This window comes from Pelodiscus sinensis, chromosome 10 (assembly GCF_049634645.1).
Source record: "Pelodiscus sinensis isolate JC-2024 chromosome 10, ASM4963464v1, whole genome shotgun sequence".
In the NCBI taxonomy this organism is placed as follows: Eukaryota; Metazoa; Chordata; order Testudines; family Trionychidae; genus Pelodiscus; species Pelodiscus sinensis.
The window spans coordinates 18,150,738-18,222,826 of NC_134720.1; the positions used below are offsets into that span (position 1 = coordinate 18,150,738).

The 72,089-nt window shown below is 42.4% G+C and overlaps 1 long non-coding RNA gene across 1 annotated transcript; it reads right to left on the minus strand.

The window, feature by feature from the left end:
- Positions 1-23,754: 23,754 nt before the first annotated feature.
- LOC142830759 (uncharacterized) lies at positions 23,755-35,910 on the minus strand. Its single transcript, XR_012906220.1, has 3 exons — positions 34,942-35,910; positions 26,294-26,469; positions 23,755-25,125 (listed from the first exon to the last, which is right to left on the minus strand). It is a non-coding gene; the product is annotated as an uncharacterized LOC142830759 (long non-coding RNA).
- Between the last annotated feature and the right edge of the window lie 36,179 nt (positions 35,911-72,089).

Sequence of the window (72,089 nt, forward strand, 5' to 3'; positions counted from 1 at the left end):
AGGATTAGCACTGGAAAACACACACACACACTTTACATTTTATTCCAGAATATTTAGCTTATAAATACCCAAAATTACAGCCTCACATGATCTCCACCACTCCATCCCTCACAATTTGTATTAAATCTCCCAGAATAAATTGTAAATTGTGTTGTCTGCAGCAATGATCCTTGAATGGCTTTTGAACAACAATCCATTAGGTGCCCAAAGCTGCTTTTTTAATCTGATTACCAATTACCTCCCTGCAAACAACTAGCTTTTTCTGGAGAGCTCAATACTGTATAATTTTGAAAACAGGAGAAAAAAGATTTGGCAGCAATCATTGCCAGGCAAGACATGTTTCACATATTTCATTTTTCCTAACTAAAAAGCATAAAGAGGAATGTTATCAGTAGGGCGTGAGCCACTCCCCTCAGCACAGCTGTATGTAACCATTGCATTTCTCCAATCTGCAGGGCTGCCCCAGCGGCATTCCAGTCACTTTGCCCTCAATAAGTGGAGCCGGAAGGGCACAGCTACACTAGCTCTACACCAGGAAGGGATTCCCCCAGGCCATTTCTAGCAGTATTGTCATTCCATTCCATTGCACGGGCCCAAATCAGGTCCAATATTACCTGGCTGATATTATTCACTGTGGTATTCACTGACTATTCAGTACTTAAGGTGCTGCTCTGAGATCTGCTTTATTCAGTGTCGTACTCCAACTGACTGTTCATTCATGAGCTTCACAGTGCCGTGCCCAAACACTGTCTAGAGAGTCCCCAATACCACATTCACAAGTATTAAACACCTCATGTAATTACATATTCTGAGTACATTTAGTGACACACTAAGGCCTTTCAAGCTCCAGGGGCAACTTATGCCCCACCAAATGCCACGGGTGGGAAAGGCAAGGAATGATGTATAAAGTCAAAATGCTTTTATACTTGTAGGTTTTATTTGGTTAATAGAGAGAAGAGAAATAAGCAATAGGGTTTTAGAAAGAAGAGTTCTCTCTAAGGCTATGTCTACACTACCAGGTTATTTATTTCAAAATAAGCTTATTCCTCTTTACAAGCAGGCGTTATTTCAAAATATCAAGCCTATCATTTTGAAATAACACGCTTGGTAGTGTGGACACTCGCCTTGTTCAAAATAACTCCCAGTGTAGACATGCCCCTCCTGCTTAACTTTTTTCTATCTAGTCTATATTAGAGTCAGAATTTTGCCTGATGCCTACAGGAGTTGGTCCATATCATGTATATTGCAAAGACTACAGGTCAAATTCTGCTTTCAATTATATATGTGCCACCCCTCTGATGTCAAAGATTTTCTACGGGGACTGCACATGGAACACTTGATGTATAGTTCTGAAGGCAAGGATGATGCTTTATTCAACTAGGTACAGAGTGGGAGAAAAAAATGCATTCACACAACAGGAAATAAGGAAGGGATGGAGTATAGCTCCAGCCCATAATATGACAAATAATCCAGTTAACCTCTTGATGACCACTTCACTACAAGAAATGTTCCATCAAAATAAATGAGAATAGAATTTGGCCTGTGTCCTTATGGACCTGATTTTGGCAGCCTGATGAAAAAAGTACAGAATTGTACTCATATCTCAGAAACTATAAATTATACTTGGTTCAGGTCAAATTTGAAAGGAGTTTGAGAGTCTAAAAAATCAATCTCTAATGGAATTTCCCTACATCATAAAACCATCACAGTGTTTGGTGGAGTTCATTGCTGTGTGCCAAGTCTCTGGTTAGGAGCAAGGCTGTTCAGCACTAGAGCTGAGGATTTTAGGCAAAGGCATGGGAGTGAAACCTCAAACTGTTGCTCCTTGCATTTTACCTAGCACTTTTCGCTAGGGCTGCTATTCCCTCACTACCTTTAAATTGCAGACACACACACACACACACACACACACACACACACACAAAGATAAAAGAAAGAAAAAAGATTTTAAAATAAAATACATTGTAAGGATTGCTCACCTATTTTGCAACAAAAATGACTGCAACTTTAGAAGATGTAAATTATCTCACGGTTGAAAGCCCTGATATTTATAGATTACATCCACCTATTTCAACAATGCTGTGAAAGTCATTAGGAATACAATTTTTAATTCTGTAAACAATGTCATGCATATGTATCTAATTGGACTGAAGACATGATCTCAATGCCAACAACGCATGACTTGCTACAATAGCAAGTAGCATCCAAGCTGCTATATCATCTTAACCTACTATCTGAGGGTGGGTTGCTTCATCAAATTAGTGCCCTGGGGAAAGGAAATATATATATAAAATAATGAGGCTGCTAGCTATTGTGCCCTTTGGTGTATTAATATGCACCACTGTAGCATCTCTGCTGTGAGATAATATTGCTTCACTAACAAATTTAATACTGGATTGTCAGGGCAGCCAGTGAAAAAGGATAAGAGTAAAGGCAGAATAAGCAATAAATATTTTTAGGGTATCAGTAGCAGAGAAGACGACAAATATTTGAAGGCAGCAAGATATAAAATATAGTTAAGAGGCACATCTAAAATTAACAAGAGCCCACTAGAGTTTTCCTTTATGTTGAAATTGGCAAGCATTCTCCACTTACAAAAGTTTAGTGCCTGGGCTTGTTTAAATAAAAAGCTAATTAGTAGTACTTAGATGGCAATGGTCACCCTCTAAGCAGCAATGCATTGAGATTCTGTATCTAAATCAAGAGATTCATGTGAATTACGTAGACTCAATCCTATTGAGAGGGATGGTGTGAAGTTGTTTAAATGAGCTTCTATGAGACACCTCCTTCACATTGTGGATAAGATCTGGAAGTAGTCTGCTTGGCAGAGTTTTGCACCAAGTGAAAGTTGTTTAGCTTGTCAGCATCAGGGGACTTATGTGTGATAAGTAAGAACCGCTTCCAGAACCATCACCATAAATATTACATATCACTGTTAGAATTTATTTGCATATAGTAAGCAATTTTTGGTAAATTTAAACCCACAGAACAACAAGACCAGTGCAAATAAGAACAGCAGAGCCAGGTCAAAGGATTTAAGTTGGATCAACAGCCCATTACAATTGACTGCACGCATTTGAAATAAAAATTACATAAAGTAAGATATGTAAGGTCACTGTGACCGCCAGGAAGTAATGCCAAAATATTCCCACAGGCTTTACTCTTCTGCAGTTCATCCTCTTTCACAGATTGAGAGCCAGGGCTCTGCAAGCTTTCATTGGCTTACGCACCTCTTACTGCTAACGGGTCAGGTTGCAGATTCACTTATATTTAGAAGAACAGGTGTATGGCTCAGTTCCAAATTGAATCACGTTAACACTTTATGCTTCTTTGCAGCTTTCATATTCCTAAACTAATTTAGCATTGCAGATGATGGGTGGGATTTTTTACCCTTAATCTGTTCAACATTGACAATTATTTTTGTCTCTATTCTGGCTCACAAAACATGATTTTTCTTCTCTTTACATAAAGGTATTTTATTACATCATTTTCTATCTGTCTTTATCTGAGTGGAGACTGCCTCGAATCTTTTTTGTTGCTTTTGAGGATTGCTTGGAAGGAAAGAAATCGGGGGTGGGGTGGGTAATCTTCCATGCATAGCTACGTCCAGACCTCATCTCTGAACACCCTGAAATTTTGAGAATCCCAAATACGTTTCCACTGGGTGAAGTGCTTTGCCACCTACAAAATAGGCAAGAGGTTCACTCCTAGACCCTGGAGGCATTAGGCCATGAGAGTGGAGGGGCCCATGCCCCTGCATTGGCTCACTGATCCCTTTCACCCTAACCCGGTTTTGAAGCATCTACATTGGAGTCATGCTGCTGGAAACTCCCTGCCTGCTGGTACCAGAAGATTCTCCTTTTATGAGTGGCAGAGCCTCTATCAAAAAGCTAATACCTTGGGACTGTATCAGCCTTCCTGAGTAATACCCATGAAGCTGAAAGTGATGCCTAGCACCACTACCTCAGCCCTGCCCCCTCTGCATGCGTGGATCTCTAGACCTACAGAGTTCCCTCCATGGGATCCAGTGCCAAGCAGACAATGCCTCAAAGGGAGCAGACACACTCATCTCTTCATACATGAGGGCCAGGTGAGACTTGATGGGATCTTTCTGCATGTGGACACAATTCAGGGTTTAGGTCTCAGTGATGGACAAGCTCAGAGGTTCAAACAAACATGCAAATGAATGGATGTTTGTCCAAAACATTACTTACTAATTACTACTCTAGATTCTTTCCCTAATCATTTTGGGCTGAAGAAAAGGTCCAGAAGTCTCATAAGAACAGAGGCTCTTGTGACATTTCCCAATTAGAATATGACAAGAATAGCCTCCTTTCTGGTATCGCTATTGAAAACCCAGCTAGTAGTTCAAGGTGAGGCTAGCATTCTAGATTCAAAAGTTCTAACCCTAATTCACAGAGACACCACAGGCAAGTCGCATAGACCAAAATTTTCAAGTTTAAGCATCTCTGAAAATCAAGACACTTATTTAGGTGCCTAAATATCAGTTAAAGATAGGGTTTTCAGTGGTGCAAAAATGATGGTGGTGCATTAATCCCACTGAGAATCAATGGCAGTGCCTGACATTAGAAACACACTTTAGAAGTTGTGTCTCTAAGGCTATGTTTACACTGAAGCTTTTTGCCGAGATACCGGAGGTATCCTTCAAAAGCTATGCCACGTCCAAGGAATGCGTCCACTTTTCCAAAAAAAAAATTGGAAAAGCGGTTGCATTCTTTCGCCACTCCTGTAAACCTCGTTATACGAGGAAGAAGGGATGTGCTGAAAGAGGAGGTTTTTCCGCTCTGTACATGCGCCAAATTTTGGAAACGCCTCTTTTGAAAGAAAAGTCGGAAAAAGATACACAAATTGCAGTTTGCAATTTGCGTATCTTTTTCCAACTTTTCTTTGTAGTGTAGACACAGCCCTTCTCTCTGTGCCCAAGTTTCTTCATTTGTAAAATGGAGCTAACATACTCAAACTTCTTCACTTTGAGAGCCTCAAACAAAGGATGTTAAAGTGGTATCATCACCATCACCACCACCACCACCACCAAATACACGGACCAAACTCATTTGAGGCAAAGGATTTTAATATTTTTTCAAAGTAACTGTTTGATAATGAATGTGTTGACAAAATTACCTTTTTGGGATAATCTTCCAGGAGTCTCAATTATAAGTTGGGTTAATGTCAGCAACATAAAAGATAAGATTAATTATCTGTCACTGCAGCTGCTTCACATAATTTTGACCTAATAGTGAATATCATATAGCTTTGCCAAGTTAATTTAAAGGAGCAGTAACAACACAGCATTGCATTTAGATGTAGCTACTCTGTGAATTTTTTTGTCCTCATTGCAATGAATCCATTTTCATCTCCACAGAGGTTTGATAAAATTCTTCAATCAGATCTTGAACAGGAGGGCGCTTGACTGGTCACTGAGTTAACAGAGCTTCCTCAGGAACTCAAAACTGATAATCCAAGATTTCACCTAGCTGTCCTTCGAGAGAGTTTCAAAGGCACAACTGGCAGCTAAGCGCCCCCTTCCTATTGACATTCAATGGGACTAACAGCCATAATGCCTCCGGCTCTAATGTTATCCTTTCTAAAAATAGCCTTGGAATTGTAAACTGCTGCAAAATAACAAATTGTGGTGCAAACTGAGCCCTGGAGTTTGAGGTAACAGACAACCAGGACTGGGAGCAAGCCTGGAGTTCTGCATCTCCTTCCACTGGCCCCTCTGCCTTCCACACCAAGCTAAGAGAGAGCTCCCCTTATACTAGTCCCTGGAAAAGCCGAGGAGACTCATTCTCACACCTGACTAACATGTGTTCACAAAAAAGGGAGACCACCCTCAGTCAGTGGAAGCCTGCCTATCTTGAAAGTCAGATGGTATTAATTTCCCACTCAACCATTCAGTTCATCACCGGAGGGAGCCCACCCTCCATTCAACCAGCCATTCCAGTTAGAAGCTGCTGCTTAGTCTACCAGCTAGTCCTGGTAGTGCAGATAGCTTGCAAATAGGGAGACACCTTAAGGAACCTCCAAGAAGTGCAAGGAAAGGGAAGGAAGATATAGGTGCAAGTGGGACAATTAGTGGGTTTGGGATATATGGCATAGATAGGATTTTGAGGGCGAAGAGATGGAGAGTAGACTAGAAATGATGCAAGAGAAGGGGTACATTACACGAAGAATGTCATATACGTCTATGCCTGAGGTTGACAATTTTTGAGGGAGCAGCATGTAAAAATGCTGCCAGCCTATCACTGCACAGATTTAATAGCGACACATATTTCTCCTAGTTTGGAAAGACAAAATAGAAGATCCAGGAACCTTCTCTTTCCTCTGATGTATAGTTTTCAACCTAGTGTAACCAAATCAAAAGGGAGATGCATAAATTATTACCCAAAAGCACCCAATAGGGTTTATAAAAAGTGACTTCACTATAAAGGAGTGGAGGAGAAAGGCAGAAATAATTATAAAGGACCCAGGAGGAGAGCAGCATGGAACGTCCCGCACCAAAAGCACAACTGTTGGTCATTGGTTGGTGTCTCTCCAGGTTTACAGAAAGATGAAAATCAATCACTTTTGACATTCCAGATGACTGGTATTTACCCAAATGGCAGTTTTCACCAATAAAACCAGTTTGTTGCACATGACAAGCTTGATGAAACATTCTAAAAACCTACAAACATGCAGCTAATTTAGAAAGCCTTTTGGCAGAAGGCTGATTCTAGGATACAATGTTGGGCCTTGATTGGCGGGGCTACTGATTCAGAACCCATGTGGAAACAAGTTGATTTTGATGAGGTGCAGTATACAATGCTAATGGCTTCCAATGCAGGATTAGGGCCTTCTTTACTGATCTGGGATTATTTACATGATTAAAGTTAAGCTCTGCCAAAAAGTATAACACTTTTATCAAATAATTCTGTTTGACTGCAAAGGGCTCACAGGAGAACAGCACAGGAAGAACTAGCAGAGAGCAGTAAAAAGACCTGGGTATGTTCATAAGAAATGTAACAAGTGAGAATTAAATTTTAACAATGTAGATGCAAGTAGTTTACTGTTACTGAGCATGGGCAGTAATGAAAGCAGGAAGTCTGAACTGAGGGAAACAACTGACAAATACACAGGAGTGGCCAATTAAACGCTTGTAGATATGCTACTGGGAAATGACAAACTCAGAAGAGGAAAATGAACAAATTGTTAAGGAAATACCTGTGCATGCCATTTGACAGTTCATAAATTGAACATAACAGTAAAACCAGTTGCACATATCCAAAGATGTGTTAAGAAAAAGGGAATAAAGCAAGACAGGGAGACTTTTTCCCTTCCAATTCCAAAGAGGGTAGTGTAAAGCTACCAGTTTGAGTCACAAGCATTTGTGCAGATCCAAATGTTCCCTTAAATACATTGTCCTGCTCAAGGAGCATGCTTTATAAAAAAAAAAAAAAAAAAAGATCAACTGAAGAAATGCATAAAGGATGCTGTGGAGTATTGTAGAGAAAAGTAATTTAAAGCTTGTCTCCACTGCCAAGTGGACTGACGCTGTGGTAATCGATCCACTGGGGGGGCAACTTAGCAGGTCTAGTGAAGACCCACGAAATGACCGCCAAACTTACTCCTGTTGACTCTGGTATTCCAGTGGAACAAAATAGATAAGGTAAGTCAATGGGAAAGTTTCTCCCATCAACTCAACACAGTGTAGACAGTGCAAGTAGTCAACCTAAGATGTGTCTATTCCACCTACGTTCACAGAAGCTGGAGTTGCATAACTTAGGTAGACTTCAGCCCATAGTGTAGACCTGCCATTAGGTGTGACCCACTCCCGTACAACAGACAAGAGAGTATTCAGTTAAACTTATTTAAAAAAACTTGTGAAAGCACAAACACAACCCTTCAACTTTGAGGCAAATTATCCTTGAGACCAAAAGCTTTTTAAAATAAGGCACTTTAGATGGATAATTTATTTTTAACTTCAATGAACCATTAACTGAGGGGTTAGAAAGAAACTCCCACTGTGGGTATGTTATTCCATACATCTACTATGACAGGCTATAGATTCTTGCATAGTCCTCTAAAGCCTCTTGAACTGATTAAAGACTAAGACTAGAGAAGATACTGGTCTAGATGGGTGACTAGTCTATCTATAGCTGCTGTCACCATAGGATTTGAGCACCTTCCATTCTTCAATCTATTTATCCTCAGCACACCCCAGTGAGGCAGAGTAGTGGCGTTATCATTCTACAGACAAAGAACTACAATAGGGAAGCTAAGTAGCCTGCCCAAGATCATACAGGCTGGGGAACTCAGGCATGGGGGCTGAAACTAGGGTTGCTGGAGATGCAATACGAGCCCCTTGCCTGAAGTAGTAATTACAACCAAATATCTGGTTTCTGCTTTCAGCACCCTACTATAAAAATCATTCTAGCACCTCTAAACCCAGGTCACCCAAGCCCTAGGGCTGTACTTTAACTACTGGACCATGAGAACTCCTATGTTCCTGAGCATGAAGTTGAGTACATTTTTGGGGGGTCAGTTATGAAAACTGACTGGAGGTGAGAACTTTTTTCTACACATTTGTGTTTGTAAACTGAATAATGTAGAATATAGCATAAAACACAGAAAACCTCCTGACCAGCTTTTAGCAGAACTAATGCAAATGGCGAGGTATCAACCCTGACTATTTAATGGTTTGAAGGGCACTTAAACACATACCACTTCAGTGAAAAAACAAAAACAAAATAGAACTTACCAGTGATTTCTAGAGCTAGTCCAAAAAATGTCAAGACCACAGTATTCTTTCATTAAATGGAGTTGCCAAGATCAAAACATTTCACAAAAATCTATGGATTTCAATTAAGTTTTTGATGGGGGAAAAAGCCAGAATGATTCATTATACAGTCAGTACTTCATTTCAATATGGAAAAACTTGTTTTTCAACTTCATCATTTCACTTTATTTCATTATGACAAGATATTTATTTACATATAATAGTTTATAATACTACAACATTAGCTTCATTTTACTATTTTAGCTTCGTTTTACGATTTTATGTTTCTAAAAATAAGAAATTTTTAAATGGTTTTTCATTCTGCAGAATGAAAATTCCACTTTCTCATCAGCTCTAATGAGTGCTTCTTTTCGGTCATCATTCCTTTGTTAAGGTATGTCTTAACGCAATTTGTATTTTGGGAGAAGGATACAAATAGCACTGCACATTTGCATACTTCCTCTGGAGTTTTTTTGGAAGATGCTTTTCCAATATTTACTGTTGTCTACACACGACCGAATTTTGGAATAAAACCCTATTTCGAAAGACCCCTTATTCCTCCTACAATGAGGTTTACAGGGTTTTTTGAAATAGGAGTTTATTTTGAAATTCAGCTGCATGTAGATAAACCAGAGAAAGTATGTGCAGCGCTATTTGCATTCTTCTCCCGAAATAAAAATTGTGTGTAGACAAACAGTAAGGAACCCATCACAGAAATAGCCAAAATACACCAAAGAGTTCAAATGAAAAAAAAGACTAAGGGAACCACATCAAATACAGAGACTTTTGTTCAATATTGGAAGAAGCACAATGTTCAAGCCATCATGTTTTGCAAAGTGTTATCTTGGTTGGTTTTAAATGCCACACACAAATATTAGCTAACGAAGCCTCACAAATGACTTTCATTAATTTTGTGGAGCTGACCCTGTAAGATATTGAGAACCTCTTGTATGATACAGAATGCTTGATGCTGAGAGTGGGTGTGGAATACCCTCAGCACATCAGAGTTTGCCCCTTGTAATTAGTATCAGTAAGAGGTAGTTGATGTTGAAAGCAATTGAGGCTGAGGCAATATAATTTAGAATGGCCCATGATGGGATGCTATGATGGTATATAGAAAACATCAGTGGTGTTTATTAATAGCTAGTGAGAAACTAGATACAATCCACAGAGTAGTTCAAAAAGCAGTAGATATAAATAAAGAAATAAAAGCAGTAGGAGTAAGCAAGCAGACGGTGCAGATAAAGTAGCAGGGAATTTCTCAAAGGAAATATTCTTGGCCAGACTTGTAGGAATGTACGCAGAATAAAATATTACTTGAAAACAGTACATAAGCTACTGCCAGCATCACCTTATTTGTGAAACAGGAGACACAAGACTATGAGAAATGCAGTCAAATCAGAAGGAGATCTACTGAAAGCATTGTGGCAGAGCTGGAGGCAGATGTGACTGGAAATACAATGGGAAATCCAATAAGGTAAATGACCAGGGCAAACAATACAATATTTGTTAAAGTATTTATTTGTTAGAGATGATAATAATAACAACCTTAATGAGCACGTGTTAACACTGCAAATCAGAGATTAAAAAATCTCCAAAAGTCATTGCACAGAACAGAAAAGAGGAAGGTCCTATGTAGTAAGGAGGACATCTAGAATAACTAGAGGATTCCATTTACTACCCTTTCTTCCTGACTCACAGATCTGATTGTAACAGAGGAAGCCACCATAGAGTACGTCTAGACTACAGAGTTTTTTTAAAATAAAGTGGCCTTTTTTCAAAAAAAACTTCACCTGGGTCTAGACTGCTGTTGCATTCTTTCAAAATTAAATCGAAAGAACACGACAGTTTTTTTGACAATGGTAAACCTCATTTTATGAGGAAGAATGCCTTTTTTCAAAAGTGCTCTTTTGAAAAGAAGCATTCTTGGACGCAAACAGGGCTTTTTCGAAAGTCGTGTGGTTGTCTAGACGATCTCTTTCGAAAGAGGCTTGTAGTCTAGACTTACTCATAGTGAATATGGGCTACTACTTCCATAGGTAGGTAGCAGCAGAGGATAAGCACAAGCAAATGGATTCCCTTTAGACTTGGAGGGTTCCTAAATTATGTTCTAAATTACATATCTGTAAATTACAACCTGGCTTAGATTCAGATACCTTTGAACTATGAGAAAGATCCAATTCCAAACTGAACAGTGTTAGAATTCCAGAATGGAAAGGGGGAGCTGATGGTATACTGGAGGCAATATCAAGATGATCTCCTAGAGGACAGTCATGGCTGATCCTTGAATATTGTGGGATTTGTGGGATTCTGGCTTGATAGAATGGCACAGAAGACATTACAGCTAAGTTTTCAGTCTCCTGCCAAGGAATTATCTGTGTCAAACCAAGGCCATAATTTTCATCTTTCCTTCTGAACTTCCAATTCCCATCTATTTGATTTTTATAGTGCCAGTTACAAAAACCTAGTCTTCAGTCTTTTTTTAGCTTTTTAGTCATGAACAGAGCTTTGCAAACAACTGATTTTTTGGTTCAGTGACTGAACCAAGGAAAACAAACAAAAATACCCTCATAGTTGTTTCAAGTCAAGCCAAAACTAATTTTTATTTTTCTGCAAACTAAAAAAGTTGAAAAGTACATATTTTAGTTGGATCAAAATGCTTCTGATTGTTTTGGGATCTTAGTCCTGTTTATATATACATGCAATTGCAATAAAAATCAAAACAAATATATTATTTGCATTAAATAAAACAGTCCATCTCTAAGACAAAACATTTCTATTTTTTTTAAACCAAAATAATTTAGCAATTAAACTAATTGTTTGGTTGACCAGAATTTACATTTTTTGGTAGAAAAGGTTTTGCATAAAAAAACTTCCCCCAGTCCTAGTAATGAATCCCATTTGTTCAAGTTGAATCTTCAATCTCTTCTATTGATGGATACTATGAATAAAACTGACACGTACTTTCTTGCCAGCCTGCATGGACTCTTTCTTCTGCTGTGCAGCAAGAGCAACAATCTGACTCCTTTAAACCAGTGGTTCCCAATCTTTTTGTAACGTGGACCGGCAAACCCATTCACAAACTTTTGGTGGACTGGTAATATTTTATTTGCATATCCATTGTGCTCGCTAACCATCTTCTCTTTATGTAGCTCCTTGCACATGCCTGCAATTATTTAAGTATTTTGAGATCTTGTTTTTAAAAAAAAACACCTTTGCAAAGAAATGTCTGCACACACGGGCCAATACCCACATGTAACCCTAATTTCACATAGGTGCTAATCCATACCCATAATTTAGACAAATCTTTATCTGAAGTGAATGAATTTCAAATGAATACCAGATGTAAGGGAAACAGATCAGGACACTTACCCAGAGTGCAAGTCTTGTAAAACAGAATTTTAATGGAATGGACCATATCAAAATTCAGCTCCTCATGATACATAGCAAATATTTAAATGCCCTGGTGAGAGATTACTGGACCATCCCTGGTGACCTACTATAGTATATGTGAATTTTGTTGGCTATCCTGAGAAAATGGTGTGTGGATGCTGACAACGCTATGTGATACCTGTTGTGACAACCACCATCTTGGGGACTGAGCCAGGGACCATGAGACCTAAAAAGCAAGAACTACTATAGCCTGAGATAAAGAGCCAAGTATCTATAGCTATTAGCTGTAACTCATCTCTGTGTTTGGGCGCACAGAGTGGATCTGTGACACTCTCAAGTGGATTACTGTGCATACTCATGGAAGATAAATAATCCCACTTCTGTGCAGCAAAACCATAGCACATCCCAATGCAAACAAACATGCCACTTGCGAGGCTACGCTGGTTAACAGAACCTCGTCAGGCTACATGGAGTTCAGAGGTAAACACCTTTTTCTTTGAGAAAATTTAGGACTCCTAAAAAGCATTGAAGTCCTGACCTAGAAATTCTCTATTGACCATAGAATGGGTAGTAACCAGGTGCTACTAGTGATAGCTTCCTCCCTCTGGCCTGGCAAATGCCTCCAGCATGCACCTCTGAGAGCAAGAGTTTCATTTACTCCCTTGTGTCCCTCCCCAGGCATGTCGATATTAATCTCATGGGATGCAGTGCAACTGGAATAGCCATACCTGAACTAACTTTCATCTCACTAGCTCAGGTGCCAGGGCTGTGACGTTACAGTGGAGGTGCTTCCTCATGGATTGTCCACACCTCCCCAGAATGCTGGATTGACCACCGCTGGATTGACCACCACCGGATTGACCTGTGGTGAAGCCTGCAGTGCCACAGCTTCACCACTCTGGTTCCCCAGCTGGTTGGAAATGTCTTCTTGAGCTACAGTCACTCTCTGATATCAGGGCAGACATCTCCTCACTAACACAGTCAGCACCAGAGGCTCAGCAGCCTCAAAAGGGGCAGTGCCCCAGGCAGAAGGGATGGGACTGGGGTTAGCCTCCCCCTGCCACTCCTTCAGTGCTGCCTGGAGTTCTGGCAGCACCTCCCCAACAGGCTAAAAGCCCTTTTAAATTGTCAGGCCTCAGGACAGCTGCTCCCTTTGCCACCCCCTATCGGCAGACCTGTTTAGCACCAAAAGAGAATCATAGAATCACAGAGCTGGAAGAGACCTCAGGAAGTCATCAAATCCAGCCCTCTGCTCTAGGCAGGACCAATCCCAACTAAATCAACCCAGCCAGGGTTTTTTCAAGCTGAGACTTTAAAACCTCTAGGGATGGAGATTCCACTCTCCACCCCTTTCCCCAGGTAACCCATTCCAGTACTTCACCACCCTCCTAGTGAAATATTTTTTACTAATATCCAACCTAGACCTCCCCCACCCTAACTTGAGACCGTTGCTCCTTGTTCTGCCATCCATCACTACTGTGAACAGCCTTTCTCCATCCTCTTTGGAACCTCCCTTCAGGAAGTTGAAGGCTGCTATCAAATCCCCCCTCACTCTTCTCTTCTGCAGGCTAAACAAACCCAGAACCTTCAGTCTGTCCTCACAGGTCATGCACTCCAGCCCCCTAATCTTTTTGGTCGCCATCCGCTGGACCCTCTCCAATGCGTCCACATCCTTTCTATAATGGGGGCCCCAGAACTGGACACAATATTCTAGATGCGGCGTCACCAGAGCAAAATAAAGGGGAATAATCACTTCTATGGATCTGCTGGAAATGCTCCTCTTAATGCCATCTAATATGCCATTAAACTTCTTGGCTACAAGGCACACTGTTGACTCATATCCAGCTTCTCTTCCACTGTAATCCCCAGATCCTTTTCTGCAGAACTGCTACTTAGCCAGTCAGTCCCCAGCCTGTAACAATGCTTGGGATCCTTCCATCCAAAGTATAGGAATCTACTCTTGTCCTTGTTGAACCTCATCAGATTTCTTTTGACTCAAGCCTGTAATCTGTCTAGGTCACTCTGGACCCTCTCCTTACCCTCCAGCATTTCTACCTCTCCCCCTAGCTTAGTGTCATCTGTAAACTTGCTGAGGGTGCAATCCATCCCCTCATCCAGGTCATTAATAATGATGTTGAACAAAACCAGTCCAAGAACAGATCCTTGGGGCACTCTGCTAGAAACCGACTGCCAATGTGACATTGAGCCGCTGATCACTACCCGTTGGGCTTGACAGTCTAGCCAGCTTTCTATCCATCTTACAGTGCATTTATCCAATCCATATTCTCTTAACTTGCTGACAAGAATATTGTGGGAGACCGTAGGAAAAGCTTTGCTAAAGTTAAGGTATATCACATCCACTGACATTCCCATATCTACAGAGCCAGTTACCCCATCATAGAAGCTAATCAGATTGGTCAGGCACGACTTGCCCTTGGTGGATCCATGTTGACTATTCCTGATCATTTTTCCCTCGGATGGTTTGAGTGTTTGCCCCAATAGCTCTCCATGGCAAAACTCACTTTGTCTTGCAGATGTGGAGGGTTTGACTTCCAGAAATAGTACAGAAACTCTTATCCAGACATCACAGAATCTCTGACCATGTTTGGCTTGAGTTGGGATCTAAAACAAAGATTCAGGGACAAGGGCAGACAATCCTCATTCAGCCTGATCCCTTGTCTGTGTGTAAGATAAAATGTTAGCCCAAGTGTTTAAAAGAAGCCAGAAAACACTCAAACTCAGTTGGATGAATGATTTTATATTCTCCAAACTGGGTGGGTATTGAATTGCCTCAGTCCTATTTCCTTGCCAAGCTCTAGAAAGTGTTACTTCCAAAAATGTAATCTCACTGCCAGCAAAACATGTTTGGTGATGAAACTTTAACAAAGCCTTTTATATTGACTAGTATGGTCACTTGGCAATCATTTATGTAAATCACACAAGCCCCCCTTCCCCCCTCACCTTGACCCCCAGATATTTTCTCATCTTTAAAAATTTACATGGATATTCTAAAACATGGGGCAGGTGGAGCGAAGATTAAGGCCCATTTTTCTATTTCTGACCCTTCATTCTGTTTCTTAATAGAAAATGTGGCAAACTCATGTTTTCTTTAAAGGAAGCAATAGATTCACGCCTTTAAATGAGGGCTATCATATTTGAACTTTCAAGAGAGAGGAGACTCCTGAGAGCGGTCATATCTGTATCAGTATCTACCAACTCAGATTGTATTAATGTAATATAACACATTAAGTGAGTTGGCAGATACTGATACACTCCCTCTCAGAAGTGTCCTCTTTTTTGAAAGTTCAAATATGTTAACCCTGTTTAAATTGCATTTGTTGGCATTACCATCCTCAGTCCTACACAGTTAGCTCCACTTTAGTTGTGTCACAGAACTTTGAAAAGATATTTCAAATTGCATTTTATATTACAGTTGACTGAATAAAGACCTATGTAAACGCCACATATTAACAGAGAAGTTATTTTCATGATCAAAAGGATTTTTCTTCATTCCCCTTGTTACTTATATTTGCAGCAGGCTGATCACCAACATCTAGATCGGTGGTTCTCAAACTGAGATCTGTGGACAACTAGTGGTCCATAGCCACCTTTTAGGTGGTCTGTTGTTCAAGCTCAGCCCAGCTCCTCTCCCCCCACCCCCCACCATGGGGAGGCCACACTGAGACTCTAGCCTAACCCTCCTCGCCATAAGGTTGGCGCACTAGCAGCAGCTTCCTTCTGGGGGAAGAGGGGAAGGAGAGGGGAGATAAATCCCCGAGCCTTGCTGCTTAATCCAGCTCTCTGGGAAGAAGTGCTCCCCTTTCCCAGCTGCTGTCTGGAGGCTTTCCCTGCTGCTCCCATTGGCTAGAATCCAGCCAATGGGAGTAGAGGGAGGCAGTGCCTGGGACCAGTGTGGGCCACTAAGACAAATAAGTATCCCCACCCCCTCATGCCCAAACCCCCCAGCCCACCATGCACCACCATCCCGCTAAGCCCTCACACCCCCAGCCTGCTCCTGCACCCACTCCTCGGTCAGACACCCTGGTCCTAGCCTGCTCCTGCAGCCTCCCTCCGATCCAGACCTCGCCCCCTCGCCTCGTCCTGCACTCCCCTCCTTCTTGCTTGCAGCACTGTCCTGCACACTGAATCCCTCATTTTCGTCTCAACCCCAAAACTTTGGAGGGAGGGGGGGTTCCACAAAAGCCGCTAATCCTGAAACCCCAAAGAAGTGAAGTGTTTCAGTTGGGGGCCACATCAATGAGGGTTGGAGATTTCTGGACTTTTTTTGGGGAGGGGGGTGCACTTCTCACTTGTGTGTTCCGCAACTGATTTTTCTGTGGGCCATTTGCCCCCAACCCAAAAAGGTTCCCTAACCCTGCCATACAGAAAGAAAACATGGGAATCTTTCGTGTTGGACAGTATTTAAAATAAAGTAAAATATTAATATAAGTTTGATAAACTAACATGAGAAAGTGAAAGTACTTGAACTGTTTAATAAATAATATTGATTTTTAATTGTTGTTGTTATTACCGGAAAAATCACCAATGTCCATATATTAGGAGAGACATTCAAAATCCATAACTTTAAAATTAGAAGTAAAAATTTGATAAGGGTCTACTGACATTCTCTGTTAAATTATTGTAATCAACTTCCAATGGAAGGTTTATTAACACAGTTATTACCAAGACTAATACACAAATTAAAATGAGTTTCACAGACTGTACAATTCAGATCAGAAGTGAAGTGGCTGGTACTCTTCCATTATAGCTTTAGTAACTGAAGAACACACATCATTGGAGATTATATTCCAAAACACAGGTTAAATAAAACCAAAGTTACTTTCTGCTGCCATCTAAGTAATAAAACTTTTCAGGGAGCTCAGGAAATCCTTTAATCTCTTAGGTCCCAAGTCCAATTCCAAGTATGGACCTTAAATTTAGGAGATAATAAATGAAAGACCCAGATCAGGCAAATAAAGATACAATATCACCCCACTGACAGCACTTTGGAACACCTTCAGCATCGCTGTTATGAAATAACATTTCATTCTCATGTGCTATAGTTACACAAACTGATTGAAACTCCAACTGTTCCTTCCTTTGAGAAGTCAAGAAGGTGGTTGTTGTGTAGTATGTAATCAGATACCAGAAATCAGAAGTATCCAGCTACTCAGAATAATTGTAAAAAAATAGTGATTATGCCACTTCTTTTCTGTTTTTGATGCAAAACTTCCAGTTTTTTTCAGGATAATTGCTCTGTTTTCACTCAAAATTAAAGACCATTTTCTGTCAGATATGGGTCCATTTCCAAAGAGCCCATTTTGTCTTAGAGTGCTTGCATATCTTTTCCAGATTTTTCATTTAATTGGGACTATTTTTTGAGTTCATAATAAAACTGTAATATCACAATGTAGTCAAGTAGTTTTATCTTTCCTTATCAATATTTTACTTACCTCTTTTAAAAAACAAACCTCCCCATGCCCACTTCAGAAATAGTTTCAACTCCAAGAAACTGGGTTTGTTTGATATTACTAGTCCAATTAGTTCCTTGAAACTGTGGAGAGTGTCTACTCACTCTACAAGGAAATGGCTATATTTCACAGATATACTTTTGCAAGCACCAGCATGATACTGTACTTCAGAGCAGTACAAAGGAAATATTATAGGGCTGATCAGTTCTTCCCAGCGCTAATATCTGCAGCAGATGTTAGGTGATCCTTTCATTCTTTTCTGTAATGTGATGTTGATGAATATGTTGTAATATTCCTTTGGAAAAATAGTCATTTGGGCTTTGAAAGAGATACATTTAATAGACTGCAGAGCTTTTACATTTTCTTGAAAAATAGCTTATTTCAACCGAAACAAAAAATCTAAGTTCAATAACATTTACGTCTGTTTCATGACTTGTCCACCTTAAACATCTGCCTAGGTTTTTAGTGCTCAGAATTTATGGCTGTATGATCCATTTGGTATCAAGGAATGGTATCTGCTAAAGAAATAAACTTCCAGTGGAAATCCTCTATTTTTTCTCCCTTGCTGGTAGGTAGGTCCTGTTCAGAAGCAATAATGGTTGTAACTGGTAGTGTACAATATGGCCTCTATTCAGCAGAGCACTTAATATTCCATTAAACTAAGCACATGTTTAAGTTTCTATGGAAAATAATCCTCCCATGATTCTGGTTCATTTGAAGGAAAGGAAAAGTATATACTGCTTAGCCCAAGTGGTTGTGTCTATGAATGAGGCTGTTACCAAAAGGTATCTTTATAGAAAACTGTCAGGCAAGAAAAGAAATGAAATTAATGTACATTTCATTCCCCCAAATTGGTCTTCTTCCCTCAGTCAGGCAACCCTCTGACATCTTAGAAGAGATTCTCACCTTTGTTACCTTCAGAGATCCTCATGATGCTTACAGGGCCTCTCAGTGAATTTTGGTCCCCTCCCTAAATTCTCTCTCTAAACAAGATCAAACATGTTTGATCTGTAATCCATCCTCTAGGGAGACCCACCCCGGGCTGGCTGCTTCCTGCACCCCGCAGAGTACCTATTGGGTTGCTTGCCTACCCCCTACCATGTGAGCTCTAGAATTTGTGGAATCCCAGAGAAGAAATTTCAAACTCTGGGAGTGTCCCTGTGCTACACAGTTCTTTCATGGTGGGCAGAACACAGGCCCCTCCTCCCACACCTCAAGAAGAGCTACACATTCTGTGGCAGAACAAGCCTAGCCGGCCATCCTGCCTTGGCATGCTTTGTACTCACTGCCACACTTGTCTGCCCCCTCCCCTAGTCACATGTGCTTTCACTCTGCTGTGCAGCGAGAGCCCAGGCAGCCACCTGCCCCCAACAGGCACCACCTGCTTCAACTCTGGGACCAGCCAGTTCCTATGACCCACATGGAAACCCCTCCTCAGAGTCCTGTGGTATGAGGAGCCTGCTCAACACCTGTGCCTCTACAGAGAGGACCTCACTCTTCCTCCTCTGGCTCAAGCAGTTGATGCTCTGGGCTTCCCTCTTGGCACATGATCCCCAGCTTCTCCCCCGTACCGTGCATGCTTTTATGTATGGAAATAGAAGTTGGAAGCTAAAAGAGAGCTCAGCTACAGCCCTAGGCCCCAGAATGATCCCCTCATCTTCCTCTGCCCAAATGTAGCCCAGAAGCCTGAAACCACTGACAGGGAAGAGTGAAGTCTGCTCTACAGCCTTAGCTAAGAAGCAGTTGGTTTTTAACTCATGTGGTAGAGGCTCATGGCTTTAGCCCCTAAGGTTCCAGGTTCAATCCTACCTGCCGATGACCTGAGTCCGTCAGTGTTACAAGTGGGAGCTCATCCAGGAAGAACTGCTGGGAGGTCAGAGAGTACATTTTACAAACACAACTCCCCACCCCATACAAACATATTATAATTCCCACAACCGCTAATCCCCAGAACAAAAAAGCCTGTGTTCTCCCTTTTGTCACTATGGCCATGTCTAAATTGGGAAGGTTTGGCAACAAGTGATGTTGACATACAAAAGTTGTCAAAAGTAAAAGCTGGTCAAACTGGTTTTTCTGCCTCCCATTGCCAACATTTCATGACCACATTGCTCTATCTGTCATCAGGGTGCTAGCAAAGCAATGTGGGTAAGCATCCCACAGTGCAGTGTTGCAGGAAGGCAGAGCTGGTTCCTGTGCTTTTTGGGATTCCCTCAGTTCTGTGGGCTCTCCAAGCTAAGGAATGCCAAAGCAGCACAGCATTCTCTCCAGCCTTCTCCTGCAGCAGCAGTCCGCCTTCTCTGTGTTCCTAGCAGGGCAGAACAGAAGTAATCCAATGATTTGCCCTTTGTTCCCCAAACTGAGCAGCTCACTCTGCTGTCAGATACTTCCCAAAAGAGGATGGGCATATGCCTGCAGGGTAGCAGAGATCACAAAACACTGAGCATCGCCATCAGGGCAGGCATTGTGGGATATTGGCAGAAGCCAGTTCTCAACAAAACAAACAGCATATCCATAGTGACTCTTTGTTGACAATTAAGGGAGGGGAAAAAGACAAAAAACTCTTGCATGGCTGGAGGTTTTTTGTAGCCCAAACTGGATGTTTTCCCCCCACAAAAGTCACAGTGCAGTGTAAATGCTGTCACTATTATAGCCAAAAGGCAGATCTCAGCAACAAAGTGTGCCAGTGTAGACAAGCTCTTAAATTCCTCTCATGTCCTACCTAATTCTGACTTCTTTTTGGTCCTACTTGTAAAGGATATTGAACAGGATTACAGTTCAGCAGCCTCCCCTCTCATGCTCTCAGCTCACTTGGTGCTGAAACCCAGTTGGGGGGCAGAGGGTACATCCTGTCAGGAATCAGGAAGTTCTCCCAACATGCCACAATCTATACTCCACGATTTGTAGGGATGCTCCTGAAGTACACTGGACCATGGGCCACACAATGAAAATACTTCTGCCAGGGGAAGACAGCTCTTTGGGTCCTGCAGTCTGCCACTTCTTTTTAGCTGGTCCAATCTGGGACATTTCTGGTCATCTCAAGGCCCCTGAGGATTCCCCAACATGGCAAGGTAGTGATCTGCAGCCATGTGTAACCATAGCAGGCTTCTCTTCCGCCACCTACTTGCAGCAGCTGTTTGGCAATGGAGGATGGCATACCCTGCCCCCCGACTGACCAGGAGAGTTTCCCTTCCTCCCATGCTTCTGCATGCACACACACACACACACCTTATAGCAGGGGGTCTGGTTTATCCTTCCTCCTGAGTACTAGAAACCTTAGCCCATGTGCTTGGGGATTCCCGCTTTCTGATCATAGGACCCTGAATGCTGGAAATTAAGATTCCTCTCCCTCCTCTGTATCATGATCTCACAATGTTGCTGCAGTGAGCACCAGTGGATATCTGCCACCAGACCAGTACCGGTGAAAGAGGTCTTCTCTGCTTCACTTGGAAGGGTAGTGCCTTCCCCCTCCCCCAAACTTGTCCAAGCACATACAGTGGCATTGGAATAGTTTTTATAGTGGGGCTGTTGGAAAACCATTGAACCAAACTGTAAACCTTGTATATAATGGAAGCCACTTCAAGCCAGAAGATGTTGCCACATCCCCAGCACCACTGATCACATCCTGCTGCTCCCCACTCTATCCAGGTACACTTTCCCCTTCCTCTCCACAGCCTCCAGTTGCAGAGGGAGTCCTTAAAAGAGCAATAACTCCTCTTCATCCAGCTAGCTGGACAAGGAATTGGTGTATAAAATTGCAGTGAACACATTTTGTGCAGTGAAAAGTCTGGAATGAAAAGAGCATGGTAACACAATATCATGTAACAATCAAAGTTAACTCCATGATCAAAAGATCATAATGCCTATGGAAAGCAATCCATGAAGTAATTTAAATTGAAGGATTTCTACAAGCCATGTCTGGCCCATGATGGATGTGCATTTACTAACTTCTACCCTGCTTTGGTGATTAAATATTGTGATTAAAAAAAAAAAAGGTAAAATTTTCCATAAGTCTGTTTCATTTATCTACTTTTGATTTAAGAAAACAAACCCGGAGGAAGGTAAATTGATTCTTTCAATACAAAATACAGATTAGGTGTTATGTAAATGTTTCTAAAAATAACTCTTCTAAAGACACAACTTTCATTTTGTCCCCTCTAGTGCCTAAATGCTGACAGATGGAAGGATGCATTTTGGGTCAGGGTTTTTTCCACCAAGCAGAGCAAATCAATCTCCTTTCTCCTGAAGACCTAGAAGCTTGTACTTGAGTATCTTGTATTGTATTGCTAAGGATATCATTTTGAATAATCCAGATAATTCTGTTAAAAGAAAATGGTCCACACCTTTCACGTCATTCTTTAGAAGTCTTCAAGTCTCTACTAGTGTCCCTAGCATGTGTTTGCCTAAAGCTGGGAATCAATGACAGGGTCACTTGATGATTACTTGTTCTCTTCATTCCTTCTGGGAGCACCTAGCATTGGCCACTGTCAGAAGACCAGATACTGGGCTAAATGGACGTTGGTCTGACCCAGTATGGCCATTCTTATTAAGAATGATAGACAGCTCCTCCATATGCATAGTCAGAGATACATTCAGGTGGCAAAATGTAAATGTGCTCAGGCCCAATTCATTTATTATTTTAACCTAGTTCAGCCCTCAGCTACTCCAGTATCTTCCCAATCAATGGGACTGCTAGATGTAAATGGGGACAGAAGATAGCTCACTATCCTTAAAATCAGGTTTTAATGTGTCTAGAAAGCATCATGACAGGCATATATATGGAGTTGTACTGGAGGTAAAGTGTGCCAAAGAACATGTATATCTGTGCTGTAAACAGCTTATAGTCTACACACAAGTGAATACAAGGAAACCAAACAGCATTGGTGTGGCAACAATTTTTAGAGAGAGGCTTCTGAAGGCAGAAGCCACGCATTTGACTTTAACTATGGGTACTATCCCACCCCAAGCACTTATACTTTCAGCACCTATGTCAAATAGATGAGACCTGATTCTCCTCTTGTTACAGGGGCGGCAGGTTACAAGGTGTCACTTTATATTTTGACTTGCTGCACACTCAGTGACCAAGCCCAAAATCTTAAGTAGGCATGACACTGTTCTGTTTAGTCTCCTTCCTCAAAATATTCTTCCTTTCACTGTCATTTGGTAAAAGTCTCTGCACACCTTGATCCAGTGAGCAATCATGCTCCCAAGAGTTCAGAATGGAGAAGTTGATTATTTCACCCAGAACAACTGGGAAATCATATGAAAGATTATTGTATTCTGAAGGTACACTGCTACCTGAAAACTAACAGGATTTTAGTTTTGTTTATTCTGGGGGAGAGAGGAGGGTGTTTATCTTCATCCATTGCATTTCTTATTTGTTGCTAAGGTTTCCGCTAAAAGCTTCAGTAAGAAGACACTGGGGCTATGTCTAGACTGGCATGATCTTGTACAAAAACTCTTCCAGAAGAGAGCATCTACACTGGCATGTTCATTTGCGCAAAAGATGTGCTTTAGCACAAGAGCATCTATGCCAGTGTAGATGCTCTCTTGAGCAAGAAAGCTCTGATGGTCATTTTAACTATAGGGCTTTCTTGCGCAAGAAATTCATGTTGCCTGTCTACACTGGCCTCTTGCACAAGAACAGTTGCACAAGAGGGCTTATTCCTGAGCGGGAACATCAGAGTTCTTGTGCAAGAAGCACTAATTTCATCCATTAGAACGTCAGTGTACTTGCGCAAGAACTCGCAACCAGTATAGACATGGAGCAAGTTTTGCACAAAAGTGGCCGCTTTTGCGCAAGTTCACACCAATGTAGACACAGCCTTAAGGTTTAAAATGAATCAGTAATTTAAAAACAGAAAAAATAAAGTTATAATTGAGATGATTTGTCACAAAAATTAAAGAATTACTTAAAAATCAAGCTCAGGGAGCTATTTAACTATTTGAATCCATGCTCACAAACAAAACAAAACAAAAACAGACCAATGATGGAAGTTATTCTGCATTCCACCTGTTGTTTGGGATCTTGCCAGGAACATTGTGCTAATACATCTCAGAGATAGCTGTTGCTGTGTTACTGCCTATAGCTCAGATTAGATGTGTCCATGATGGACTTGAATTTGCACATGCTTCTCCCCCCCCCCCCCCCCGCCACATTCCTCCCAGACACATCTTCCACTTGTACTATGTTATAAGCAGCTTTTTTTCTTGACAGGGATTGCCTCATTTTCTGAGGGAGCAGACTACACATGCTAGGGGACAGGCTGCACCATTTGCATGGTCCCACTGTAAACCTAACCCCCTCAAGGTCCATGAGAGATGAGCTAGCTCTGTGCCCGCGTCTCCTTACAGCAGCACTTAGCCATCCTTCAAGTTTCTATTGAGTTGCTGCAACCTTTTTCTTCTTACTCCCATAGAACTAATCCCTTCCATGTCTGTAGCCAGACTGGAACCCCCCTGGAACCCTCCCATTTTTGCTTGCCTGGAGCATACAGGGCACACAGAGCAGAAGGCCCAGGCTGTGTGACCATGAATGGCTGTAAACAGAGATACGCTGATTGCTGACCAAGAGGCTGCAGAGGAGTACCCTTGACTAAAAACCCATATTGATACGAACACACAGCCATCCGCGGGGGGGGAGGAATCTCTCACCCAGTAAAAAAAAATGTCCAGTACTCACAATTTAGTTCTCTCTGGCAAGTGTAAATTAAGTTGAAATTTGCTTGTAAGAACTGGCGTCACAAAGACAAACCAGTACAATTCGGCATCTTAGATAAGAAAGAGGATACGGGCCCCTATGGGTATAAAGACGGGTCCAGCAGCACATTTACTCTGAGTGTCAATCTACCATATATCAGCTGGTCGGGTTAGGTGTTTGACCTCCCAAGGTTCTACGGGGACGCCCACCTCGTATTCGTCTTTCCTAGGAATTGAGGGACCGGCCCTGGCTTGACCCGCTGGAGTCGAGAGGCACAGAAGGGGTAAAAATTGTACCTGGATGTGGTCCTTTGTCTTAAGTGTACACATAGACTTAGAGCTCTTTAAAGATTAAGCTGTCACTCGGTACCATTATTTCTATTTTCTATCTTTATTTTCCTTGTAACCATTTTTTAAAGATCTATATTTGCTAGCAGTTAAGAAAGAGAGCAATAGCCATTGTAACCATATGCTTTTATAAGTCTTTTTAATAAACCTGTAACTGTTTAAGTTTTAACCTGACTCCTTCAGTTGCTGTAACAGAACCAAGCACAATTTAAAAGAACTTCAGCTGGTCATAAGGGACAGGTATAGGAAGAGCTTGGGCGTTTAGATCGCGTCACTCCCAGGTGACAGATCCGTTGGGGCATCTCTCAGTCTTCCCTAGACTGCCCGCTGCGCAGGGATCCTGTATCGTAGCAGCTGAAATCTGAGATGTAATAAGCTCTTCTTATAAATACAGGGGCGTCTGTCAGCCTGTTGGCTGCCCTCTGCAACGGGACCCCGGTTCTAGCAGTAAAGACATGGATGTTAAACCTTTTCTCAGAAACACACACACACACACACACACACACACACACACTGCCCTGACCGTCAGCTGACATCCTTTCAATCTCACCACTGACAGTGCAAGAGCTTTCTCCTCTGCAGCTCCTAAATGGGGAACAGACTTACCATAAACCTACACCTCTTACATTGCTCCTCCTATGTCTTATTTTCTATTACTAGCTTGACTGTTGGTTTGCATTTTTCTCTCTCAAATTTTTTCAGTTAGGTATTGTGTGTCTGAGAACTGTTAGGATTGTGTGTGTCTGGAGACTGTTTGAGACTTTGTTCTCTTGATCAGCCTCTGTCATCCTTGTGATCATCCTCCCCTGTGTGCTTAATGAGGGGATAGGGCTGACCCAGAAGAGACGACCTTAAAAGTGAGAGGCTAAGCAACCAGGGACCACAAACAAGTGAGTTTGAGAGGGAGTTTGTAAGAGTCCTAATATAACCAGTACAGTTAGGAAGGGCCAAGACTGCTCCTGTCTCCTCCACCTGTGCCTGCATCCAGACAGACAATCTGACCCTGGATGCCTCTACCCAGATCCTGGTGTGGTTTTACAGAGGCTGTGGCATGCATCTCCTGCTTACAGAAAACCATGCTGTGGGGGACCATCAAATGTGAAAGATGCCCGATGGCAGAATGTCTCAAGAAACACATAGGAAAGAGTTACAGAAGCATTGATGCCCATGAGGACTTCCTTGAGAGTATTTATCTAGAGACATCCAAGGCTGATAAAACTAACTAGCTATAGAGGACGGCTGGCACACCACTACAGGAGGAGGAGGTGGCTCTGTCACAGAGAGGACACTTGCAGTTGCTTACTTCTGACAGCATGCAGTGCTCCATCCCTGCTCCCAACCCACCCACCATAGTGCTGGAGAACCATTATGCTGCCCCAAACACAGGACAGTGGTGGTTGGAGACTGTCTGAGGAGCGTGGAGGTACCATCTGCTGCTGACACAGTATCCCAGGAGGTATTCTACTTGCCAGGGGCCTGTAACTGAGGTGATACAGAGGGATTGTCAAGGTTTATCCATCCTCTGGCTACTACTCTATGCTACATATGCATGTGGGCACTAATGATACTGAAAGGTAGGACCCTCAGCAGATCAGAAGTGACTACAGACCTCTGAGTACAGGTGAAGAGTTTGGGATGCAGGTGGTGTTCTCCTTAATCCTTCAAGTCAAGGTAGGGGCCCAGGCAGAGACAGATGCATTCTATGAAGATTGTCATCAGGAGGAATTTGGTTTCCTTGATCACACGATGCTCTGGGAAGGACTGATAAGCAGAGATGAGGTCCACCTATTGAGGAAGGGGGAGAGAGTATTGGATTCAGATTGACTAACATTGTGAGGAGGGCTTTAAGCTAGGTTCAATGAGGGCAGGTGACTAAAGGCCATAGTTAAGTCATAAGCATGAAGACCGGGGAGATGGGTTAGAAACAGGAGGGAGGAGCATTATCTGTATACTAATATAAGATGTGTGGGAAATATGCAGGAAGAACTCGAAATGCTAGTACATAAACACAACTATGACAATTATCATCAGAGACTTGGTTGGATAAGGTGCATGACTGGAATATTGGTATAGAAGGGTGCAGCTTATTCAGGAAGGACAGGCGGGGGGGAGGGGGAAAGATGGAGGAAGAGAGAGAGAGAGACCTTGCCAAGTTGTTTTTACCTAAGAGAAAAAGGCCAACATACAACATCCTTCAACTACTCAAATATGCTGATACTTGACAAATGGTAATGTTCTTGGCTTAAATACCACTGATGGAAGTTCAGAATCAGCCTTAGTTTATTTTGCCCCTTAATGGGCAAAAACAAACCAGTTTTGTTTTTAAACATACGGGTATTGAACAATTAATTTGGAATGGAAGAAAATAAAACTTCCTCCTGCAGCAGAACTGTTCAAGTTGTCCAGTGGATAGCACAGAAGACTGAGTTAAGACTTCTAAGTTCTGCTACAGACTTCCTTGTGACCTCAGGCAAGTCACTTAGGACTTGATCCACCATCACTAATGCCAAAGGGAGATTTGCCTTTACTCCAGAGAGCATAAGATCAGTACTCCAGGGTTAAACTGTCCATTCCCCACAAATACCACTGAGAAAGGTAATGAAGCCAAGAAATAGAGAGGAATCTTGCACAGTGTCTTGAAAAGCTGCCTATGGGGGGCAGGGTTTGTTGGGCTTTAGCAGGAGGTTGCAGCCTCACTACCCCATAGTTCCACTTAACTGATATCTGAGCACTGAGCCAAGAAAAAAAGAGTCCACTATCTGGGCTCTCAATGCAAACCCACCACCACTACTTCCTCCAGACTGCATGGCTCCTGCAGAAGCCACTCTGTACTTATGCAAAGCTTCCCTGAGGGGTCTGAAAACCCAGCATAAATTATTTCTATCCATTTTATTAATGGAGAAAGTAGGAAACAACTATAACCGAGAAAGATGCACAGTGTGAGCAGAGGGCAAATGTGAGCAGACTAAACCAGCCAGGATTCCTTCATGATTATGCAAGCCAGAGCACTAACACTGGACCACAGAGCTGGAGACTGGTGGCCACTGAAAAGTGAATTTTCCAACAATCACAGTTACAGAAACACCTGCAGTAAAATACACAGGCACTCTATTTCCTTTCACATGTCTCATTCTTAGTTGAGGGAGGGGAGAATGTCTAATAGCCTCCCACTGGTTTGCGATAGAAAGTTAGTCTATAAGGTGCCACAGCACTCCTCGCCACTTTTGCAGATTCCGACTAACATGGCTACCCCTCTGATACTTGACACTTAAGGACACTGGTTCAAAGTTTTTCAAATAATTTTTTCCCCTGCAAAAAAAAAGTGTGTGACTTTCCTCTGAATACATTTATTTCCTTGTACTTCACTGTGTAACACAAAAGCACAAATATGGTCTCAAAAATCCCCATGTAAAAATGGCACCTTTATCAAACACACCTGTTCCCTCTGTGTTTGAATCAGACCTACTCACTTAACTGTCAAAAATGGAAAAACAGCAGATTCTTTCTTGACACCAAGATGGCCAGCAATGGGCTAGTGACACTCTTTGGTGACTATATAAAGAGCAGAGCATACTACTACTTAGCTTTCAGTTGGTTTTGCAGTGTGGGTAGGGCAATTGTCAGTTCAATGCAGATGTGGCACATTCACTTGCTTTATGGTCAAGTTAGATCTCTGCAGCACCACTCAGCCACAGTGGCTCTGTGGAGGGGAGGGATAAGACTCCAATGCCCCTGGTAGCTATCTATTCTTCCTTTTCATTGGATTTGCATGAAATGAGGGTATTGGATAAGCAAATCTAAAATTAAACACTTCCCTACCGGTTAACAGCTGAGTGTCATCCCTGTGACAATACCTGTGACAATACCTCACAATTGGTGCTCCGTGGAATGCAGCACTACCCCACCCCGTTAGAGACAGTCTATTTTGCAGCTTGCTTTTTTTTTTTTTTTAAAGCTTTACAAATTTTACCTTGGCAACCCTAGGATTCCTTGAAATTCTTTTAAGCTGGAAAGGGTTCCATGGCCAAATAAAATTGGAAAACACTGCTCTGTAGGCATAGCTACACTACAACAGCTATTCCAGCACTGTTGTGGTAGCATAGGTGCTTCTTACAGCAATGGAAAGGGTATCCCCTATCTCTGTAGTAAAATTGCCTCTCCAAGAAGTGGTAGCAAGATTGACAGAAGAATTCTTCCATTAATCTAGCTGCATCTACAGTGGGGGTTAGTCAACGTAACAGTCACACAGAATGTGAAATTTTCCACATCCCTGAGTGATGTCGCTAAGTTGACCCCTAGATTTTAGGTGTAGGCCCAGTCTACAAGGAGACAGAAATGGAAGCAACGGAGGTAATCTTCACTATAATCAACAGGAAGAGCTATCGCAAAGACGAAATACAATACAGAAGACAATCTAACAAAGGGCAAAAGCACAAAGCTAATTTGGACATTCCAGCCATATTCACTTCAGCCACATGACCTCCCTGTGCAAGACTAATCAGCTGTGATTTACAGCAGTTTTGAATAAAAATAGGTTTCTGTGAGTGTCTGTTTTCCATTTTCACTCACAACCCTAATCACAGGGAAAACCAAATCTAAGAGCAAGATCTACCCAAAGCCATTGAGTTTTCATGGTTTCAGATGGAAGCCATATGGCACTCAGCCAGTTTGCATTCCTGCCACATGAAGTCACAAATCTACAATCAGTACAGGTTCATTCAGCAACTCAGCCTGAAGCTCAACCAAAGGTTTGTGAACCTTGGCAAACCTGGGTCATTTTTCAGGTTTGCAACAAAAGGCAAAACCAGGAGTATTTCACCTGATTTCAAGGGGTTTTTTTATGTCATTACTGTACACCACAAGGTCAGATGAGAAAAGTTTGATTCTGAGGAAAGGTTTGAAGGTTTTGCGATCCTGGTATTTTTATTCTCAGACAGACCCACAGTTCTATCACATTTTCAGATCATGAGATTTTACAAGGTTACTAGAGCGATATACCCATCTGAAAATCTCTCGAGGCAAAGACTGTGAAAAGGAAGCTTACCTACATATGAGAAGTTACAAAAAAACAGGAATGTTAAATATGAGAGGATACAGCAGCTACACGGTTCACAGAAGCTGAATACAACTAGACTAAGAGCTTTTTTAATCATCAGTAAGGTCCTACTCTGTGCTTCTCATAAATGCAAACATTCCAAAAAATGAAATTTCATAAGATAGTTCCAGCTTTCTGATCCCTGACTGACTAGCAGGAAAAAAATAATCACTGCTATGGCTTATTCAGCTTTTCACTCTTCACTAAAGAAATCTTTCACAGCCACGTTTTACTTCACTTCCGAATGAGGGTGAGAAAGTTCCCATTCTAGATGCTTAGAATTACATCTAACCTGTAATTAAATGCAGAAGTTCAGGGTTCGATTTCACTGACAATTCTAAGTTAGTCATAAGTACAGAAATTAACTCTTGTTCACCCCTCCCTTGTTCAAGAGCAGCAACTTTTATAGCCTTTGTCTAAAACTCTTCAGTGTATACCAGGCTGTCATGCAGACTCATCTCTGAAGGCCACTGATATTTGGTCCATGTACCAAGTATTTGGGACCCACTCCTCAGTAATGTTCCACCCATACTCACTGAAAGAGCCATCTTATTGATCCAGTCTCTGCTGGACATGCCCATACCAATGCAGCCTGCCTTCCCTCAATTTGTCTTCAACTGGAGCAGCCCGCATTGGGCCCCTTACTATCTCCTTTCCATTTCCTGTCATGGGACATGCAACCATTTGACCATCTCAACATCTTCATTTTGGTGATGGAGAGCACACTGATCTCCTTTCTTGTGGCTAGCTTTGAGTCTGGACATTACAAGAGGCCAAAATACAGTTTTATACAACTATATTTAACTTTATTGGCATCTTTTTGTCACAGGGAACTGGGGTTAAATCCTGGCAGTTTTAGTAGTCAGGTGGGAACCATCACCAGCAATCATTGGTCTGTGGTCATTAAATTTCTTTACAGTAAGCTTTCAGAAATACACACACACACACACACACACACAATTTAAATCCTTATTCTCACTGGGTCCAAATCTGAGGTTACTCCATAAGTTGAGTAAAGGCATGAAGCAGTGGAAATCCTGTTTCTGTTGTGAGGACTCAGGACTAAAGAACCCCACAAAGGAGGAACTGCTACACTTTTCAGCCACTGCAGAATTTCTATGGTGTATTGCAGCAGCTTAATGTGGAAAGAAAGACAATGGATATGATCTACACAAAAGGAACATCTGGTTGATGGGCCCACACAACTTACATCCATATAGTCCCGAGGCACATGCCCCAGCCATAGGCAGTAGTGGTAACCAGGGACCGATTATACAAGTACCCTGGTGCTAAAGCTGGTGAGGGCTGAAGATTACTTTCTTCATTTCCTGCTGCAAGCACAGCTCAACTCAGCTTGCTTACTACAGATCAGGCCCTGTGTTTCATCATTAGAAGGGTGGGGGCTTAATAAACAATGTTGGTAGTTTGGGATTTGCAATAAAGTAAAGACAAGTATTTATTCCTAATGTGCTGTTTGCATTCAAGTACATAAAATAATTCACATTGGCTACGCTAAGACTAGCATGATTTTCTGCAAATGCTTTTAACGGAAACGTTTTCCGTTAAAAGCATTTGCAGAAAAGAGCGTCTAGATTGGCATGGATACTTTTCCGCAAAAGCACTTTTTGCGGAAAAGCATCTGTGCCAATCTAGACGCGCTTTTGTGCAAAAAAGCCCCGATCGCCCTTTGCGCAAAAGGGACTTTTGCCTGAATGGGAGCAGAATAGTATTTCCGCAAGAAACACTGATTTCTTACAGTAGGAAGTCAGTGCTTTTGCGGAAATTCAAGCGGCCAGTGTAGACAGCTGGCAAGTTTTTCCGGAAAAGTGGCTGATTTTCTGGAAAAACTGGCCAGTCTAGACACAGCCATTAAGTATGTTGTGTGTTCAGAAGGTAGCATGGATTTTAGCAATATGGGCTCTGTGTAAAAGAAGCCTCAGGGAGCTCTTAGCAGATGCCTTGAAAAGAGAAGGGAGGGAGAGTGGACCCGGGTGGGGGAGGAGGAGGAGGGTATTCCCTGCTTTTAATCTACACCAACTTTCTCATCCAGCTACCGCCATTACCACAATGCAGCAGCAAAAAAATCCCTTGTAAATGGGAAAAAAAAAATCTCCCTGTGTTAACTCAGGACCAGGCCTTGGAGCCAAAGCTCCCAACCTCTCCTGCACACACACCTGCTTTGGGAATCTATACAAAGAGATGAGCTAAGCTTTCCTTTTTAGAAATAAAGTCTGTTTCTGTCTGAAAAGCAAGATTGGGTGAGGTAATATTTTTTTACTGGACCAACTTCTGTTGTTGAGAAGAATAAGCTTGAAAGTTTGTCTAAAGCCCAGACCTGAAGGAGAGCTCTATGTAAGCTGAAAAGCTTGTCCCTCTCACCAAGAGAAGTTTGTCCAATAAAATATATATTACCTCAGCCATTGACCTTGTCCCTATATCCTGGGACCAACATGGCTACAGCAAAATTGCATATAGTTTCTATCTGCCTAGCATCTGGCAGCCTTTTTGCTGTAAAACCGACACCACTTGCTGGTGCTGGAAGTTTGCCAGTATAGTGATTTTTCCCTAAAGATCATGGATTATTCTTGCTACCCCCTCTGGGATTCACAATATGCAAGACAACAGATCCATTGATTGGGGGGAAGGAAGTGAAGAAGGGGAACTAATTGGTGTTTTGAGAAAAGCTTTGGGGCAGGAAAGGTAGTTTGATCCAGGGAATAAAGCATTGCAGTGAGCCTGCTTTTTCATTCTCAGTTCTCCCATTAACTCCCTTAATAGCAAGGACAATAAGCTTTTGTGTTATAATTTCTTTATCTGTAAAATGGGGATAAGAAGATTTATCTCACCTTTATCAAGTGGGTTTGAGAGCTGCACATGAGTGGCAAGGTATTATAAATCCGTCTTACCTTACAGTGAAGTAATGTGTCTATACAGCAATATATTGTCCTGACACTAGAATTGCCATCCTGGATAAGAACAACAGTCCATCAAGTTTAGTCTGACTGCAGTCAGTATCAGGCATTTAACAAGAATCTCTTTAGCAGGTAACAGTAGGGAAAGATTCCTCCCTAAACTCCATCAATTTTCCCCTGAAGCATAAGGATTTATATCCCTTTTGTTTTCAGTCCTACCTAATAGAAGTCTTGATTTTCCCCATTATCTTTATAAACAGTTAAGCCTTTTCTGAATTCTGTTAAGCCCAATTTGCCTTCTCTTCACAATTTTCATTATATAAATTTATATGTAAATGTATTCCTAGATAAATAATGCCAAGGAGCTAGTTTTCAGTATTATGTGGGGCAAACTAATTGGAGCTACACTTAAAGTCCACTATGTGTTTCACAGAAAATTTAGCAAGTGTTATCACTGATGTAAGTTTGTTTTTTTAAAAAAGTGTTCTTTTAAACATCAATGAGTCATACAAAGCCAGGCTACAGAATGTAGCAGCCATGCCCCCAAACTTTACAAAAATAATCTTCTGTATATTTTGAACAAGTATATGCTGGTTTAATTTCTGCAATTGTATCTCATTAAACACTGTTTATACCTCTTCCAGTTTCACAGCACAAATTCATACCCCTGTCAGGACACAGATGAAATTTTGTTCCTTGTCAGACCAGTAACTCAGCAATTTCATGGAGAGTAACACATGAGCCTATCCTGGAATTCAGCAAGAGACCCAACACTCTCAAACAGAAAAAATGTCTCCTGCATCCCCTCTTAGTGGCCCCTTCACAGGAAGGCAATGCACAGCTGAAGTTTCCTGCTTGCCACAGTGCTGTTGGAAACAGCACACAGACCAGGAGACACCACATTAGCAGATCAGATTTAACTTTCTTTGCTACTAGGGTAAGTGCAAATCTGCCCTTCATTGTGACAACAAAAGGACATAGGTAGTGTAATGAGATTTAGCACCTCTGTGTTCAGCATGTAACTAGCAAAAGCAGCAGCTTGGACAGTGGGGCTTAACACAGCTGAATGGATGCTGGTTTTTCAGGTGAGGACTAAATAAAAAAAATTGGGGAAAAAATCAAAGTTTAATCAATGTTTGGGGAGGATGGTTCAGTTTTCTACGCCCTCAAAAAAAAAAAACCACAACACCGTAAAAAAAAAAAACTAAAAAAAAAAAATATTCATTTAGGGTCAAATAAAGTGTTTCACTGGAATTTTTTCCATGTTTCTCAATATGTATTGGGTGACTATTTGTGCAACTGGTTTTTAAATTAGCTAAATTTCAAAACAGAAATTTGTTTAAAACAAATCAAGACATTTTTATTTTGAAAAGGTCAAAAAAATTCAAAATGGCCAAAATGAACCATTTTGACTGATTTTTTCCCCCACAAGTTTAGTCACAGATTTGGTCCTTCCCTCCATGTATCTTCTGAGAGGGAGGAGGTTTATGTGTGTGAAAAAATAAAGGATTCACCCAAACGGACAGCTGATTGAAATAAAGTTCAGACACAGCAGCTGTCCAAAGAGAAAATGGGGAGCTTTGGTATTATACTAGCTATAACTTGTTGGGCGACATAACCAGATCAGCTGTCTCTGAGGCCATTCCCATTGCCAGGAGCAGCTCTGCAGCACCCTGCCTCAGTTTCCCTTATGCCAGATTCTAACTCCATCAGTCCAGCATCTTTAACACATTCCCCTTCTGGGTCTAATTTGTAGCATTCAAAACAAACTCAGTCCTGGGACTTTTCCCTGTTCTCTATCTGCCCTATTTTGACAAGTCATTACCAGCCATATCTAATGGGTGTTGTCATGGGGTGTTACACTCATCCCTCTCCCAGAGGGAGCTGCCATGTACCTGTGCTTCTTATGACCATAACCAATCCCACATGTCCTGCAACACAACTGTGTGTTTACACCCATGCCCCTCCCACCAGGGCCATGTGTCCTGGCAGCCAGAATCTATAGTCAACACCCCTCTCATTGGGACAGTGCTGCCTAATGGCTGGAGTCTCTAGTAATAAAACAGGTGCTGCCCCCCTCACAGCTCAGGTCCCCCTACCACATCCTCAATCCCCAGGCCCCTACTCCACCAGGTCCCAGCCCAGGGCCCTATTAGCAGTGGCATAGCCCACTGCTGTCTCCGCAGGGAATCCCACCACAACACACTGAGAACCACAGGCTACAATATCCCACCCTGGGCTACTTCCTACCAGTCTCCACTGGCCTCCTTCTGGGGCTCTTCTCCATATCCTCTGTTGCAGCAATGGTATCCCTCTGGCAGTTTGCCTACAAGCACTCTAACAATCTCCCCTACCTCCTCAGCAGCTGCTGCCTCTCTCCAAGCTTTTGTACCTGGGCTGCAGTGGCAGGACTTCTTCACCCAGGTGAGCCTGATTAAGCCCAGCTTGCCCGGTGTGGAGCTACTACACCCTATGGCAGAAGTCTTTTGGTCTCTAGAACTCTTCTGCAACGATCTCTTAATCCTCCCTAGACTCACTCTGCCACTCTTACAGGGACCAGGTGCCCTCTCGGGCCCACTGTGAGACTGTTAACGAGGCACAGGTGGCTTGGCACAATTCCCTCTTAAAAGAGCCCAGTCCGTTTGTTGTTAGGGCCATTAGAACTACAGGTAAGGGAAACAAACTCAGAGGCAGGGTATTTCAGGCCTGCTCCTCTTATTTGCAGTGGGGGAACTGTTATTATGAGGGGAGGCTGTTTGTCAGAGAAACCTTTCAAGCCAGTGTTATGTTGTTCTCTGTCAGGCACAGCAGCAAAGTGCACAAGAGAATGAAGAGACAAGAGTGGTGTTGCCACTTCACAAGCACCAGTCAACAGCTGAGTGACATCCCTGTGACAATATCTCACAATATTTAGAATAGCAGATCCATGACACACTAGTCCTTTAAAAGCCAAACATCTTCAAACAAAGGAATATGGATCGAAGACACCTGCCCCCTTTCCACAGAATAGGCCAGAATGCATTCCCCTCAGGCTGCTCTAGTTTGAGGGAGAAGTCATCAAACAGGCCCTCAGCCAAATCCACACCTGCAAAAAGTGTCATAAAGCCTCTTGATAGACACAGTGTGACGGAGTGAAGCAACCCTGCACTGGGCAATAGGCCCTGGAGTAAAGGGGAGGAGGGCAGAGAGGCGGGAGCCCTCCTGAGATGGCGGTAAGGGAAACAGCTATGGACTCGCCACAGCAGGATGCGCTGGAGTGCCGAACAGCCAGGGAGAGGGGAAAGGAGAAGAGTAGAGTCCAGAGGATGCCCACGCATGCGCCTCAGGAAGAGGGGGACTGCTGCTGGCATCTGTGCAGCTGCCCCGGGCAACGGCCCAATGAGAGGGAGGTGGGGCAGAGGCAGCTGAGGAGGAAGGGAGGGGCTATAAGAGGAGCCCTCCTGGCAAGGTGGGGGGAGGTACGGGAGGAGGAAGAAACCGGAGTGAGGAGGTAACACGGGAGAGGAACAGGGAGGGCTATCCAGCAATGGTGCCCCAAAAACCCCTTTAACCTTCTGGAGGAAGGGCAGGTGGGGGGGAGTTGAGGAAGTGACTCAGAGCAAGCAGTTAGGAGTTTGCCTGCAGGCTGGCGTGTTACAGTAAACAGCCCCGCCATCCAGGTGTGCGAGACATGCTCACGGGCCCTGGGTCAGAACCTGGAGAGAGGATGGGCCCAGGTCCCCCTCAAACCCCTCCTTGCCCCAGGGGGGTGCAGAATTAAAGGCTCATAAAAGACAATTCACCTCAGGCTGCTCGGCGGACGGAGTAGCATGACCCTGGTCAGACTAGGACGCCTTGTGACACACAGTGCAGAGCTGAAGGGTGCAATTTTGTAAAATTGTGATGGAGAAAGTATCAGCAAAGATATTGGAGAGGGAAATTAGGTGAACCACACATTTATGGAGTAGATTGTGATGTGATGTGTTGTGTGAGTTGAGCACAACAATAAGAACCTCTGTGGATCTGCATAATGGAGATACTTCTCACTCCTCTGACCCCAGGGATCAAATCGCTAGAAGGGGCTGAGAGGACATGGCTAGAGCTGGTCAGGAGTTTTCCAATTAAACATTTTTCATCAAAAAATACCAAATTGTCAAATATTGGATGTTACTGTGAAACATCTGTTTTGATGGATTATCTCTGAAATGCCCTGTCACTGGAGGGCAGCTGAGGAGCCAGGATCCATGGCTTTAAGGCACTGCCAATTTACAGATTATTTCAGAGTCAAAGGGCCTAGGCCTCTAAAATTTCCTGCCACAGAGTGACAGCCTCCTAACCCTGCCTTCATCAGGGACTCAGCTACAAAGTGGGCAATTCTGACTTTTAACGAGCTCTAGGCATGGAAATCATGAACCCCACTGGAGCAGGGGCCAGGCCTGGGGTGGGGGGAGCAATAAATCATACTAATCTTCTAGGCCAATAGAGTAGTCCCAGGAAAGATTACACCTGTCATTCCACCACATATAGTGTAGTGGCACAAATGCAGTCCTGTCCAGGGATGACTGATAAGAGAGCACGTTGGTTTTTTATTGTCTTTAGATTGAATACTACTCAGGCTAGAAAGCCATTTATGCACACTAGATTTAGGGTTTGAAATATGGTCTACCTATTTAAATGTCCTCTTCCAACTGTAGAGAAATTAAAGAAGCCAGCACCTGGTACTCCAGTACTTACAGTCATTCTCACTCTGAAGCCGTAAGACTATTATTTCAGAATGTCATTTTTGGCAAAGTTTCAAAGCTAATCAGAGTATGTTTTAAAGAAAAAAAATCAACATTAAAATTATCCATTCCAAGACTGGTGTAAGCTGCAGTATTAGGGATATTGTGTTGCTGGAACAGTCAGATTCCTTTCCTACCAAACAAGTGCAAATTTGCAGGTAGACATAGTGGTGCCTGTTTGACTAAAGAAAGAATAAATCCCAAACTTCATTCCTTTCCCCACGCTTTTTAAAATGCTTGAAATGATTCAGATAAGCCTATTTGCCCACCTACCAAAAAATCCCTCTATTTCAAACACCTGAAAGAAATTTTCCTTTCTCTGCACAGAAATGACCATTCGTCATCCTCTCAATTCATTTCTCTAAATGACAAACATATACATTAAGTGCCATCACACAGCCCCAGTGTACAGGGCCCAATATGCTCCATGAACTCCCACAAGGTCATGAGATTAAGGTCCTGCAGCATGCCTGTTAGCACCCCAAATAAAAGTGCCACTGTTGCTAAAACAAAGACAGACAGCTGAATAGTCAGGAATTTTAGGGTTGGAAGAGTCTGAGATGAAGAGATTTTGTAAGAAAGGACAAGAATGCAGCACAAGAGAAGAGGTGGGTCAGGAAGTTGGATAGGAAGATACAAGACACTACAGGAAGGATCACAAAAAGGAAGCCAGGCCTAAGAAGCCTATTAAAAGACTGAGGAATCTAGCAAGAAAACAGATGAATTGATTAAAGGGTTGATAAGAAGAGGTGAAAGTCTAAAATAGGACATAATTCCTGGAACAAACCTATTGAGGACCAGTGAGTTGATCAAGAGTTTGATAGATGAAACCTCAGCACTTTGGGTAAGAGCTGGAGAAATGTCTGAATCTAGAGGCTTATCCCAACTGAATTAAGTTAGGCTATGTCTACACTTGCACCCTAGTTCAAACTAGGGGTGCAAATGCAGGCATTCGAAATAGTCAATTTTTGAGGAGTACTGTTAGTTCGAACCAGTGCATCCTGGCATGCACTTTCACTTTTGAAACAGCTGGTATTCGGAGTAACGCGCTGGCGAGATCATGCTAATGAAGCGCGGGATATTTAAATCCCCGCTTCATTGACTATTTCGAATGCCTGCATTTGCATCCCTAGCTCGAACTAGGGTTCAAGCGTAGACATACCCTTACTGAACTCATTAAGATTCATCTCTCACTGCCAGTAGTATTGGTATATGGCTAATATTCAAGTTGTTGTAGCTTCTATGGTGCAGCCATTATTGTGTCATCCCTGTAAATAATCACTTCCAAAACTCAGTGCTTCCATGAATTAAATTACAGAGACAGAATTGCTTATTTGTTGACAACACTCTTGTCCAGATATACTGCCCCTTCCAGGAATAACAAATTTTAGTGGCTGGACACTGCAGCTGCAGCATTCATCTGCAACAGCTTTGCATCGGCATAAACTTCAGAGATCTTGGTTCACTGAGCTATATATTCCAGAGTTAGTTTCACACTTGCTCACTACTTGTAGTCTTAAGAATCAGACAGTCATTTACTGCAGGTATTAAAGTGACTATTGATTCATGTGTGCTCAGCAAGGCTTTGAGATAATATTAATAGCATGACATGCAGGGTATCTTAAAAGTTCTATCTTATGATCCTCTTGGTTATTATAGAGAAAATTTGATTTCATTGGCTTTTGATATGCAGAGCACTATTTATTTTTCTTCCATAAAGTGTTTCAGTGCACCTAAACTTTTAATTACATTTCTTTGAAGGGTCTTGCTAGTTAAGTTTTAATTGAATTTTCATAGAAGATTCCTTTATATACCTTTCAATTATATATGTAACTTCTGCACTTTTTCTCCCAGTGTTCTTTGTTCATCTTTCTAATAGACTGCTAATTTTCCCAACATTATCTAAAAAATGTGCTGTCTTGATTTTGCTTTAATTGGGAAATTAGATTATCCAGTTTGAAATGCTTTTCAGTAGGCAATCAGCAACTAAATGTGATATTTTTTATATGATTGATTTAAAATCACCTTTGGGATGATTGTAAAAGTGTAATATACCGTGTCTAATCATATCATTCGAAATCACTGTAAATTATCCCACCTTCAGGTCCTCAGCATCTTTGCTAACATCAGTGGTTGCTGAAGAGAATCAACTTTAAGAATAGAATGCACTGCAGCAATTTAATAAAAAAGCCAACAGTCAACCATAGCTAACACACGATTGGTTTTGAATAGCAAATATTTTTCACTGATATTCCACAAGTATAGGCCATAGACATACAACAAGAGATAGACAGAAAGTCAGCATCAGGAAAAACAGGGTAACGCATCCTATTAGTGCTGACAAACAAGAAATATAAAAATGAAACACTATAGACACTAAGGCTATATCAACACTTCCTCCACAAAACTTCTGTTGTTCACGGGAGCTTAAATGTGCTGCCCCCATTGAATGACAAGGTTTTGCTGGGGCAAGACCACACATATGTAAATGCTGCTTTGTCAGCAGGATGCTCTCCTACAAAGCAAAGCCTGATTATTGGGGATGAAGGTATATTATAAGCAAAAGTACCAACAGAAAGCATTCACATGCACCGACTTTTAGCAACAGGCTCAAAGTTGTATAGTGTAGACATATCCTAAATTGATTTATATTCTGCTGAAGATGCATTGTAAAACGTGGCACAGTAATCTGATGAAAGTTAGTGGATGCGGCAAAGTCAGTAGATGTGATATACCTTGACTTTAGCACAGCTTTTGATACGGTCTCCCACAATATTCTTGCCTGCAAGTTAAGGGAGTATGGACTGGATAAATGGACTGTAAGATGGATAGAAAGCTGGCTAGAATGTTGGGCCCAACAGGTTGTGATCAACCACTCAATGTCAGGTTGGTGGTCAGTTTCTAGTGGAGTGCCCCAAGGATCGGTTCTAGGAACGGTTTTATTCAATATCTTTATTAATTACCTGAATGAGGGGATGGATTGCACCTTCAGCAAGTTTTCAGATGACACTAAACTGGGGGGAGAGGTAGATATGCTGGAGGGCAGGGACAGGGTCCAGAATGACCTAGACAGATTAGAGGATTGAACCAAAAGAAATCTGATGAGGTTCAACCAGGACTCTGCACTTGGGACCAAAGAATCCCAAGCATTGTTACAGATTGGGGATTGACTGGCTAAGTAGCAGTTCGGCAGAAAAGGATCTGGGGATTACAGTGGACAAGAAGCTGGATATGAGTCAACAGTGTGCCCTTGTAGCCAAGAAGGCTAATGTCATATTAGGGTGCATTAGTAGGAGCATTGCCAGCAGATCTAGAGAAGTGATTGCTCCCTTTTATTTGGCTCTGGTGAGGCCACATCTGGAGTATTGTGTCCGGTTCTGGGCCTTCCCCCATTATAGAAAAGATGTGGACGCATTGTAGAGGGTCCAGCAGAGGGCAACCAAAATTATTAAGGGGCTGGAGCACATGACCTATGAGGAAAGACTAAGAGATTTGGGTTTGTTTAGTCTGCAGAAGAGAAGAGTGAGGGGTGATTTGATAGCAGCCTTCAACTTCCTGAAGGGGTATTCCGAAGGGGATGAAGAGAGACTGTTCACAGTAGTGACGGATGACAGAACAAGGAACAATGGTCTCAAGTTACAGTGGGGGAGGTCAGGTTGGATATTAGGAAAAACTATTTTGCTAGGTATTAGAATGGGTTACTTAGGGAAGTGGTAGAATCTCCATCCCTAAAGGTTTTTATGTCTCGGCATAACAAAGCCCTGGCTGGGTTGATTTAATTGGGATTGGTCCTGCCTTGGGAAGAGGGCTGGACTTGATGACCTTCTGAGGTCTCTTCCAGCTCTATGATTCTATGAGGGGAAATAACTTGCAGAAGCAGTTAAACAGCAGCATGAAGCTAGATAGAACAATAGATGGCCTATGACTTATCACCAGCTTTTTCGGGTCCCAGTGATCAGACCAATCTGCTTTTCCATAAACAGAGTACCTGTCCTTTCAAACTGTAGGAAAGGAACAGTAGAATTCTGGTGTCATGTGAAATCAGCTATTTTTCTCTGAGGTGGAGTAGTGATAGTCAATATAATTTGAATAAAATAAGAACTGAGCAGAAAAGTCAATACATATCCCTCTCATTTATTTTTCAGTTTCAGCTTCCTGGCTGACAGCAGACTTGCCATGTATCCCATCCTTCCCTCCTTTCCAAGGCTGCACAGCTCCCATGGAACTCCCTCACTGGCCACTGCCTCAAATCTACCATTCCTGGCCAGTTTCAGCCACCAAAGTTATTTCTGACCCAGTTCTCATTAGAATAGGTGGGGACTCCCTGAAGGTTTTAAGTGGGGGGAGGGCAAGGGGTGGCAATGACTTGAAGAGAAGTCTGCCTCCTCAGACCTGGATACCGGCTCAGCCAAAACCCACACAGAAGTTCCAGGGGGCTTCATCTAGACTGAGTAATACCTTGGTTTTAGCATTACACAGACAGGGTAGTATTTACCTTTTCTGTGGGACTTGAAATTTGAGACAGCAACTGAAAAGGTGGCTTCTTCAGAAATGAGAGTGCGAATCATTCTTGGGCCACATGTCAGACATTTATGATGCCAAAGACCACGTCTCCAATGCACAAAAAACCAAAAAACCCACAACCCCATAGCAACAAGTCTTGGAGCCCACGTCAATACACTTGGGCTTGCGGAGTCACTCTATGGGGCTGAAAATAGTAGTGTTGACATTTGGGATCACACTGGAGCCCAGTCTCCAAGGTCCTCTCCCACTGCCAGGCTCTGAAATCCAGCAGTACAGACTGGTCTCAGAGCCTGGGGTCCAGTCTGAGCCCAAACATCTACCACTGCTATTTTCAGTCCTGTCTGACGCTTACTGCCTTGGGTCTTGTATTCAGCACAGACATTTGTATGGTCACCCAGCATCAGATTGGTTTTTTATTTCACATTTTCTGCTGCTTTAACTGTTATGTTGATTTTAACTATCAAAAAAGGAAGGAAGATTCCAAGTTATACAGTGCTCTTACAGCTTCAGGGCTTGGCATGAATATATGGCTGAATAAACTGTTTGTCCTTAATGGCCTGGAAATCTGAACAACCACTGTACTGATTTTACCATTAGCCAATAAACAGTAAAATCACTTAAGAAATGAACAATACCCACTTGTAGGTTGGATCCATTGCAAAAGTGACTCGGCTAACCCCCAGAGGGGGAAAAAACAAGTAAATATAGTACACTAATGGCCTAATTACTACATCATACATGAACTGACTTCGGACAAGGATTCATGCTCACAGACATGACTGAAAACAGCAGCAGATTACAGAGAGAAGCAAGCAGTTGTAGAAGTGGAGTGGTGAGCAAACTAGAAAAAAAAGGAATAAGTCAGGTGGTCATACAACCCTTCTGCCTGGTGAGGATGAAGATCTGTTTACTACAGCAAAAGAACAGTTAGATCCTTCCTATGAAAAGGATTATAAAAATGTTTCACCATCTCAGAAAGAAGAAAGGAAAACTAGAGAGGGAAAAAAGGAATACTCCCCAAGCACAGGAGAGATGTAGCAGCCAGCTACAAACCCACCACTTCTGTGCTGCAGCTGTTTATCTCTGTCAAATCAAAAAGGAGAAAAAGAGGTGGAGAAAAGTTTCCCACACAGGAAAGAGTTAACAAGAGCTAGAGGTCACCCAAACGAAAGAACTGCTCCTACATTTTATATGCCACTATTATGTCAAAAAGACCTAATTGACAAGACACATGGAATCAGACTAAGTCACCATAATTCTTCCCACTCTCAGATCCCTATGCTATACCAAGTAAAGCAGATTCAGCAGTAACAACTGAACACAATCGTTATAGCGATTTAAGCAAAAAGTCAATTGTCAGCCAGGCCTACTTACCTTAAACTAGTGCTCCCCAAGAAATGCAGATGAGTTTGGAATCTGTCACTCTGCTCTTCCCACCTCATGAAAGGGCTGGACAGGGTTATGAGATAACATTGCTTAGTAAACATCTTGGTCAGCCACACATTGATCTCAGTCACAAACTGTGCAAATCAGTGAAGTTATTCAAGTGTAAAACTAGTGTTGTGACAGAGCAGAATCACATCTGTCACTTTATTTAGGGTTACAGTTTTGCACAAACAAGTATTGCTACAGATAAAGACAAGAAACATGGACCATTTAGGTGAAGTAATTTTACAATGTTACATTCACATCATCTTGTGTAACATCAGCCTTTCTATTTCTCTCCAGCCATATCTTATCGACAAGGTAAGCAAAGGTTCAGTAGATATCCACCCACACAGCCTTTGATCTTCATGGATTATTGTATGGGCGAAACACTGAATTTTCTCTATGTCTCTGAACATGAGTAGGCACTCTTCTTCTAGGACTGGTTTATGATGTGTTGTTTTATGTCAAAGGGCCTCCTTCACAGAAGATATTTGCAGCTCAGTGTCTTGATCAAGTGAGTCTACCAATTGCCTACACATTTACTAATCTACTTGACATAACATTACTCATCGGTTGTGGTGAAACGTGCACCCCCTGCAGAAGGACAGCTAAGAGTCTATGTACCATTTGCATTCATTCATACCCAGTTCTGAGATTTTAAAAGGGATCTACATGGAACATATGCTGTTACTAGCTCTCTGAACAGAAGTGAGCAGATATTCATGAGATATTACTGATTACTGAAGTGATATGAAGTACATCTTGAAGGGGACTGGACTCGATGACCTCTCAAGGTCCCTTCCAGTCCTAGTATTCTATGCTACTTCCCTAAAGACTCCTCAAACTGAAACAAATATTTTGCCAGTTTCCATGATTTGGTAGTAACAGGTGGTTTGTTTTTTGATTGTTTTTGGGGGCCAAGAGAGGAGGTCGTTATTTTTATAACCACAGCTGATAGAGTTGTACAACTGCCTGAGACTCTTAACTGGCTTTTTTTTAAAGTAAGTATCTAGCCATCATGGTTGCAGAGGAGTGCTTTGAAAACATGACTCCAATGAAAGGCTAAAGAAAACAACAAAAAAGCTCAATTGTCTCTTTAAAAAATTCTCATGATTTTTTAACATTTGTGGTTAGCATTACTAACTATCTAGTGTTAAGTGCTAGTGTCATATCACCATAGAGAAATGGTAGAACGTAATACAGTAGACTTCTGATAATCCGGAACCTTTGGGACCTACATGGTGCCGGATTATCAAATATGCCAGACTATCAGGAGGTACTATAAGATGTTTTATATATATATATATATATATATATATATATATATATATATATATATACACACACACAGTATATACAGTATATAAAGTGTTTTTATTGTAGCACAAGCACTGTCCAGTGTCACACAATGCCTGTGGCAGACTGACTTGGTCCCGTCCGGTTTCGCTCAGTTCAGCTGCTGCCACTGCTGCCTTGTGACTTGTTTTTGCTGAAGTTCACTCACTAGGCTCTTACCATTTCGATGCCTGACTATCGGGAGTGCCGTACAACTGGATGCCGGACTATTGGAGTTTTATTGTACTATAAAGTAAGGACAGATTTAGTCACCTATACATCTGGAGCAATTGCTTTCGCACCATGTCATTGAATCCAACAAAGATTTTATTTATCATCACTTGTATATACAATTTTTTTTAAATGATCTACATAAAGCAGCTACTTACTATTTTACAGTGGCTTCATATGAAGGCGGCAGGAAGATTCAACTATAGAAGCTCTCTTTAAAAATGTTTGTTGGTCTTCTGTCTGCCAGTCTAGCAAAGCAGTCAATTTGGAAAAGCACTTTGTATGAAAACCACAGCAGTCCCTGGATACTACAGCTATCTTCTGTCATTTAACAGGGAATAAAATCTCCAACTGCAAAACAAGTCCATCTACATACCTGTTAGTGCATATTTGCACCTTGATTATAGTCGCTTTGTGCACCACATTTATTTACTGCAATTGGGAAGGCAGTTTCTTCCAGTCCCTACAAAAAGAGGAAAGTACAAAGATAATCAATTTTTTTTCCTTTCAGAGAACTATTTTTCAAAGTATAAAAACACCCATTGCTCACTTAGCTATAATTTCTAGGAAGGGAAGAGAGAGAAGATTTGATGGTAAATTTTTAGAGCTATAATTAAATTACAAGCGAAAATGTATGTTAGCAAAGTTCTGTTCAGTTATTAATTATCTTATTTCCAAGAGATATTGAAGGAGCATTTGGGACTAGATTTTCTAGAGTTCAGACTATCCAATGGATCTTTTGGAGATCTGAGCATAAGCTTCAGAATTGTAGCTATCGTGTACTTATACATCTATATAAGAATGATTATGCTGGGTCATACCAGTGGTCCATTTTGCCATGGGGTAGGCAGATTTGGCCCACCAAGCAAGTTGGTCTGGCCCACAGAAGCCCTGCCGTTCCCTCATGCCCTGATTGGCCTGGGGGTGGGGTGAGCATGCAAACAAAGTCTCTTCCATCCCTGCGAGGGGCACGGTGCTTCTAAGTGCCTCACACTCATAGCAGGATGAGGGCAGGGCTGGACAAGATTTCATGCTCAGATGGTGGTTGATTTTAAGCACAGCTCTCCCTTGCAGGGCAGGGGCAGAGAACGAGAGACTCCCCCCTGCCCGACCCTCCCCGATTGACCTGTAGGCAGTGGGTGGGAGCATGTGAAGTCTCCTACCACAGCCAGGGGCAGGGGTGGTTCTCTCAGAGGGGCAAAGACTTTGCGTGCTCCCTCGCCTCCCCTAGACCAATCAGGGTCTGTGGGTGGGGAAGCATGGAAGTGTCCTGGCCCCGTCCCTTCTGCCTGAGGCCCTGCCCCTTCAGAAATTCAAAAATTTCTAAAGTGGCCCCTGGTCAAAAATTATTGCCCACTCTTGATCTAGCCCAATATCCTGTCTTCCAACAATGGCCAGTGAGATGCTTCAGAGGGAATGAACAGAAATGAGCAATTTAGCAAGTGCTCCATCCCCTGCCATCCAGTCCTAGCTTTTGACAGTCAGAGGTTTAGGGACATTCAGAACATGAGGTTGTAACCTGAACCATCTTAGCAAAGAGCCACTGACAGATTTATCTTCCATGAACGTACCTAGTTCTTTTTTTTTTAACTATACTTTTGGCCTTACCCCTGACAACGTGTTCCACAAGTCTGTGAACTGTGTAAAGAAATATTTCCTTACATATGTTTTAAGCCTGGTACCAATTAACTTTATTGGGTGATCCTGGTCTTTGTGTTATGTGAAAGGGAAAAATAACAAAGATTGCACAGCCTTCTTCTAACTGTAGAGGGTTGTTCTGCTGACCAAATCCAAAATTCTCATTCATCTGACATTAAACCTAATGGCTACATCTACATTGGCCCCTATTACGGAATAGGGATGCAAATGTAGAACTTTGGAAGAGGCAAATGCGCGGGGGATTTAAATATCCCCCGCGGCATTTGCATTTTCATGGCCGCCGCTTTTTTCTGGCTTGGAGATAAGCCGGAGAAAAGTGTCCAGACTGGCGCGATCCTCCGGAATAAAGCCCTATTCCGGAGGATCTCTTATTCCTACTTGCAAGCCGGAGAAAAGCGTCCAGACTGGCACGATCCTTGCAAGTAGGAATAAGAGATCCTCCGGAATAGGGCTTTATTCCGGAGGATCGCGCCAGTCTGGATGCTTTTCTCCGGCTTATCTCTTCTCCGGCTTTGCCTCTTCCAAAGTTCTACATTAGCATGCCTATTTCGTAATAGGCGGCCAGTGTAGACACAGCCCATGTGTTCTGTGTCAGTTGTTACCTTCCACCCCAATAGGTTAAGGTGCCTAAATTTCAATAGTTGTGACATTTTCCACAGCACAAGGCAAAAGAATAGGATTTCTCTTCTCTCTAAGTGAGTTCTCAGCATTAGCCAAACTTATCTGTCTGGGCATTCACAAAGGAAAATCCATACCAATGCATTGCAAGAATATCACGCAAAACATTTCAATTGGATTTTGTACTCTAAGATTTATGAGTAACCTTTCCATTCACATGTGATACTGGAGGAATGGAAGTACTACAGCATTAAAACGAGTAGCAATAAACAGCAGTCAGATCGAAACTCTAGGCAGACCCTTACCACCACAAGCAATTTTAGAGCAATACACAAAAATAGACAAAAGATAGCTCAGGTATTGGTATCTGATACTTAACAGACCGAAGTGCTGATAGGAAATGCTCCGACAGATAGAAGATTTGAGTGTCTGGATCAAGAGTGGGCAATAATTTTTGATGGGGGGCCATTCCAAGATTTTCGTAAGTGGTCAAGCACCACACTTTTCTATGGAGGAGGTGCAGGGTTAGGGATGGAGGTTGGGTGCAGAAGGGAGCTGGGGGTGAAGGTCTGGGATGCAGGAGACAGCTGTGGGGTCTGATAGGGAGTTTCGGTGAAGAAGGGGGTTGTGAGCTGGGGTTGGGGTGCTGGTCCAGGAGGAGTTATGGGTGCAGGAGAGGGGCCCAAGGGGCATAAGAGGGAGGTGCAGAGTCTGGGAGGGAGTTAGGATGCAGAAGCAGGAGGGGTGCCAGAGGCAGGATCTGGCCAGGAGGTGCTTACCTAAGCAGCCCCCAGCCAGCAGTCCAGCAGGACTCTCAGCCCGGCTTCCCTACCTGCCAGAAATCCCAGACTGCTCAGAGAGGCTGGCTGGTCGATGTGGCTCTCTATGCTGGTGAGGGGAGGGAAGGAGGGCAAGGCTTCAAACCAGGCAATGGGAACTGAGAAATGGGAGCTGGGGGTAGGGACAGCGCGTGAAGCCCCTGACAGCCGCTTTGAGTGGTGTGGAGTTGCTCCAAGCCCCAGGGGCAGGCCACAGGCTGGATTAATAGACTACGTCACCGAGGTGTCAGGAATGACTAGGCTCTGTACCCCCATCCAAAGCCAGATCTGACTCTCAGCCAGCAGGTAGAACAGAAGGTTGATTGGTTCACAAGGATACAGCATAGCATAGACTTGTTAGCACAATAACCAGGAGCAGCCAGCACAATCCATCTAGGGGAGAAGGGGCCCTGGGTCCTGGTCCCCTATACTGCTCCAAGCCCCCTTAGAGAAAATCCCACACCCTCAGCAACTGGTCCCAGTCTCCAGGCAGCCCTACCTCCTCCTTTGTCTGGCTTCCCAGGTAAAAGGAGTCACAATGTGTCACCTGGTCACACACATGCTCCCAGGCTCAGGTTATAGTGACCATTGACTACATGATGGGCTGAATGCTCTCTCAATGAGTCACACCCAAAATCTCTATCCCCATCTAGATAGTAGAGTAGTGTCCGGGAAACTGAAGAAACTTACCATAGGACAGTAGAAATCACATGCAACATAAAGCAAACAGAGGGAATACAATCCCCACTTCATCACAGCTTGGCAGGATGCATCCAGACCGCAGGCCATAGCTTCCCTGTCCTTGCTCTGAAGGTTAATCATAGAATCATAGAGCAGGAAATTACCTCAGAAGGCCATCAAGTCCAGCACCCTGCACAAGACAGTACCAATCCCAACTAAATCAACCCAGCCAGGGCTTTGTCAAGACGAGACTTAAAAACCTCTAGGGATGGAGATTCCACCACATCCCCAGGTAACCCATTCCAGTGCTTCACCAACCTCCTAGTGAAATAGTTTTTACTAATATCCAACCTAGACCTCTCCCACTGTAACTTGAGACCATTGCTCCTTGTTCTGCCATCTGTCACTACTGTTTTTAAAGTTGAGTATTACATTTGCCTTTTTCCAATCATCCTGTATCTCTCCCAATCGCCACGACTTTTCAAATATAATGGCCAAAGGCTCCTCAATGACATTTGCCAACTCCCTCAGTACCCTTTGATGCATTAAATCCAGACCCATGGATTTGTGTTCGTTTAGCTTTTCTAAATAGTTCCTAACCTGTTCTTTCCCCACCAAGGGCTGTCCACCTTCTTCCCATATTGTGTCGCCTAGTGCATTTGTCTGGGAGCTGACCTTGTCTGTGGCAACAGAGGCACAGAAAGCATTGAGTACTTCAGCTTTCCCCACATCATCTGTCACTTGGTTACCTTCCTCATTCAGTAAGGGTCCCACACCCTCTCTGATCACCCACTTATTGCTAACATGCCTGTAGAAACCTTTCTTGTTACCCTTCACATCTCTTGCTAGTCGCAATTCTGATTGCGCTTTCGCCTTCCTGATAATTCCCCTGCATTCTCAAGCTATGCATTTATACTCCACCCTAGTCATCTGTCCAAGTTTCCACTTCTTGTAAGCTTCCTTTTTGTGCTTAAGTTCACCAAGGATTTCCCCGGTAAGCCAATCCGGTCTCCTACCATACTTGTTTTTCTTGCTGTGCATCGGGATGGTTTCTACTTGTGCCTTCAATAAAGCTTCTTTAAAATACTGCCAGCTCTCCTGGACTCCTTTACCCTTCATGTAAGCATCCCAGAAGATTCTGCCCATCAGGTCTCTGAGGGAGTCAAGTATGCTCTTCTGAAGTCCAGGATGTGTATTTTGTTACTCCCTTTTCTTCCTTTGGTCAGGATCCTGAAATCTACCATCTCAAGATCACTGCTTCCCAGGTTGTTATCCATCTTTAATTCCCCTATAAGTTCCTCCCTGTTTGTGAGCAGCAGGTCAAGCCGTGCATGGTCCCTGGTTAGAACCTTCAGCACTTGTACCAAGAAGTAATCCCCAACATTCTCCAAAAACTTCCTGGATTGTCTGTGTACTGCTGTATTGGTCTCCCAACAGATGTCAGCGTGATTAAAGTCCCCCATGAGAACCAGGGCCTGCGATCTGGAAGCTTCTCTCAGTTGTCTGAAGAAAGTCTCATCTACCTCGTCCACCTGATCCGGCGACCTGTAGCAGACACCAACCACAACATCACTGTTGTTGTTTGCACCTCTAATCTTAACCTATAGACTCTCAACAGTCTTTTCTCCCTCTAAATACTGGAGTTCTGAGCAATCATACTGCTCTCTTACATACAATGCAACTCCTCCTCTTTTTCTCCCCCACCTGTTCTTCCTGAACTATTTATACCCTTCCATGACAGCGCGGAGTCATCCCACCAAGTCTCTGTTATCCCAATCAAATCATATTTCTTGGACTGGGCCAGGGCCTCTCATTCTTCCTGTTTGTTTCCCAGGCTTCTCACATTTGTGCTCAAAAACCTTAGATAACCAGTTGTTCACCCTACTTCCTCCATTCAAATCAGGGATCCTCCTTTGTTGCTCATTCCTCTTTGCATTTCTTCCCAGTATCCAACTTTCCCACTCACCTCAGGGCTTTGGTCACCGCCCCACAATGAACCTAGTTTAAAGCCCTCCTCACTAGGTTTGCAAGCCTGCTTGCAAAGATGCTCCTTCCTCTCTTGGTTAGGTGGATCCCATCTCTTCCTAACAATCCTTGTGCCTGGAACAAAGTCCCATGGTCGAAGAAACCAAAGCCCTCTCTCCAACAACACCTGCACAACCACGCATTTACTTCCTTAAGTCGACGATCCCAACACAGACCTTTCCCTTCAACAGAGAGGATGGACAAGAACAACACCTGCACTTTGAATTCTTTGATCCTTCTTCCCAACGCTACATAACCTGCAGCAACCTGCTCAAGGTCATTCTTGGCTATATCGTTAGTTCCCACATGGAGAAGCAGGAAGGGGTAGCAATCCAAAGGTTTGATCAGTTTTGTAAGACTCTCAGTCACATCCTGAATTTGAGCTCCCCATAAGCAGCACATCTCTAATCACCTGTAAGTATAAAGTACTTTGGACATTGAATTGTAGTGGTTTTGTTCAGCCAACAAGGGTACTCTTGCTTCTATTCCTAGTCTCACGCACTTTATTTACACATTCAATCTGGACTTGAAACATTCTGTTAAAACGTTAAAAATAAGATTAATTTTGGGCTTGTCCTCCTCTTCCTTCAAGTGGTTTTGTATTAATGTAGATCCACTGACTGTGAGGGAATTCTGCCTGAATTACACAAGGGCAAGTGAAAATGGAATCCAACTCTTTGAGGCCATTTTCACTGATATTAACGTCAACGGCATTATAGAGCACCTTATATAACATAAAAAAGTAACGAGGCCAAAATCCGCACTTGGATACTTAGTCATCTTCAAAAGATTTATTCTGGATTCACACCAACAACACAGAAAAAGAAAGAACATTTTGACCCCGGATGCTTTTTTAAAATCAGTCTTTGGCACAGGAAGCAATCTTTCTAACCAAACAGTTGGGTACTTCCCATATGTGTTTAATGGAAATTTGAGAGTATGCTTTAAAAGGTGAAGGAAGACCAGTCAGAAACTGTCAAGGACCAACACTAAGCTCAGGGTGCTGCATGTAGCTTCAAATTTTTTGGGGGGATTGCTAGCCCAAACTTTTCTGCTTTTCAGGCTTATGATTACAGTCTGTGTACAGATCAGTGTACAATGTACAGATCAGTACACAGATCATGGCCAGCGACACAGGATGTGAATTTTGATCTCAATGATAAGCTCCCTGCATCTCTAAAGTGATTTATGAAAAAGAATAAGACCCTTTCTCTCACTTTCAGAGATTAAAAAAAAATGGCTCAAGCTTGTTTGCAAATGTGTTTAGCCACTAGCTACCCTTTCTCAGATTACACAATTCCAGATATTACAGCACAGAACATTAGTTACCCAATGTTTTATTTTGCAACTGGCAAATCTGGCATTTTTCATTCAGTTACTTAAAAAAATAATAATTTATCTCCTAAATGGAACCTAACGTGACTTTGGCCACTGCCAGTCGAAAGAATAAATAATACATAGATGCATTGTGTGTGCTTCGTTTCCATTTAGTTTCATTGCTTTTGAACAAAAGAGCACACATGAATAAGATCATAAAATTCATTGTTCATTCCAAGATGTATAAAATGAATTCAAATATAACTATAATTAATCTGTGAATAAATCAACAGTTAGCATTCTAACAGTGTAAGGCGTAATATTAGTAATGAATAGACTTCTTATCTGGAGGCATTTGTTTCTTTTTAAGGATGTGCTGGCCATGTGCTATAGCTCATGAGGTTTTGAAATGTCCCTGACAGTCCAAAGTATGATGGCTTTTGTGAATAGCACATCCAGAAATGTGTTGGTGTCGTGACTTATTTTAACATGGCAGCTTTATTATAAGTTGCTAAATGTTCTATATCAAAATAAGGAATAAAGCATACTGCCAGTGACAAAAAACCAAATCAAAACAAAACAAAAACAAAGATAGTTCATACCTAATTGCTGGTGATGACAATTAAGTGTATTCCACTACAGCTATATAAAGAAGTGGCCAGTTGATGATTTGGGCTTCTGATACAATGCAAGTTAATTGTCTCATTTTGGGTCACATAGGCTGCATAACATATAATTTCTGGTTGGGTTCTTGTCTTTATTTTTGCCCTGAACCATGTAATGTGACAACTCCAGAAATACTGTGATTTTATCCCTGCAGTGCAAGTGGATAAAGCATTGTTCCACCATTAAATCTCTAAAAACTGGTTCACTTGCATGATCTTAAATTGATGCAAATGGACTTGTTAAAATAATATAAGAGGATTCATAATCATGCTTATGATAGCTACCACTATCATCTCTTTAGAAGAAATATCTACAGAGTGGTAGCATGGCCTAGTTGGAAGCTAGAGCCTCCTGTCTTCTAATTTGAATTTTGATGCAAACTGGCTGACACACCTTGGACAAGTCACATAACTCTCTGTCTCCCAAAGAGCTTCCTCCCCTATGAAATGAAGGTAGGACCCAGAGCACAATAGAATATTTTCATGGGACTGATTTTCTGATGAAAAAAAATGCCCTTTTTGCAAAACAACATTTTCCACTGGAAAATTTCAATTTTAGCAAAAAAAACCTTTGCTTTTCTACCGGGAAAAAAAAAGTCAAAATGTTTATTCCCTGGCTGCTTGCTTGGAAGGTAACTTTGACAAGAGCCTTTTAGTAATTATTCCATGTTGCAGTCCATTCTACAACATGTATCTTAAAGCAGCAGTATGACTTAGTAAATTAAGCATGAGGCCTAGAACTAGGCTTAGTTGGTCTTTTGGTGAATGGTGTAACCATTAGGCCATGGGATATTCTGTTATAGGTCTCACCCCATCTCTTTTATTGAAGTTGTTCAACTTGTAATATTTAATAACTCAGCCAGGGAGAGTGTGAAGCTGTAGCCCACTGATCAAGACACTGACCTGAGAAAAGGCAGAGCCTCTGTTAAAATCCCCTTATCTGGCAGAGCAGAAATTTGAACCAGTTCTCCCACATTCTGAGTGAGTGCTCTAATCACCCAGCCAAAGGCTATAAGGAAGCTCCTCCTCTGTCTCCTCCCCTTACTAGGCTGTTTGTGGATAGTTAGCCTCCGAGCATTCATTCCTCTGGTCCAGGACTGCTCAACTTTGGAGGTCCCGGGGACCACAACGATACTCACAGTACACATGCTGAGGGCCACAACTTAAGTGTGGTTGCATATACATGCAAATATATATGCATATATGTGCAAATAGCTTCTTTCACACTGACAGGCATGAATACAAAGCACTTTCCCACAATGCCCAAGCCCCCGCGGCACCTCCTCCCTGGGGGCTAGAAATACCAACACGCTGTTCACATCTGTTCCAGCCAGGCTGTCCACTTGCATCTTTCAATGTTCACCCTGCCTCACCGTTGTGGAGCGTGTTCCCAGTGGAGGCCATGTTCAAAGGATCCCACCCGCAGGCCGCATGTTGAGCCCTGCGTAAACCCAAACTGCACTGCAGGCTGCAAACAAACAGGCCATGGGCTGCATGTGGCCCACAGGCTGCATGTTGAGTAGCCCTGTTCTAGTCATTCCTACATATGACTTAGAGGAACACCTAATCTCCCCTGATTTGTGGCTCACTACCAGAAAGAGACATCTCCCAACACCCTGGTCTTTAGCACCTATCTCAATGAAAGGGGTGGGACTTAGGGCACACCCTTCAAGTTAGCATCTCCTATTGGCTAGCATAGGCAGACAACTGCCTAGCAGGCTGGCTTTGTAGATGTTCATGCTGATTAATGCACCTATCTCACCTTGTTCATTGTATAGGAGCTTCAGCTCCACACCTTTGTGGATCAACATTGTCCCAGTGGTTTCCTAGGTGCCTAAAATTTAGGTATTGCGAAGTTCAGCACCACAACACTGAAGGCCCTCCTGTTGATATGAGCCTAACTGCTTTTAGGTATTCAACAGTATTCTATGTCTACCACAATCTGGAAAGCACATTAGGTTATAGAGCAGGGGTGGGGAACCTCTGGCTTTCAGGCCAGATGCCAGCCACGGCTTGCCTTGATCCGGCTCATGAGGCTCAGGGCTTCCTTTTCCCCTCCACAGCAGGGTAAGTCGGTGCGAGTGCTCCAGCCATGGCAGGAGAAGGCTTCCTGCTGCTGGGGCTGGGGAGGAGCCCTGAACCTCCAGGGCCAGATCAAGACAAGTTGGGTGGTAGGCATCCGGCTTGCTGACATGTGCAGCAGCACGTGGCAAACTCCACACAAAACGGTGGCAGCAGCAAGAGGGTAAGAATTTCAGCCCAATGGTTAGAGCACTCACTCAAGAGGAAGAGGACCCCGCTTCAATTCCCGCCCCCCCCCCCCCCCCCTGATAGAAGAAGATATTTGAACAGAGGTGGGCTACCTCTTAGGTGAGTACTCCACCACAGGATTCCACAGTCACTCAGTCTCTCCCTGGCCCAACATGCATTTCATTATTTATGCAAAGTGAACAGCTGCAACAAGAGAAAAATCACATTAGAATATCCAGTATCCCAATCTTCACCTAGGCTGAGGATCCTGCCCCGGTTTAAGAGCAAGAAAGGCATCTGGACACCTGCATAAGGGCAGTGCCTATATATATCCACAATAGAAAGTTAGGCATGTAGGGCACTTTTACTGCAAAAATCTAAGTGGCTATAGGGTTTTGCAGTAGCCGAGCTGTGTGTGGGGTTCTGGATAATAGTAGCAAGTAGCCTATGTACGTATCAACCCAGTTTGAAGTTTCACCCACACTCTTGTTCCTTGAGTTCCTCAGCTCACCGCTGCTTCCTCAGGCTTTCAGGGTAGCTCTACCTCTGTGCTTCCTTGCCATCTTTCCATCCACAGCACCTAGGCTGCCTCCAGCCTGCTATTTACACAACTTGTTCCCAATCTCCCGTCTACTCTAGACATCACTTCTTATTCATTATAGATTGCCAGAGTTCATTTGAGTCCCTGCCCAATCACATCCTACTCACAAACCACCTTACCGGAGTGGCTCCTAATTCAAAGCCAACATACAACTTTAGTTTCTAGCTAGAAAGCAAGCTATGGAGATCATGTAACAGTGATCTCATATGGAGGACCAACCACTGTAGCCAACTGCAGATTTAATTGCTCAAAATAACAACCCATAACCTAAGAGTTTGGACGTGCATAGTAGTAACTAGTACCCTAGATTTTATGGACCTTGAGCATTGCATATTTTCATGCGCATGACTCCCTGATCTGAAAAAGGTCTATTTATTTCCCAAAATGATGCTGGCAATATTTAAATGTAATAGTTAAAAGGATATTTGGTTTCTCTCTGCAAACATTAGGTTTCCTCTGAGAACTGGGCTATCCTGCAAATCTTTTACCCTGGATTGTTGCACTATGCTGTATATTATCAAAGCAAAAAGCAGGCAAAAAGGCAACAACAGATATTGTCTAAGGAGAAAGTATCTCTTGTAAGAATCTAAGAACAATAGCTTTGACGTAACCTGTCCTAGGCTGTGTCTACATTGGCATCCCTTTCCAGAAAAGGGATGCTAATGAGACACTTCGGAATTGCAAATCCGCGGGGGATTTAAATATCCCCCGCGGCATTTGCATTTACATGGCTGCCGCTTTTTTCCGGCTCGGGGCTTTTGCCGGAGAAAAGCGCCAGTCTAGACGTGATTTTCCGGAAAATAAGCCCTTTTCCGGAAGATCCCTTATTCCTACTTTCCTATTTTCCTTATTTGCCGGAAAATCACGTCTAGACTGGCGCTTTTCTCCGGCAAAAGCCCCGAGCCGGAAAAAAGCGGCAGCCATGTAAATGCAAATGCCGCGGGGGATATTTAAATCCCCCGCGGATTTGCAATTCCGAAGTGTCTCATTAGCATCCCTTTTCCGGAAAGGGATGCCAATGTAGACACAGCCCTATAGTATAGTTTATTATCTTAGAATCATAGATTAATAGGACTGGAAGGGACCTCAAGAGGTCATCGAGTCCAGCCTCCCACCCTCAAGGCAGGACCAAGCTCCACCTACACCATCTTGATCCTCTTTAACTAATGGGATTTTTGCCATTGACTTCAGTGGATGGAGGACTGGATCTGGAGGTCCCCATATAATGCTTACTGCGTCAACCTCAGTAGTTAACTTCCATAGGCATTAAGTCAAGTCCTACCATCCTCACTCAGGCAAAATTCAAGCTAAAGCCATTTTGCCCAAGGCATCATTGCACGATTAGCCACAATATTTGTATAAGCTTCCATGAAATGATCCACCTTAATTAGGTACATTAATTGCTCCAATGATCAATGCTAGAATCACATCAGTAATTGCTCTTTCATTATAAGATGATAATTATTACAAGGCCATCATATCTTGGCTTAGCTGTACAGAAATTTTTCTGGTCTCAGATTTAGAAGGCAGCATGTTCTAAAACAGCCTCTATTTTTGCACCAGTAATTTTGCATCTGAAATCATTTCTGCTAGCAGTTAGTGGCAGACTCAAATGGCAGCATTTAGAAAGATATCTATCTACACGAGTGCACCTGGAAATGAAGTAGAAAGATGTTTAAATGCTACAATCTGTGTCCAATTACTTGCACCTGCAGTTGACAATAGGCTGCAAAAAAGCCTCCAAAAATGTGACCTAAAGAATCTTTCAAAGTTTGAGAAAATTCATCACCACTAGTTCTAACAGAGGATTGCCTGCTAGATTTGGACATCACCTCCCTAAACTCAAGCATGTATTGGGTTAAGGCCTAGTGCTCTAAACTTAATCAGATCAGTCAAGTGTTGCATGCTCACTGCTTCACTTCTGATGTCAAATACTGATCTCTGCTCCCCTGTTTTCACAAGCTCACTGAAGAAAGCAACATTTTTCTATTATGCCTATGGCTAGAAGACAAATTTGTCTTGGAAACCAGTAGGCCATCATTTCCTATTGAGTAATTTATCCCTTACTAGTATTTCTGTAACTTAAATCAATTAGCAAATTATATCTGTTGAGAGATCTCAGCAGGCTTGGTTTCAGCATAAAATTGAACTATTATTCAGATTTGAAAATGATTCTTATGCAAGTCTGAGTGTTATTTGGTGGGGAGGCAGTGTTCGTTTGTGTTTTTGCAGGTATGCAATTAATAGTAAAGGCCATGCAGTTGTAACCACCACCAAAGCAGATTTGAACCTGGGGAGCTGACTATAGGAGCCTCTACCCTCTGAGCTAAAAGCCAGCTGGCTCCTAGCCCATGCTGTAGAGGTCTCTTGATCTTAACTGTTACAGTGGTCTAGGTGCCACTTGCAGTACTCAGTAACCATGTTAGGTGTGTGGGTTACACAGTGTTTTCATTTTCTTGTTTTCCTAAATCATTAGTACACTACACAACCTAGCCTCTTTTTCAGGGAGATGACTGCATTGCATGAACAGCATGATGTTTACCATGTCATTATTCTTCATGAAAGCACACAACTGTGTAAAAGGCTTTTTCATCCTTAGACAGATTCAAGTGTAAATGTTGTTTTAAAAGGAAGCAGCTAGAGCGATTGTAGTTCTCAGAGATTAAAGATTAGCAAGTCTAGAGACTGAAGCAATCAAAAAGTGAATGGGAGGGGCAGGAGAGCAGATTTACTGCTTGCTCTTTGTTGTACAGAAGGTGTATTTACATACAGCTATAATTCCAGATCAGAAACAAAATTCTAACTGCTATCTATATAGCAGCCCACATGTTTTAATAAATAAGGAATGAAAATAAATAGTTTTGTGTAACATGACAAAACAACATTCCAGGATAAGATTAATCAAAACCTACACTTGCTTTCTGCTTTTAAAAGTGAGACAGCTTGGATGGGCAAGCTACCTCACACACTTCTTTCTCCCTCCATTCACAACCCTGCCTCATTACTATATTCCTTCAGAAAGAACTTTACCTTAGCCCAATAGTATTGGAGAGCATGTCCACATTTGAGTATTCTCTTAATAGTCAAAGGAATCTCTAAATATAGCTAGTGTTAAGGCCAATAATCAGCTTAGTTAGGACAATGGTGGGCTGGATACAGTCCACAGGGTTAGTCCCAGGTAAACAAAGCCCCCACCGCTATGTTTACCTGCATTTTTGCAGGTTTGGACAATCACAGCTCTTGTTGGCTGTGAATCGCCGTTTGTGGCCAATGTGAGCTGCAGGAAGCGGCGTCCCAGTTCACACTTCTTCCCGCCACTCGCATTGGCCATGAACAGCAATCTGCAGCCAGGAGAGCTGCGATTGTCCAATACCTGAAAAAGCACAGGTAAACATAGCAATGAGGGCCCGCCAGGAACTAACCCTGCGGCCTGCCACTTTTTTATTGCCCACCCCTGTAATAGGGCAATGATTTTTGTCATCTATGAAACTATGGGAAAATGCAAAAGAATCTGTCAGAAGAAGTAAGACAAATATAGCAACCCTCTGGGAAAATTGGATAAAAGTGAAAGAAAAGGGAAGAAAAATATATTATGCTTTTGCTGTTGCCCTCCTTTCCCTACTGTGATATTGTTTGGAATTACAGAGTTTAGGAAGAAATTGCTTAAAACACAGAGAACTGCAGCAGTTGCAAGTTTCCATTTTATTCCACCACCCAAAACTGCCTGGGCTAACCCTAATGATCTAATTCAATTACTATAACAACAACAAGATCTATCACTGTGACAACCCAATACAAAACACATGCTTCAAGTTTCCATCCTCACAGAAGATCCACAGGATGCTCAGTGCTCCAACCACTAAGCTACATTGTCTTATCTACAGTTACATTCACCAATAGGACCATCGGGTAGGAAGCAATGGTAGGCAACCTGAAGCCCAAGAGCCACATGCAGCTCATCAGAGTTGTATGTATGGACCACAAGACACCGTATTTACCATTGCCAGATTCTGCTGGTTTCTGTCCATATGGGTTTTTTCCTATCGGTATTACTAAAGTGACATGCACATAAACCTAGGACACTTACTGGAGTGTGTGCTGATTGAACACAACAAGCGTTCAGTTGGCACACCCCACAAATTCTAGGTATGCAAGCGCAGTGAGCGACCGTCTTGAGGCCCACTCATGCTGCCCACTCATAAGCCTAGGTTGTCCATTGGTGGAATTTAGGCCTGGCAGGCAGACAATAGAGATAAGGCATAACAATAACTCTACAATCACCAGTAGCAGCAAACATAAAAAGAACAGGTAGAATTGAGGTAAGAAATTACAGGCACAGAAAACACACACAGAAAAAACCCCAGAGAACAGTATCTTCCCGAGTAGACCATCCCCTCCAGTGCCCCCGAGGCTGTGATGTCTTTCACAGTGGGGAAATATAAAACTTACACTTTATATGGGGAGGTTGTATGAGATCTCTATGATGGGAGGCATTTTTTATTTGGGAATTATCTAATACATATGATCCTACTTATTAGATGAGCTAATTCCCTTACTCATACTGAAAAGCACTTCATACCTTTGACTTCAATGGGGCCACACAATGAGCAAGGCATTATTCAATTTGAGTAAGCATGTCAGAGTCTGGCCCTTTGTGACTAATACGCAAAGGGCTGTCCCCAAGCATGATGGAAAGTTTTGCCTAATAAACTGGTTACTTTGTTTTGTGTAAAAGTGTTGAACCCTCCTTCACCAGTGGTGTCATTTTTCCGTAAACATAAAACCGATATGGCAGCATATTCTTATTGAGTAAACACAAAACAAGTGTCACTGTACATCACAGCCGATAAGAGAGCTAAAGATCAAACCACTTCCTACAACCTGTTTTTCCTGGCTAAACGATACCCAACTGTTTGAGTTGCTCAACAGCACAGAAGGAAAAGTTATGAGAGTATGGGAATAAGAGCATGCTTAGAATTCTGGAGATAGATACGCAAAAGTAATACTGGGAAAAAAAACATGCTTAACTGGTAACCATGGCAAACTCTTTTCTCTGTTGTTCTTTGGAGGCACTTGTTTAGGGGGAAATATAATATATTCTTTCCCCCCTTCTAATGGTTTTGGGCTAAAACTAAACTGTCAGATCAAAACACCAGAGAAAAGTGGATACAGGTATGGATCCAAATTTTGCATCTAATGCCTATCTTCATTTGAAAGGCTAATACTGAACTGGTGACTCCCATGTTGCATATGGATTTAAAGTTTGCTGTTCTCTTCAACTCTGGGAAACATCATGAAACATCTTGACGGTGATGTTCTGGGAGGAAAACAGAAGTAGAAGCATGCACACACAGAAATACAGATATGTACATACACACAAAGTCAGCTGTCACTTTTCAAGCGCTAGTGAAAGCTTTCAAAGGCCAACTCTCTTCAATGACAAACTGGCTCTTAAAAATTGAGGGTCCATTTTTCAGGCAGCTATTAATGGGAAATAAGGGACATGAGGATTATGGTTCTTTTGAAAATACTTTGCAAAAGTGCAAGAGAAATCACCACCAATCCCTCCCCACCAGTTTACTGATCCTCCCAGAAGCACCACTACCTAGACAACGGCCCTTAGAAACAAAATACTTTCCTATTTCAAAGAGAAAAGCAGTGGCAAATGTGCTGCAATTGTGGAAGGGGTGCCATTACAAAGGCAGGAGCCAGGTGAGGACCAAATGATACTATGATAGTCTTGGCTAGGCCAGAATGATCAGGAGACATGTGAAAGATGGTGCACATTAACAGTCCTGGTGAAAGCGCTGTCTGGTAGCAGCTAACTAGTGAATATTACATAAAAGATTGTGTGGAGAAGGTGCATCAGGCAGAGCATTCCCTAGGGAAGTGCAGAGCCTGGAGCAGAAATGTCAAATACATTACTTTCAAGAGTGACTCATCACTTCCAGGCTGACTGCACTGGCCAGTTGTGCCAGCCCACGGAACCCCCCAAAGCACGGGAACTGGAGCAGTCGCCTCAATTTGCCATATCCTAGGAATGGCTCAGGCACCAGGAGGCAATGTTTCTTCTGAGGGCTAATCAGCATGGGAGTGTCTCTGCTTCTTCCTCGCCCCTCCAAGCAATATGTACCTCACAGGCGTGTTTGAGCATTCCTAGCTTACAGGGCATTCTGCTGCTATTGTCCCTTTCACAGGTCATGCAGTTGTGGGGATTAAGTCATTGTGGACCCTCACCAGATCTTCTTTTCATACCGGATTGTACATGGCTGCATGGAAGAAGCCAAATTACACCAGTCTTTTTTTCCCTAGGAGAAAGGAACTCAGTCTCTCTCTCAAACTTTGGATAGATGAAGCCAGGAGCTTTTGAGCTCTGAAACCTGAAGTCAGGAAGGGTGACCCTTAGTTCTACATGGGGCAAAACTAAAACAAGGGCCAAGGCAGTACCTACACTGTTCACTATTCAAAAGTCTCATATATCCCACATGGAAGTATCAGAGACAGACACTATTCTGAGTATATGGAAATATGACTGAGTAGAGAGCCAGTATCAAGGTGTGGTAGCAGCGGGTAATAAAGTCTAGTGTAGCAAACCCTAGGAGTAGAGGTCCCTTGGTTCTCATCCCAAAGCAAAATGTTGAGGTTTCTCTACCTCTTCTTGTTCTGAATGTCAAGGGCTTGTTTCTACTTCATTCCCAACAACAAGGGACTATATGGAGTGCTTCCCTGAAGCAATTGTCTTGCTTATTCACCAGCTTCAGTTATGTTCCCAGGGTGAAAAGACGCTGTAGACCAGGGGTGCACTGGTGAACCTTTTCTGGTCAGGGGCTGCTGACCCCCAAGGCCAGTAGATTTTGTGTGCTCCAGCCTCACAGAGGAATAGCAGGAGGGCTGGAGTGCTAATGCAGGCTTCCCAATGCAGGGGGGGAGCCCCAAGCCTGGGGGGGGGGGGCGCAGTTTCCCCACCCCTGCTGTAGACTATGACAATCCACAAAGATTTAGCCTTTGGTTTGAGGAACCTGAACCAGTAAAGACTCATTTTCAACTGCCCTTCACCTTGTGTGGCATCCAGATATTTGGAGTTAACCTGGAAGCCACCAATAAGCCCTTGCAAGCAGTAAATGCAGCTAGAAAGAAAGCTACAGTATTGTACCTCTCATTTTCCTCTTCCCTCTGACCTGAGCCAACACCAAAATGAACATCTAATCCTCTTAGTTTCTAATATTCACCCTCCAGCAGTTTGTAAGTTGACGAGCCATTTCATTTCTCTACATACCCACAGCATACACTATGCACATCACCCAGCTGTGTTTGAAGAAGCACAAAAATCAGCCACTCTGATCAGTCACGTTAGTAACATCTGCAGTGATGGACCAGCTGTATGATTACTAATGTTTGTGACCTGTGTTCCCTGTAATGTTCCCTATAAGCTGAGCGCTCGGAAGGCCACCCAGGAGAGATTCAAATGCTGGCCATGTGTTAGCAGACCACCCGCAGTGCCCAAAGCCAGCAGCCTGTGTTTCTACTTGTAGTGCACATCTATACATGCCATGGGGCACATAAAATTTATTCCACATGGGTGGAAAAAATTCAAGAGAACACTGTGACACTAATTTCTTGTAAGGCTTGCTCATACATACTCTCCTACATAATAAATACTAGCATCCAATTTGCCTCCAAAACACGTGATGTAACATACAGGCTACGTCTATAGTGGCATGATTTTCCGAAAATGCTTTTAACGGAAAACTTTTCCATTAAAAGCATTTTTGGAAAAGCACGTCTAGATTGGCAGGATGCTTTTCCGCAAAAGCACTTTTTGCGGAAAAGCATCCGTGGCCAATCTAGACGCGCTTTCCCGCCAAAAAGCCCCGATCGCCATTTTCGCGATCGGGGCTTTTTGGCGGAAAACAGTACTGTGCTGTCTACACTGGCCCTTTTGCGCAAAAGTCTTTTGGAAAAAGACTTTTGCCCGAACGGGAGCAGCATAGTATTTCCAGAAAAGCACTGATGATCTTACATGAGATCGTCAGTGCTTTTCCGGAAATCTAAGCGGCCAGTGTAGACAGCTGGCAAGTTTTTCCGGAAAAGTGGCTGATTTTCTGGAAAAACTTGCCAGTCTAGACACAGCCACACAGAAAATCTCTTTGTCCTTTGGAAAACATGCCCTCTTTCCCCCTATTTCTGTGGTTCTCAGCATGTGGTCCATGGTGATTTTTTTGGTGGTCCACAGGAACACTGTCCAAAGTCACACAGCACGAGCATGCGCCACTGTTAGGCTGTTTTACACCGTGTTCACAAGCATGCGGCGTGTCATCCATGACGTCACCTAGGACACAACCGCGTTGTATTGCCAGGAACTTCCGTCTGAGGCTCTGAGCATCAGTGTAGCTGCCACTGTCGTGCTGAGCGGTTGCTGTGTTGTTCGTCTTGTGCTACATGTGCTGTTTTACAGGTATGGTGTAGTTTGTTTATAATGGCAACAACAGGAAGAAATGTCAAGCTCAAGTATTAGCAGGACTACATCAAATTCAGCTTCACTTGTCAAGAAAAAGAAGGCGTGGATTTGCCACAATGTGTTATTTGTTTCAAAGTCTTGGGGAATGACTCAATGAAGCTGGCTAAGCTGAAACTCCATCTCAAAAAGTGTCACCCCAACTGTTGCAAAAGGATGAAGATTATTTTGAGCAGCGGTTATCAGGTCTGAAATGGCAGCACCTCGACTCAACAAGTGCATACTACGATAAGACAAGCAATGCAGAGCGCGCTTCCTACATTGTTGCATACAAAGTTGCACATGCCAAGAAGCCTCATACCACTGTAGAGCAACTTGTGCTCCCCTGTGCAAAAGAGATGGTGCAGCTTGTGCTTGGTGAGAAAGCTGCAAAGAAGCTGAATTATATATCTATCTCTCATGACACAGTATCGAGACAGATAAAAGAGATATCACAGAACATCAGTGAACACGTTGTGGATGAAATAAAGAAGTCTCCGTTGTTTGCCATACAATTGGATGAATCGACCAATGTCACATTGTGCTCTCAGCTATTGGTTTTCGCATTATACATGGTTGAGGGAGACTTCAAAGACAAGTTTCTTTTTTGTAAGACTCTTCATACCATCACAAAGGCTCAGGATGTGATGGAAATTGTTAACAATTTCTTTGAAGTACATGGTCTGGATTGGATAAAACTTGTGGGTGTCACCGCTGATGGTGCACCTGCCATGCTGGGCTCAAGATCAGGCTTCCAAATGCTGGTGAAACAGCACGCTCCAATGGAAACCAGAGTTCATTGCTTCATTCCTAGGGAAGCTTTGGCATAAAAAACATTGCCTGATCAACTGAACATCGTTTTCAAAGGGTTGGTGAAAGTGGTGAGTCACATCAAATCATCATCTCTGAACACCAGGCAGTTCAAAAGATTTTGTCTGGACATGGGTTCCGACTTTGATGTGTTGCTGTTCTGCACTTCTGTACAGCGGTTGTCAGCAGGGAACGTACTCAACAGAGTTTTTCAATTGAGAGAGAAGTTGGATTTATTTCTCCAGGCTCAAGGGAAAGAGGAATTCCGAAATGTGCTGACGCAGTCAAATTTAGACCTTGCGTATCTTGTTGATATTTTTGGAATCTTGAACAAACTGAATCTTCAGCTGCAAGAGAAAAGTGCAAAGCTCTTCTCTCACCAAAGCATCATTAAGGCTTTTCTTGACAAATTGGAACCCTGGATCGTAAGAGTCGAAGGCAATAATTTGGTTCAATTTCCATATGTGGATGCCATGCTCAGGGAAAAGGAAGCAATTTGGATGCAAATTCTCGATCATTTATGCAAGCTATGAGATGAATTGCAACGATACTTTCTGGAGATGGACAGGAGAAGGGATAGATTATCTTTCATCGGGAATCCATTTACAACAGATGTTGATAGTGTTTCAGAGGATCTGCAGGAGGAATTCTTGGATCTGAAAAATGATTTTGCGGCTCAAGATGTGTACCAGCAGTCTATCATAGAGAAATTTTGGGCCAGTGTGACCGGGAGTTACCCAAATCTGTCAGCACATGCAGTCATATTTCTTTTTCCATTTCCATCAACTTATATGTGTGAGACTGGATTTTCGTGTTTGTTGCACGTTAAGTCCAAACAGAGGAATCGGCTTGCAGTGGAAAGCGATATTCATTGTGCATTATCAAATACCACTTCAAACATTGAAAAGCTTGTCAGTGAGAAGAGAATCCAAATATCTGTTAGTAAGAAATAAATTTCAAACCAAAATGTTTGTTGCCTGCTCTTTTTTATCGTGTCTCAAAAAGGAGGTGGTCCGCAAAAAAATTTTTATTGTCCTGGTGGTCCGTGGACTGAAACAAGTTGAGAACCTCTGCACTATTCAGTAGGAAGAAAAATGGAATTTCTAACCGGTGATTAGGCTTACCACTATGCTACCAAAATGGAAACAATTTCCTTCGGTTCAGTCTCAGCTCTAGAGTTTTAAGTACACACATGTAATCATTCTGAAATTCCTATTTTCTCTCTTTTTCAGTTAATTATATTGTGTCTTACAACTTCAAGCAGAGGCATGGGACTGAATTCACTCTGTTTTTTTAAAATAAAAGGAATATGTACGTGTTTTATTGAAATGATTGTATTTTTCAAAAATTTATTAACTGAACTTTAGTACTTTTTTTTTAAATAGGAATTTCATCAAGTATTTTTTCTTCATCCCTATAAACTCTTATCACTCACTATGTTTTAACAACAACAATAACAACAAAAAGGTTATTGTTAGTTAGGCTTCCAATTACATTTTCTCCTAGTTTTCAAGCCTTGAGTACTGATTTAGCTGTGCCAGAACAGAGCACTTCTCCAAATCTCTCTATTTTATCTCTTTTCTGGTTTATTAAGAAGCAATCCTTTTCCAGGTTCATCTTGTTTTCCTGCAGGAACAATGAGAAGTCCTGTGGCACCTTAGACTAACAGATTTATTGGAACATAAGCTTTCATGAGCCAAGACCCGCTTCGTCAGATGCATCTGATGAAGTAGGTCTTTGTCCACGAAAGCTTATGCTCCAATAAATCTGTTAGTCCATAAGGTGCCACAGGACTTCTCGTTGTTCTTGCAGATTCAGACTAACTCGGCTACCCCTCTGATGTTTGTTTTTCTGGATCATTTTGGTTTGGTCTCTTTCAACATTTGCTCGGTTATGTCAGTTTTGAGGACTGTACTTGATTTGGTGGTTGTCTCTCTTCTATTTAGTTTTCTAAGAAGCAATCCCATTACAGGCACATCCCATTTTCCTGGCACAACCAAACATTTAACTTGCTTTAAGTCATGATAAGAGGAAGCTGTATCCCGAATTTGGTGGTCCTAGCTCTTACTGTTTTGGAGGAGTTCTTGATCAAACAGACAAACTTTCTTAAATGTATCTTCTATTAGAAGATTTACTCAGCATTGCTCGTGTCCTTATCTCAATTTTTGTTTTTCTTAATTTGAATCATTGCTCCCGAATGGATCTGGGGAAGAGGGGTTCCATATTCAGGCTGCTCCAGGGAGAGAGGACTACTGCAGCCTTCTGTCATGGCAGCTGCTTGGGGCCAGATGAGAAGCACTTCTCCAGGATCACTGCAGCTCAGCAGGCATAACCAGGTAAGAGTATATTTCCTCCAGCTGGGGCAGGTCCAGGTTAGGCTGGGGGCCAGAGAAGGACCACATGTGTCCAAGCAGCAGCAGCTCTAAATGGTAAGAGCTAAGACCAAATTTGTTTTACAGTTTTCTCTTATCATAACTTAAAGCAAAATAAGGGTTTGGTTGTGCCAGGAAATGGAATGTTCTGGATTGGGATTACAGAATCACCAGACAGGTGAAAGGGGTTGGCTAGGGATGTGCCCCCCACCTCCATCCAGGACTACCTCAGCCCCGAGCCTCCCACTCCCCAGGAGCCCGTTAGGGGGGACAGAGGGGTTTAAAGAAGCCCTCTCCCCCTTGCCCCAGTTTGTTGCTGGCTTTTCCCCTTTGTCAGGGCATGAGGGGAAAGTGCACAGTTTGGTGCATTCCTCATTCTGGCTGGGGAATGCAGGAGGCAGACGAATCTGGACCTGCCCCAGTCAGAGTACATGCACCCCTCACCCAGCTGTGCCCGCTGAAGCTGCAGCAGCCATGATGAGGCATTGCTCACCTGGCCTCAAGCTGCTGAGGTGAGAGAGGGCTGAATCAATCCTTTCTCCCTGGGACAGCCTGCATCCTGAACCCCTCATCACCAGCCCCATCTCAGAGCAATAATTTCAATGAAACATGTACATTTTCATTTTATTAAAAAAAAAATAGTTAAGAGCCCAAGCAATGCCAGATAAATCTTCTAGTAACAGATATAAAAAGACAAAATGACAATGGAATTCAGACAGAAGTGATGAATTTTAATCTAAACTCACTGTGAATTTTAAATTGAAATTTCATCAGATGAAAGCAAATGAGAAATGTCACAAGAACTATACATTTTACCACAGACATTTCTTATACATGAATCTGAAATTTTTATCATTTTATTTTAGTATCTTGTCTACAGATTAATGACTTAATTCCAGCAAAGCACGTAAGCACATATCTAACTCTAAGCATGTGAATAGTGCCATTGAAATGAAAGGTAAGTACTTTGCAGAATCAAGGCTGAAAGTCTTCCTGAGCAAAGTTATTCTTGGCTCCTAAACAAATTTGGGGAGGGGGTTATATTAAAATGTAGGAAAATTTTATACCAGCCAATATCAAAATGTAAATAATTTTCTGTTGTTCGTAGCAAGCACTTCAAATATGCAGTAATCTTGATTCTAATTAGCTTAGTTATTTAATTCATGGAGAAAGCGTATAGAAAAAACTACAGTGCTGCATGCAGTGTAGTTGTAGCTATGTCAATCCCATTGAGGGAGGAAGGTAATATCTTTTACTGGACCACCTTCTGGTGGTGAGAGACACAAACTTTCAAACCACAGAGACCAGAAGAGCTCTGTGTAGCTCAAAAGTTTGTCTCTCTTATCAATAGACATTGGTCCAATAAAAGATATTGCCTCACCTACCATGACTTTCTAGAAGAAACTCGCTTTATTTGCCAATCTTTTGGTGAGATTTTAATAACTGACCTTATGTAACAAATTCAAAATAGAAACAAAATATTATTTAACGAAGTTTTATACGACAACATAAAGAGTGACTGGTATCTGAGAGTTGATTCAGACATAATTCTGGCAGAATCACTTCCCTGCCAAAGTATAACCATACAGAAATTTTATTTTTAATAAATAACCACAAATGGGTGCATAAAATAGAGTAAACTGTGGGGAACTGTAGTTTATAATGAATATCTGTTATAGCAATACTAACCAATACCTTGCATAGACCAGCTTCAAGTCAACAGCACCATCACTAGCTTATTGGTTGGTGGCAAACCGAATGATGTTGGAACACATCAGTGGTTTCCTTCAGTGAGAAGTCTACATCCTAGATTCATCAGATTATACACTCTTGAAGGATCCTTCATGTTTGTACTTTCCAGACTTCTGGCTTTGGAAAGCTTACAATTTTCAGAGGGAATAGTGAAAGCCTCTACTCACTGACCCAGAAAGTCACTGTAGAAAGCTTATTCACCATTCCCTGACCAAAACAGAAACACAGAGAACACACTTCTAGGGAGGCAATGTGGTCTAGAGTTTGAAATAGGGGCTGGGAGTCACGTCAGCCAGACTCTGTTGAGACATTGGGTGTATATATTGACTGCTGTGAATTTCTCTGCCTTTTCTCATCTGCAAAATGTTCATAATTCCTACCAACTGGGGAGAGGATCTGGTTAAATTTAATGGATAAACTGTTTCAAGCATGTACAGATCCTAGTGGGAACAATACTATCCTTTATGTAAAAAGAATTAAATGATATGCCATAACTATTAATATTATTTCTGTAACTTGTGGGAAATATATTTTGGAGAAAAAAATGGGTGAGAGAAAAACATTGATGTAGATTGATCTACCCAGTCTGAGTTGTGTTAGTAGAGAGCAGGGTTTCCCAACCTATGGGTCAGGACCCAAATATGGGTCGCCATTACATTTCAATAGGGTCACCAAGTGTCTCCCCAGGTGGCTCTGCCCCTCCGCCTCCCCCCATTTTTGAATTACCTTGAGTCACCAAGTCTTCCTGAATTGTCAAAATGGGTCCCCATTTGGAAAAGGTTGGGAACCGCTGGTATAGAGGGTCTGATCCTGCATTACTTAAGCCATTGGGTGTTGTACCATTAACTTGAATAGGAACAGGATCAGACCCATTGTAATAAGGGGCTTGACCCACATAGTCTTCAACACTAGTTGTGATGCTAAACTGCTTCAGCTGCCACTGAACTCAGTGGAACACAGGGACTCTCAATAGCTTGTAGAATCCAGCCCTAGTAGCTTTACTTGAAGGCTTACTTTGGGGTCTTCCATTTTAGTCTTTAGAGCTGTGGCCATTCATGGAATTTTCTTCATGTAACTCAATTGATCAATTGAAAAAGCTGCATTGTAATTTTCTTGTTGCAAAATCAGTTTTATTTTAAGCTTTCCTTGACCACATGTATGTTTAGGTAAACTTTGAATTTCCACCTATGCGAACACCAGAGGCATTTACACTTACAGACATATTTAGAGTTCCAGTTTCTCCAAGATGTCATTCATCTCAGATTGATCATTTGCTGCACAGTTAAGGGGAAAAATAGGAGCAAACTTCCATGCATTCTTGCTTTTCTTTTAGTAGGGGAGAAAGACAAGCCTATCTCAGGAAAAGTAGATCTTTTTATTAAATGAGGGCTGATCAAATAGTATCTGGAATTCCAACAAGCCTATACTGAAGTCAAAAACAGTTAGGGATAGCACAACATCAGGATGGTTTAAAAAAAACTTTCTAAACAGTAGGTATCCTTGGTGTAACTTGGCTGATTTTGGTGGACTTACATCATGGGTGAATTTGGCCTATTCCCTTTAAAAATACCTCATGTCTAGTTTTGCTTTATTTATTACAATTTTCAAACCTTCCCTTGACATCTCAAAATAGATGCCTGATCACCAATGTATGTTTCTTCTCATAACTCATTTTCATCCATGTTTTGTGATAAATTTCAGTCTACCCTAATCCAATAGTGCAAGATTAAGTATGCTATTTCTTTCACTGTTTTACTGAGATCCAGAAATTTGCTGTAACTAGCCTTCTACGATGATGGGATTTTTTCCACTTTTGCTGCTACCATTTTTTTACTTAGGGGTATGTCTACACTACAGGATAAGGTGAAATTAAGATACGCAACTTCAGCTATGTTAATTGTATAGCTGAAGTCAAAGTACCTTAACTCGGTGCTAGCCACACTGCAGGAAGTCGAAGGGAGAACACCGGCATTGACCGGAGTGTCCCTCTCAGTTTGAATTAGCATGCCTTCACTAGACCCACTAATTCGAACCATAGAAGATCAACAGCAGTGGCTTCACTCTTCTCTGTAGTGTAGAGATACCCTAGATGTCCAAGGACTTCCTTCAGTTACCTTCACTCACAAGGAAAAACATTTAGAGTAGTCCAACTGACTAACTTCTTGCAGACCAAAAGGTAGTGTAGTTTCTTGACTTGTTTGGGGTACAACTTTCATTACATTATTATTGTTTTCAGTTAGACTAAACTGTAAATATATGTAAATGTCTGAATATCACTGTCAACCTCTAGAACCCCTTACCAGAGGATGTGGTGAAGGCCAGGACTTTAACAGAATTCAAAAAAGAGCTAGATAGATTAATGGAAGTTAGGTCCATCTGTGGCTATTAGCCAGGATGGGTAGGAATGGTGTCCCTAGCCTCTGTTTGTCTGGATACAGGTGACAGGAGAGGGATCACATGAGGATTACCTGTTGTGTTCCCTCCCTCTGGGGCATCTGGTATTGGCCACTGTTGGCAGATAGGATACTGGGCTAGATGGACTGATGGTCTGACCCAGTATGGCTGTTCTTATCAAATACTTTTGCCATCACAGTAGTAATGGTGTCTGTGTTTTTTAGAATCTACTGGGTGTGTTGTAGATTAGCGTATGTCAATTGTTAAACATCCAGAGACACTTCCAATAGATTCTAAAAACAAAGAGTTGCCATTACAACTGTGGTGAAAAAAAGGGTTTGATATTCAGGCATTTATATATAGTCTCAGGGTAGTAGCCATGTTAGTCTGTAATTTTAGAAACAACGAGCAAACTTGTAGCACCTTAGGGACTAACAAAATATTTAATGAAAACTGCATCCCAAACAAACCAAGGAACTATAGAATATGTTCTGATAGATCCAAATATTAGCGATGATGTGGCCATTTGCAAAATAAGCATCTTCAGTTCCATAATATGACCTTTAAACTGAGTTGATGTGTCTTCTCATCTGCAGTAAGAACTCCATCTGCATATGGCTTACTCCTCCACCTGCATGATGCAATATCTGCCAAGATTCACTAC